Here is a 72,089-nt window from a genome sequence, read left to right on the forward strand (position 1 = left end):
ATTTCCATTTGCATCAGTTTAATCAACTTAGCTGCAAACAGCAATTAAAAGTAATTAAAAAAGGACCCAATCCTTGCTAACTAAAAGGATGTTTCCCGGATCTAACTTGCCTAGATCCAGGAAACCTCTCCTGGATTGTGCTGCTTAACAAATAATTAATTAGGAACTGAATCACTAGAGCCCACTACGTAAGTTATTGGAATGACAGGTCAGCTGTGCTCCTGTGGACCTCGATTTTTCTCTAATCATGCTTTTTGGAAAGTTATTTGAAGCCTTCAGGCTGTGCATGTATTATATATCAGTAATAAAAATAGGCCTGATGACTTTTTTTCCCTTAAAGGCTTCCCATGGGGGCAGGATCACCCATGGTGATGGTCCTGCAGCATTTTGCTGGTGTTTTTACCCTATGATGCAAGATGGGCTCAAGTTATGGGTTTATTGTTATAAGCCTGTGCTGGGACTTGTGCATCTAAATACTGGTGAAAATTCAATCACAGCTGTAAATTTTCTTATTACATTGCCAAACAAGCTTTTGCCTCCTGGTTGCTGCAATGACATTTTTTACAAAGTGCTGCTGCCTGTGAGACCAGATGACAGTGCCAATGACCCATGTCCTTGTTCTCTGCTTGCCTTGCTTACGCTTCTTGTTTCTCCACACTCAATTAAGGAAAAGGAATTGAGGTTAATATTCCTGTCCTTGAAATTAAATCTACCCTTGTCCCACAGTGCAATTAATGAAAACTTGGATACAGAGCCTTTCATCTGTAGTTCACTGGTTTATTTAGTAGGAGTTGACAATGACTCACTCCATTAATTTGTCTGCTGAGTGGCAAACACAGAGCAAATTAGCAATGTTAGCCAAGATTGTAGGCATAAACATTGCAAAATCACTGCCATGAGTTAATACCTCTGCTGCTCTTTCAGGTGAAGGGTTGTGATGACTATGAGACTTCTTGTGTCACAGGTCCTCCTGCAGCCTCCCTGCAGACACACCAAGGGTACACATGGCCTGTGCTGCTCTTGATACCACTATTTCAAGGGGTAATTAAATAGCACTGGCTATTATACATCAAACATTAGCCATTAGATGCCCAAATAACAGGGCAAGTTATGCTATGCACTCCTACTGTGAAAAGTGCAGGTTAATTACATATTTGGTTATTAAATGATTTTAAGGTTCAAAATAAGTTCAGCAGCAGATACACAACAGAAGGTCAGAGTGTAGATATTGTCTCTGATTTTCCTTACTGGCAGAAGCTGACAAATGGGGAGTTCTTGTGGTACTCACAAATGTTAAAGACATCCGAGAGTAATCTCTCCTCTATCCTTGTGTAGTCTAACTTGTGAGGCAGAGAGATTTATGTTCTACATCATTCACTTCATGACCATGAATTAGGCTCTTGGCTTGAATTACTGTGGAGGAACACATCTCTCCCTTGCCTGTGAACCAAATGGGAGAACCTGTCTTTGTGAATACTTCTATGACCCCTCCGGCTACTTGCCCCAAGGCTGAGCTCTGAGAAAACGGTTGGTACATGAGCAGAGACAGCACTGTCCCTCTACAACCCTACAACCCTGATCCTTGTTATGGAGAAGGCTGTGCATCTTCAAGCTCACAGCAACAAGAATGTCTCCCATTCACTGTAGCTGTGATACACTGGAGCAGGCTTTCCAACCCTGACAAGCACACTCAGCTCTTATAAGTAAAGTGCAGGGTTTTTTCCACATCTCTTCAGAGCAAAACAAAAAAGATCCCCAGAATCTCAGCTTAAAGTCAAGTTGAAAATTTTTGGTCTCTGCTGTGCCTAAAAGAAGGGGGAGCTGGCATCATTGCATCATCATCCCTCACAGAACAAAAATCTGATCTGAGCTGACACCATGGGGAACATCAGTACAAGTAAATACCAGCCACTGAATCATAAATGTTCAGGAGGGCTCAAAGTGCTTAGTGTTCATCATCTGATTCTTAAGGTATTTGAATTTATGCCAAGTTAATAAGTGAATGGCATTGCCTGCAATTCATTGCTGTACTGTATAGCAATATTTTATGCAACTGACTGCAATAACACTGATGTATTCATGTTGTATTCAATTTTTGACTGGCTTGAGGAGGCAGCCACTTTTCTTCTCTTGATGTGCTCAGGTTGGAACACAGAGCAGATGAGAGAGTCAATAGCATTGAGATTTGAGAAATCTGGTGTGATGATCTTGCAGAAACTTCACAATGTAATGTGCTGTTGTGGTGGCTTGAATACAGATGAATAAATGCCTTGCCTGAATGCTTCTGTGTTTAAGGCATATTTTAGAGCTACTGCACATTTGTCCATTACACAGCAGGAGGGACACTGAACCAGAACATAATCAGTCAGCACTTTTAAATTTCTTTTAAGCACTTTTAAAAACATTCAGCTCATTCATCCTGCAAGCAAACAGAGCTCTTGGGACCTGGCAGCACTGGCTACTACAGATAATACAGTGCCAGTATGGACAGCTCTTTTGTTTTAGCAAGTGTTCTGAGACTCATATTTCTTAAATATTAATTTATATATTACCTTTCAATTGATTCTAATATGTTTTCTTTGGGGCAGGGGGAATACGTAACTATGAGAAATGCTGTCTTGTGGTGAAAGAAGCCATACAAATGAAGAAACTTTAAGCAACTTATCATTAGAAAACATTTGTAGTAAAACTTGGTCATTGCAGCTGCTGCTGTGATCTTAGTGACACTTTCCTGGGAAACGGGCAAGAACGTACCCTCTTGCTACATCTGCAGGTGCTGTTACTGATCAAGCACTTTACTGTTTTGGAAGCCTGATATTTGTTAAAGAGCAGAGTACAACACTGTCTGTAGTTCTGGCAATGAAAGGGTCTCAGCCAGGCACAGTTTGCTGGGAGATTAACAATGTCTCAGACAAACTGACACAGTAAGAAAAAAGCCTTAAATGGTGCTAAACCCACTGAAATAAAGCAGCAGAGATTGAAAATGCAATTTGATCTATAGCACTTTTTTTGGGAGGCATAATATAATATGCAAAATTATCAATAATCCAGCCACATTCAGCTTCCCATTTGTATTGGTGAGCCTTTTTTCCTCTTTTTTCTTTCTGAGCTGAGAACCCAGAACACTCAGGGAAGCAACCATGAGAGCCTTCATCACACCACTTTTTTCAAAGGGTTTGTGACAAGGTGAGATGTCCCACACATACCCGATGTGGGGCACAGTGCACTCAATCACCCTCACCTACATTTTGTTTTGTTTGCTTTTTTTCTTCCTCAAAACAAAAAACCCAAATCCTTCCTCAGCCATCTCTTGGGACCTAGGGTTTCTGATGAGGATAAAATTACCACCCTAAATCTCACACTCACTGCAGCTTTAGTGTCTTGTCAGCACTTGAGGACACCTGGAGTGGTGGTTAAAGGTCCCTAATGAAAAGCAGCAGCCCGGCTTACACCGCCAGCCCTCCTCACACTCACCCACAGCACTATGCTGTGATGCAAAGCACACCTGCACTAGCCAAAATGGCTCCTTGCACTGTCTCTGAGGTCCTTTCTGAACACTTTACTGACAGAAGCAGTTTGGGCTCAGCAGCTCCAAAGACCCCAGGCAGATGACAGAGGACAAGTTAAATTAGCTTCACCTCCTGCCTCATGAACAATTCCCGGCTATGCCCTACCCACATTGCCACAGATGATGATGATGATGTAAGAAACTTTAATAAGAATCTGATTTACACGTACCAGGTTTAACTTTGAGGACTCCTCCTGTGCCAGGAACAGGCAGGCTCTTCTGGGACCTTGGAGACCAAAGATGCTCACAGAAATATCAGGTATCTCCATATGATAGGATGATTTATTCCCTCTTACAGCCTAATCGTAACTTTGCCTGGTTTTGGAAAGGAGTCTGAGAAGTCTTAAACATCTACTGTACAGATACTGGCAAAGCTGCATAAAAGCCTCTCCTCTTAAGCACATTTTTGGACACCCTTCTTTTCATACTGCAGAAGCTACCAGGACAGTCATGGTAGCTTTGTAAATCACTCAAAGGTGGTCCAACTTGTGAAGTCCACGTTGGTACTCCTCATGAAAAAGGAGAGAAACAGATCTGGATAGAGCTCTTGGGCATATCCACCTCAACAGAATGGTTCATGCTGGAAGGGACCTTAAAGATCATGCAGTTCTAACCACGCTGCCATAGGCAGGGACATCTTCCACTACAGCCCCATCCAACCTGGTCTTGAACACTGTCAGGGATGAGGCATCTCCAATTTCTCTGGGCAATCTGTTCCAGTGCCTCACCACACCCTGGGCAGAGATCATATAAAGATCATATGACCTTCAAACTGCCTACAACTAGGATTTTTTCCCTAATTTTCTGCTATAAACTAAGATTTTGTCCCATCCCATATGCTTAACCCATAGGTTATAGAAATGCAAGTCACTCCTTAGTCCTTTGCCTAAATATGAGAGGAGAGCAGCCTATGTGCAGTTGCTCCATAGCCTCTCCTGTGTGAGAGGGAAAAGCATAACCAGGAAAAAGAAATTCTTCCATTTCCACCAGACCACATGTCAGCGTTAGCTGATTCACACCATCACACAATGGGTAAGGTTGGGAAGGGACCACAGTGGGTCACTTGGTTCAACCTCCCAAGGTCTCCTAGAGCATGCTAGTCATGACTGTGTCCAGACAGCTTTTAAATATCTCCAGGAAATGAGACTCCATAGCTTCTCTGGGTAATCTGTTCCATTGCACCAGCATAGTAAAAGAAGTTCTTCCTCATATTCAGGTAGAACTTCCTGTGCACCAAGTTCTGCCCATTACCTCATGCCCTAATGCTCAGCACCATCAGGAAGAGCCTGGCTCCATCCTCCTGACACTCTCCCTTCAGACACTTATAGACATGGATGAGGTCCCCTCTCAGTTCAGTCTCTTGTTGAGGCTGAACAGTCTCAGCCTTTCCTCGCAAGAAAGATGCTCCAGTTACCTCATCATCTTCGTAGCCCTCCTCTGGACTCACTCCATGTCTCTCTTGTACTGGAGAGCCCAGAACTGGACAGTGCTCCATATGTGGCATCAGCAGGGCTAAGTACAGAGGAAGGATCACTTCCCTCAATTTTCTGGCAATGCTTTTCCTAATTCGGCCCAGGATCCCACTGACCTTCTTGGCCACAAGGGCACACAGTTGGGTCATGCACAGCTTGTTGTTTACCAGCACCCTCAGGCCCTTCTCTGCAGAGCTGTGTTCCAGCAGGTCAGCCCCCAGCCTGTCTTGCTGTCTGGAGTTATTCCTTCCCAGGTACAGGACCCTGCATTTTCTTTGATGAATTTCAGACTGTTCTCTGCCCATCTCTCCAGCCTGTTGAGGTCTGAAGGACACCACAGCACTCTGGGGCATCAGTTGCTCCTCTCAGATTTGTGCCACCAGCAAACTTACTGAGAAGGCATCTGCCCCTTCATTCAAGTCATTGATGAGTAAGTTAATACTAGACACAGTATCAGTCCTTGGGGGACAATGCTAACAACAGGCCTCCAACTAGATCATGTGTCACTGATCACAATCCTCTGACTCATATTGATGCAGGGACCACTCACTGCTTAAATACAGAAAGAGATCCAAGGGAAGCCAAAGCTCACACCTGCAGTCTGCACACTGCTAGGGAGTCACAGATGGGGCTGCATTATCCCCTCCTCCCCCAGCCTTGGCCAGGAACTGTGGTCTCATACAAAGGAGGCAAGTGTGCTTCCACCTGCTACCTCTCGCTTCACAAGGCTGAATACGCTTTAAAATTCTTATAATGCAATGATCTCAGAAGGAATTTCTTCACTCAGAGGGTGGTTAAACATTGGAATGGGCTGCCCAGGGGAGTGGTGGAATCACTATGTTTGGAAGTGTGCAAAAAATGGCTGGATGTGGCACTTTGTGCTATGGTTTAGTAGACAGGGTGGTGTTCAGACAGAGATGGATTGTAGAGATCTTTTCCAACCTTAATGATTCAATTATCTGCTCCTCTCCACCCATCCTTAAGATGTAACAGTTCCCAAGTGGGAGCAGCTGGGGTGCCTTTATCCAAATTAGAAGGCAGGTATGAACAAATAATCTGTAAATATGCAAACACAAGCCTATTGTATCCTTTGGAGTATCTCAAGATTTTTAGCTACTTAGTGTAAAGCACACAGCTTTGAATATAAACTATTTTTTCACGAATAGTTGCTTTTCATGAACAGCTTGTTTAAGTTAAAGCTCTAGGATTAGCAATGCTCTTAGTATTTTAAGAGAGTATTTTATTCGAAATTAAAAATGTAAACTATTTGGTCTAAATTCAGTTTTTCTCTTTTATTAAGTACCCCTCCATGACCAGAGTCAGGATGTAGATTCAAAGTTAAAACATTTGTAGGAAATCTCTCCAAGTTCAGTGAGAGATCTGAGTTGTCCCTGCAAGAAGCAGAAAACTGCTATATGAGCATAGAAAATAACTCACATACACACAACAGAACTTATCTGCCTGTAAGGAACTTGATCTTCACAGGCGTAGAGCATTACCCATCTAGTGATGCTATTAAAAAAAAAACTAACCAGAGAAAGGTCTGATTTTGGAAAGAAAAAGATAACCATCAGTTCTGATTTGATATATGTAGCTCTCTACACCTACACAGAATCAGAGTCAAGCAGGTTAGAAAGGCCTGTGAGATCACGGAGTGAAACCTGTGATTGAACACCACTGTAAACTAGACCATGGCACTGAGTGCCACCTCCAGGGACAGTGACTCCATCACCCCCTGGGCATCCCATTACAATGTCTAATCACCCTTTTTGTGAAGAAATTCTCTCCTCATGTCCAACCTAAACCTCCCCAGCACAGGTTAAGACTGTCCTCTTACCCTGCCACCAGCTGCCTGGAGAAAGATGACAACTCCCAGCTGGCTACAACCTCCTTTCAGGTAGGTATGAACGTGCAAATACATAACTGTTTATGTGTGCATACACGTGCACCCAGGTTTACTTTCATAAGATCCTCCTCTTCAAGCAGTTCACCAGGGATATCTGTATTCTGAGGGGCTGAGTGTGCGACACCCTTATTTTCCCCCTTACCCTTTCAAACTTCCCCTGCAGGTTACAAACAGGGCACCTGAAATGGTTGTTCAAAACACCTCAGAAGGAATCTGAAGCACAATTCTGTGTTCTTCCATGCAATGAGACAGCTAAGGGTCTGTGGCACAGCAATGGATCAGTTCTCAAGCAGTAAAATCCATTATGAACAAAACAGAGAAGTTCCAGGGAATGGAATTTGTCTGAACTGAACAACAGAAAACAAGCACTTATCTCTTTTCAGAACATCCTGTAGGACTTACGGAAGATGTGGCATTCTTAAAATATCTTGATACTCAGTTATGAGTAGGACTATTCATCCCACACCCTACTTCTGCACACAGGAAGGGACGAGCTCATAGCAGAAGAATTTTTTTCAGTGGTGGGAACAACTGCACAATGATCATCTTCCACTCAGTGTGGGATTCCATCAGAGATGCTCCGGCAAGTGTTGGGGCATCACTACATGTTTGTGGAAGTCTCTCAGCTTTTATTAATTGGATTCCTGACAAAGCAATAAAACCCTGTAGCAGAAAGCCACACTGCTCATTTCTGAATCATATGAAATCATTCACCATTTTATGTACAAGTTTTGAATTACAATCTTCAACTCCTCATCAGAAAAAATAACAAACCAAAAAGCCTAAAAAAGCATTTTGGAAGAACTGCATAGTGTACAGAAGCATACTTTCAATTACACAATATTTTACAGAACACATACTGCAACAGAAAGTAGAGCCTGTTACGTTTTCTGAGAAGGCAGTGCCCAGCCAAAACTAGATGTTTCACCTCTATTATCAGAGGAACAGCTTTAACTGGACAAAAGAGTACATGAAAAAGTTACTGAACAGTCCAGATACTTTAACAGAAAAATAAAAGTACATTTGTAAACAACTTTAAAACAGGAGTCTTAAGAAAACAATAAAGGTTAAGCTGTTAAACTCTTCTTAGCCCAAACCACTATGTTCTACCACTATAGGGTTTTTTCGATGATACAAAAATTTTGCCATGTGGAAAACTTCAGTGAGAAATTTGGGTAAATATCTTTTAAATTTTTGGTGGAATTAAGAAAAAGACAATTTCAAGGCAAAAGGTCAAACTTCAAATTGCCTTTGAAAATTACAAGAGCAATATAATCTAACTATTGAATGGAGCCAACAGTGCATGGTAGCACAGCACTTATTTTATAATCTGAGGCCCTTTTTTAATGTAAACCCTTGAAAACTCATAAGCAACTGCTAGAACAGACTTTTGTATTATCTACCAATAATTTATCACTGCATTCACCTTCATTATTCAAACCTTGCCATATACAACTGATTTATCCTATCTATTTTATCACATGGATATATGTAAAAACTGTCCTGGTAAATGATTTTGTCTATATAATTATCAACCATGCATCTGAAGCTGAGCATCAATATTTATGCTGCCCTTGTTAATGCTTCAGCATATATTAAGTAAGCTACTGATCACCGAGTGTCTCCATTTTGGTAGATGGACAGATGTACATGAACAGCAATGCTTTGGATAACTTGTGCTATTCCTAATACTACAGTTATTTTCTCTCCCAATTACATTTTGCTATAAATATGTGTGCCCTTAAGTTGATCCCAATATCAGTTTCAGCTACCTAATCAAATTATCTGCTAAGGTTTTGGGAATGATAACCCTTCTTTATTTAAATAAAATGAAGGAAGGGTTTCTAATTCCCAAAGGTTTGCCAACAACTGATTTATTTTCAAGACAGGATGACACTGTTTAGTACATTGTTTGTCATCTTTGCTGTTCACAGATAAGCACAATAGTATTAATGGTTTTTATCAAGTAGGCAGGAAGGGAAAGAGAAAATACTGTGAGGTTTTGACCTCTAAGGTTTTACCAACTTCTGCTCAAGGGCTCTTATAAATAACTATTCATTTGAAATAAATGTAAGTCAAATTTCAGATTACCTTTCTTTTATTTGGAGGGTTCCACAGTTAAACTTCAATTTTCTACTTTTCTTTTGCAAAGGAGTGTTATTAAAACTGCCCACAAGTGAGTACATCCAGAGTTTATGCAAAGAAATAATTTATCATTATATTTAGAAGTGCCTCATTTTTGTACCAGTTAATTCATAATCCAAATAATCAATCTGCTATGTAAACAAGTAGCTATTTTCTCCCATGTAATAATGGTGAATAACAACATTGAACACTACATATTCCCCTTGAGTTCATTAAATGCAATTCTTCAGTAACAAAGGCAGCAGGCATTCAGTGATGGACTTCCTTTGAACCAGGTTCAAATGGGTGGAATAACTGAGATTCCTGATGGAGATGTAAGCCATTTCCCTCATGTTCTTAATAGCTTCCACTATTTGCATACTCAACTCCATTTCATAATTTGCTATTTAAAATAAATTCATTTCTCTCCCTACCTAAACCAAACTTTTTTACATTTATGATAAATGCTTTTCAACAAATAAGTTGTAAGAAAAACAAATCAAAACTAATAAGGGAGCAAAACAAAAGGGAGCAAGTATTTCAAGTTTTGTAATAATTTTCTTCCCGAATTTCCTTTCAAAGATGCTACAGGGACAAAAACTTTACAGGTTTAAAACATGCGCTTTCACACATTTTTGATTCTTCCTCTTTTATACAACTTTGCCCAGTGATTCACCTTTGTAACTTTTGCCTAGTACTTAAATGAAAATGCATGTCATACACCCCAAAAAAGTAAACAAAATACAGCCTTTTACTTCAAATATTTTATGAAAGCAAGATTACAAGAAACATATTAGTCAAAATGCAGGGCTATCAAGCACTGAACCAAGGATGCTGGCATCAGTTTGCCTACCATTTTGCATGTGGAAAAAATACACTATGTCTACAGGTAAAAGGCATCACCAATGCATCATGAATTACTCTGGTGAGCCAAGATCATCTCTGCAGTTTGGTGCATGTTTAAGTCCTGAAAATAATCATCATAATAATAGTTTGAGATGAGACACTGGAACAAAACCATTCTGAAACAGGAAAGTTTTTTTTTGCTCTTATCAAGGTAACACCAAAAGCTAAAAACAAGGTCTTAAAATTTAGCAGCCTCCTTAACACTTGTTAGGCTAGCCCTCACACAAGGAAGCATGCAAGCAGCCACTCTTCTTGCTTTAAACTGAGGGCTGTTAATTCAAGTCACTGTTTTCTCACCTTATTCGATTAACCTGCTGAACTGGATGTCCACCATAGGAAAAAGAAAATTAAATGATGTTAAGTGTAGCAGACAAGTACAGATCACACCAAGAAGCTAACACTCATGAGCTGTCATAATAAGGGGTATTAATAACAATAAAAAAAAAAATCAGTCTTTTCTGTGCATATTTTTCATTTGAAAGGTCCCAGGAAATCATGATGTGCCTGGCCGTTTCTGTTGCTGATTTCTGATGACCTCTAATTGTTTTTTGCATTGCTGATAGTATGTTGAGAGACTTTTGTTTTCATCTAACAGCTTTTTATGTTCTTGTACCAGACGGGATGTGTTTTGCTGGTCTTTTTCATCCTGGTCCAGTTCTGCTATTAGTTCTTGTCTAGAAAAGTAATTAAAAAAAAGTAATTTTCATTTATAATCTCTTTCTATTTATGTGTTTCATATGTTTCAAATCAGTAACTGATTATCAATCTGAACTCACAGCTGGTGACATTTTGTGCAAAAGAAGTTGACAAAAAAAGTCTTATTTTTTAATGTAATCTGGGGGAAAATTCTCTCCCAAATCAAATCCACATTTAAACCTTAAAACAGCTGCAAGATATAGCCCTAATCTATAAAATTGTCCTTTAGATAATGTCTTTCAGACATAGTTCTACAGGTCACAGTAAAACATCTAAGGAGCCATATAAAATTTCATAAATATATTCAACTCTAATTTTGCTAACTATACATACATTTGAAATCTTCAAAGACAACTTAAAATACAAAATTGCAGTAATTTTTCATAACTTTTTAGTGAAGTGCTATTCCTATTTGGACTTGAACTTATTAAAGCAGTGGAAAAGCAGAATCAAGGAAATTATTTTTGTAACTGGCATTTCACATAATTTACGCCATAAGTGTACGCTGCTTTTTAGCAGCAATTTTAGAAGAGCAAACACACTGCTAAACTTGCTATAATCTATTCTGCAAAACTGATGTAGCAGTTTGTTTTACTGTTTGTTTACAAAGCATCAAGGAGGCAAGCTGCCAGCAATATTTTTGCAATAAAATACTAAAAGAGAAAGTTCATGTTAATTAATTGTTGCCATATGGTTTGCAATTAATGTTGAAGAAAACTTAATAATTCGTTGAGGCCTGAACTAATAACTACCTTAACCAGCAATAAATTCATCCATCACAACACTATTTTTTGCTGTAAAACCCACTTCTGACTAATAAAAAACAGTTTGGAAGAAATGTCAATACAAAATTACTAAGAAAAAATCCAGTAGGAACCTAAAAGTAGAGAATTAAGAGTTTTGAAACAGAAACATATTTTATACGACTTACTGGCCCTTAGTGATAACACAAAATCAAAATTAAGACATTCACCATAGCTACGTTACCTCCTTATGAACTCTAAAAATTCTAGTTGCATGTGAAAAAATCCAATTATTCTCAAGATACTAAGCCAAAAGTGAATATGTGATAAGAGTTCAGACTTACAGTAACAATTTTCCCGCATTCTCTATGCTATTTCTAATGTACAAAAGGTTTACACACGTATTTTTCTCATTAACTAATCCACAAACTCCAAGGCAAGCCCCTTATTACCAACTGGCTTGCCTGCAGTGGTTCAGACACTGGTGGGTAACAAGCTGATAACTTGGTGTAGTGTGGGAGTATATGTGACTTCCAGAATGGCTCCCCAGCATCAGGAAACAGAAGGGATAAGTAGAGCACAACAGAACTTACTATGAACTCAAGTTCTGAATTAGCAACAATTTTTGCCCTAATACAATACATGTGGTTGCTTCATTTATATGTGTATACAACGTAAAAGGAAAGAGTTTATTTCTGGTGCACGAGGAAAAGGTACATAAAAAGGTTAAAGTATTAGGTGCTAAACCCCTGCAGAAAAACGTAAGATGTGTGATGACAACACTTGTAAATGCAACACTTGAAAAAAGTCAGATATTGAATAAACACTAACTGCCAAAACTAACTGCAAAATTAATAACATTAATGTATCACTAAAAATTCTATAATCCACTCAATGATTATCTACAAAAAACAACTGAAATAAAATGGCAATAAAATTCCAAGGTTCTTGACAGTCCAGGTCTTTCATTTGAGATGATACAAACAAACATTACTAGTTGGTTACATATACAGATGTGTCACACACTTGTCTAAGATCCGTCCAGAAGAAAAGTCTTGATATTGATTAAAACTTTCAATTATCTGCTCAAAATATCTCATCCGTATTGAGCAGCTCAGTATTTCTGATATTAAGGCTGGAAAATAATTATGCTCTATGAAATGTTACTTTATAAAGCCAGGTATAGTAGTCACAGAGAACAGACTTTATGTAAAAAGAACAAAAAAGGTCAAACATGTTTCACTTACTTCCTCTGCAACAGCAATGCAATTTCTGTCTGAACTTTCATATATTCTTGTGCCATTTTGCAGTGCTGTTCAAACACAGCCATGGATTCTTTGGAGTTTGGGCATGGTGCTAGAGGCTGAAAATAAATCAAGACATGTTAAAGACTAATGAACTGATATCTTAGTAAATAGCGTGTTAGAATGTCTCTGCTGTGTATTTATAACATCTTTTAAAAACCAGTAAGCTTTTAAAAATAAGTGTTAAACCAGGCCCTGGAAAACATCACTGCACTGATGTCAAAGGTGACTCCAACCTCAAATCTGCAGTTTTTAATCTGACACTTGTCATAAAAATCAAAGTAGTGTTTAATTCCACACACAACAAATAAAGAGTAGACAACAATTTAATTCAGTAACTCTCAAGCAAATAATGTCTTATTTTGACAGTCAAACTCAGCATACATTTGGTTTTAGGGATCACGTTTCCCAAGGCTTGTTTTTAATAGCTTGATCAAATCTGAGTCAACCAATCTCAGATTACAGAATATATTTTTTTTAGCCTTGGTCAAAAATTAGATAGAATATAAAGCCAGGTAAATATGTGGCACTATATTTTGCAGTCCAAAAGTCACACGTTAGAATGAAATGCAAGCTTAAGAATCTCATAAAGCATCTATTTATTACCTGTAACTGATGATCTAATGTAAGATATGCCATTGGGATGGAGTTATCTGACCCATTGGTCTCTGTAACAATACCAAGAAAATTTTAATGTATTTTCAAGAGTTAATTCTATTCGTATAGGACAAAAACAAGAATTCTAAGTAATTTCACAAAACACAATCTGAATGTGGACAGGCAGATGGAAATAGCAGCGTTCCAATCCCAAGGCAGATGAATCAGTTTGTTTTTCTGATAGTTAAAAACTTCGAAGGCATGGTCTATCACACCAAGGAGAAATAAAGATTATGGTTATCAACCTACATTTCTAGAAGCCATGTAACAACATACAGATATTTTTAAAATACTATTTCTCTACAGTTTGCAATCATTTCTGTTTATAAAAAAATTGCCATTTCATTCTTGTTTATGAAAGATCAGCCAGCCAGCCCATGCATCTAATCACTTTAAAATTAGAAGCTGTGCAAATCAGCTCTGCCAAAATAAAATAAGCACAACCTCCTGCTCAGTTTTGAAACCTGCTCCCAAGTGAGGTCTCTATGTATCTTCCTCACAACATGCTCTAGGGCATCTTCTCTGCTCTGTAGAGATACTTTGTGGGTAGCATGGAACCCAATCTACCTTCTGGGCCTGGCTGCTCTCTTCTTACACTGCAGTTACTGTAGATTTCTCTAGTGCTTTCATTCCAGATTTCATATGTTTCTGAATTCTTACAGATCCTATCTTTTAGTAGTCCACAATCTGGGGATCACAAGGTTACTGTTAAGCTTTAAGAGACATAAAGACACATGGAGAAACTACTGATTTTACAGCCGCATTATTGCTACTAGAGGATTATATGGAGGAGGGTAGGTGGGAAAAAAAAGGGGCTGCTTACCCATACCCCAAAAGCACCTGCCACAGAGTAGTCGTGGTAGAGAAACTAAGGTGTTGCCCTCAAAGACTATGCTATCTCCAAGAGCAGCTTCAAAAGGAAACAGAAATAAGAGGGTGGGAATGGAGAAAAAGTGGTTAAGTGTATGCTTGTAAGGAAACTGGAAGGTGGTAAAAAGAAAAAGAAAGCAACCCTAAAACCAGAGACTTAATCACTACAGTATCTTAAATGCGATCAACATAAAAAGTCTTTCCCTACATTAAGACTGTTGCTGTATACGGATACTGCTAAAACAAAGGACTTATTGCAATGCTTCAATATATCAATACATGCAAAATACTTCAGATGACATTCCCGAGCATTTCAGCACTGTGTCACACAACTACAACTTTTCCTGTGACTGACCAGATTCAGCTGTATCCTTGTTTTATCATTTTGCCTCACTTAATTAAAAATGTACCCTCTTTTACAGAAAACCAAAATTACTTCTTTCTTTAGAAATTCAAACAATTCTTTGTTCATGCAGTGCATAAACCTAATAAGAAAAGATACACATGGCACATTCTGTATTTACCTGAGTATAAGGTGAGGAATTTCTGTAGGCCAGAAAACAGACTTGACTTTTAGCTTTAGTGCTGTGCTGCATTTAAGACCAAAGACTTGGCACAAACTGTCCTTGCACTGGCTTAGGATTAGCAGCTTTCAGTTCCCAATGAACTATTGACTGAGTAAGAGCTTGCTTTCCACATGAGGCAACAATTCCCATAAGTGCTCACTGCCCAAAGCAACTCAAGATCTATGCTGTACAAGAGGGCACAGGGTGAGCTGTAGCAATGGACAAGGGCTTTGGGAAATTATGGGTGACAGGGCACAGGGTGTGATCAGGAAAAGTAACAGTAGACAGAAAGAAGAAAACACAGAAGCTAAATGCAAGAATATGTTGCTCTCCTCCTACTAAGCAGGCGGAAAACTCCAAAGCACATCTTAAATAATCACCTTATATTTGGTAAAATACAAGTGTGCATGTATACATACAAATATATGTATATATACATATGCTTTTGCAAGAGTTAGTCCCCATGTGAGGTTCCATTTTGTATTCGGTTAGAGTAAAAGAATAAAAGAGACTGAACAGCCAGATGAAATGGATCACAGGAAAAAGATTCCAGAAATTGACACGCTGTGTAGTACCAGCTTGAGACTCAGTTTAAGATTCAATAAGTACACTTTGGTAACAAAACCACTACTTTTATTTATATTCTAAAAAGGAATTTTTGGGGACCCATTGTTTTCATGCAGTCCAGTACTGGTTCTTTTCATTATGGGATGCATTATGACTTTTAAAATCGAATTCAACTATTCAATTATATTCATTCTTAATCCTATTTAATAACAAAAGAACAGTGATGTTACAGTAGAAGTATTTATGTTTCTGCAGACAAGTGTTCATTTAAAAACGGGAATTTTGTGTGCACATGTACCTTCTGCATAGGCAAAATTACAACAGAGATGATAAACAGAATGAATCTATTCCTGATACTCACCTACATAGCATTTCACTTCAGATGTCAGAGCAATGAAAGCTTTAAATGTGCATTCGTAATAGGAATGCACAAGACTAAAATGTAACAAGATGTCCATTTCTCTCATTTTCCAAAACCACACTATGGTCAAAAACTGGTGCTGACAAGATCTTCATTAAATATCAGTATCACTGCATATGTACAGTACTTTCTTACAAGCAAAATGCTTATGAGTTTATGTAACTTAATATAATCTATAAAAAAGTGTTCTCAAAGCCTACGTGAAAAACAAGTCAGTAATGTAATGATTTAATTTAAGCAGATCTAAAATGGACCATGACTTTCAGTGCTCACTTTTATTAATGTCTAAGCACACATCCCACACCACAGCTAAATAAATATTTTATATTTTTACAGGCAAAAAGTTAAGTTACAAACAAAGGATTACCTGCATCATCAGGTGTCCATGGATTACGGGTTGGCTTTTCAGAGGTTGGTCCCGAGGTAGTGATCATTCTCACACTAGGACTAGATGATCTACTGCTGTTTCTACTCTCCTGAAATGAGAAAACAAAATAAAATGACAAGTTAACAGAAGATTTGTTGAAAAGCTCATTAAAAAGAGAAAAAAAAAAGAAAAAATCTGAACCTATAATCCTCCAAAATACCCTCCTCCCCAGGTTTTTACCCTGAAAGCTTTCCTGATAGTAGATCAACTTTACAAGCAGTGCAGGGATAATTCCCTTCCCATTCCTACTCCATCTGTACTGTGGAAAATAAATTGATACAATTTTGCTACTCAGCATAATAAAAAGCAATGCTGAACAATGTGCTCAAGATCTTTATAGAAAAGCATGACAACATGTCTAGTAATTTTCACACCATCATTCAGTGAAATCTTGCAGCTCCATAACATAAAGAAGAAATAATTTGCTTCCAATGCTTAATCAAGGAATGAAACTACTAAAGGAATACAGCTTAGTAACTGCACTAGACTGCAGCATATTAATCTACAGTTTTCTTATTGTTCTTTTGTTAATTGAAACATTACGTGATTTATCTTCAGAAACATGAAAAAAGCGATTAATCGAAAAGGATCAAAAGCAAAATAAAACCTAAACTGAAATTCTGTAGGATGCTCTTTTAAATATTGACTCCTCCAATCCTTTTCTTTACCAAAGCACAAAAATGTAATACAGACTTCATTATTCTATTGGTCTTCTTTTTCAGAATACTTATTTGCAATATGTATGTTGTGTTTCACATACCCCCTCACTGACATAAAATTAACACAGTAAAGGACTTAAGACTATAAGCTCCAGTAAGTTTTTCAGAAAACATGAAGTAAAAAGATGCAATTAAAATACAACTACTTTCAAGATGGTGTATTTATCACGAAATGATTAATTAAATTACTCCAATTTTTAAAAGAATTCAAATACACATTTCCTGGAAAATTTATGTCTTTATGACTTTTCATGATTTCTATATATCTACGGTAAGTTTTAAAAGCCAGGGTTCCAGTTAAGCAACCACCCAGAGTAACACACTGAAAAATCCATTATTTTGATTGCATAGTGTTTGTTTTATAATATTTATTAAGCATTTAGTGTTTTAAATTAATGGTCAAAGACAGGGCAAAAAACTAGTGTAGAAATAATCTGATGGATATTCTCAAGATGATGGTATCAGATGTTTTGAAAAAGCTTAGAGGTTGGTGTCTTTGTTGCCATTAAACAAGGTTTAAGTTGCTGAGTTTACTGTCAGTGTCTCAGATTTGAACGATAAACACACTCTGCAGATGTGAAACATCAGAGGACAGAGCAAGTACTTTCAACAGCATGTGAGTCCTTTAAGCAAAAGGAGATTTGTTGAGTATCTACAGTTGATAGCTAATGGCACCTGAGAACTACCCCAGTTTACAGTAACTTCTCAAGGCTGTACCAGATCATTTTGGTCCATCCACCAAAAAGAAAAAAAAAATTCCTTGATAACATTATTTAGATGAAATTACTAGAGGTAGAAATAAAGGATTCGTATCAGAGGCACATCTAAAAAGCACTAAAAAGTAAAGGTAAGTTCCCAAAACTAAACACCAGTTAGATTGCAGTGTTAGTGTGTGTTAAGTGAGATGCTTTAGGCCTCCTGGACACCAGCCCCTCTGACAGGTAAACCAGTGCCTGTACTTTAGCAATCAGTTTCTGCTAACCCTTTACCAGTATCCTTTCATCCTTGTTTCCACCAGGTATCTCAGTATGCTCAACAGACTTGCTAGCAGGTTAGTCTCAAATCTTCTCTGCCAGGCAGTCAAACCCACATTGCATTCTTAGCTTTTAGCTTCTATTTCTCAAAGACTTGCAGTCTGGAAAAGCTCACATGCTGTGAGGAATAACACCCCCTGCCCAGCTTAATTTAAATGGGGAACACAATTTAAAGACATCGTTGTTACTAGCCCTGTTTCCTCATCGCCTCATCTGTGAATTTTATCTCACCATGAAAGGAGAGAAAAAACCCAAATGTGCATCTGTGACAAATTTCACAATCTCACAGAGAGAATGAGTCATCTGTATAATATCAGATCCCCCAAATTAACCCACTTAGCTTGCATGCATGTGGGCATGTACATTCTGACCTTGCTTCTCAACTCTGCAAGATAGTACATGGTTTTCTTTAACATATTAAGATTTTACACTTCAAAATAAATTGTAAGAGTCATGAAGGCCCAGCAACAGTTACAACACCCATTATCTCCCAAAAACCAACAACCTCCAAACAAAACAATGTCTAAAAGAGGTACTAGGTAGTTTTGATATTACAATAGTACTGTGAACAATGATAGAGAAAAACAACCAAACCAATAAAAGATACACAGGGAAGGAGATGGATACCTTACTAGGCATCTGATCACAACCTGCAGTTCTTGCATGATTATTTCAGATATGTTTCTCAGTGTCTGTATAAAGCACACAATTCTGTAAAGACTCTATGCAGGGTAAATAGCAGTTCACTGTGCTCCTTTAAGTCCCCAAAAGTATTAAAGGCTGCAGTTTAGAGTCCGCACATGTGTTTCTGTGTTACAGAGGTGTTTAGGCAAGAGCAGTAGTGAGTGCTGGACAGATGACACAATACAGTGGTTTAAAATGCATGTATGGGAAAATAAAAAGGGAGAAAAACCAAATCAGTGCACAAAAAAAAGCAGTGTGGAAAAATGAATAAAGCATCACAATATATGGATGGAAAGAAACAAAAATGTAGCACTTGACTTTACAGAGGTTGTTCTGTCAGTGCTGCTCCTGTCACTTGGAGTAAGGTCTAAGGTCTAAGTCTAAGGTCACTAAGCACTAGAGAAATCTGTGGAAATTCAGACTTAAACACATGTTCTCAACACCAAAGCACTCCAACAGCTTATGCAATGATTGAAAACCTTTGACTTAGCATATTTTCCTATCTAAACTGTTGATGCTGAACAGTAAAACGATCTGCAAAGAACTATCACTGTCTGCTGTTGAGAACATCAGTACCAGCAATACCAGAAAGTACCTTAAGTATCTCAACAACATATACACAGTAATCAGCAGCCACACAAACCACACAAAAATTTCTAAGAGTACACAGAAATAAAGTAGTCATACGATCATAAAACTCACAAGATGGTTGAATTGAAACAGATAAGCAGTTAAAAAGGGAGACAAGAGTCTTGGTCTATTTGTTCAAGTAAGCACCCAGACTTTGATACATGTATTATTATCAAGCCTGGTGTTTTCCTCCATCTTAAGAAAAATTCAATTCTGAATTGGAAAAACCTTCCGGATTAAAAACCAGTAGTTAAAACCTAACCATTTTCTATTGATACAGCAGCAATTTTCAGGAAAAATACATTCAATAAAAAGATTTCTGATCAACTTTAGCGTACCGATCAGACAGGTTAAAACCAGAAAAGATGCATGTGTGCAATCCTTCAGTTTTGAGTGGGATAGGGGCTTACATTGGCTGGCTATGGGAGCAGAGGCACGCAGTGCTATGGCTGCTTGGTGAAGAAGGCTGTGCTGCAGGGTGGGTGTAAAGGAGAATGGAATGTGGGGAAGAAGGATGTTTGCAATGAGGGGAGGGAGGGGGAAGGGGATTTTCACATTAGAAAGGATACCCTATATACGGTATGGTGTATGTGGGGAGATAGGATGAACTGACCAGAGCTATGCTAGTCAGATGTTTTTTCTGCTTTGGCTGGTAGATTGGTTATACTAATTGTTAAGTTCAATACTCTTAATAAAAATTCAAGGCAGTGAGGTCCAGTGCTACACAAACCCAGAGAGAATTATTTTAAGTCTTTAGCCATAATTGCGCTACGCTTCCTTTCTTCATTGTTTTCCAATTGTTTTTTTTTTTAAATATACAAACATATGTACATCAAAGTTAGCATTAGCTTCAGCAGACTTTTCAATCGCTTCTCACACCAAAAAGGGGATAAAAATTCATTATTCATTTATATGCACAGTGCAAAAATGTTCTTGAAAGTGCATTTCTTCTGCCTGTTAAAATACTATGTTTTCCAGTTTTATCATAATATTTCCAAAAACTGAAAGACAGAAACTGGTAATTGCAGTTCTTCTTCTTATATTTCCAGCATGTACACTGTCAGAAGCAAGAAAGTAAAATGTGATCCTGGTACTTCTATAGACCCACTTGAAAAATTGGTGAGGTAAACATAAAAAAGAATTTTTCTATCCTCCTGGTCACAAGGACAATTTACCTAGAACATCCATACAAGCAGTAAAACAGCTTTCAAAAAAACACTGTTATAATAATTATTAAGATATGAAGCAAATGCTGAAATGGTATATTTTTAAATATTAACCATGCACAAAAATGAACAGAATGAAAACTTTTAAATAAAAAAGCTACAATTAAATATAGTCATCAACACAATTTGGTGAAACTGGTGTACTGTATTTTTACTCCAAGTCTTATCTAATTTTAGTTCTACAATTAACTGAAAAGGCTAATATATTACTTTCCTCAATTTTGCAGATTAATTTCTTTACTTTCTAACAAACCTGTCTTCTCTGAAGATATTAAAATATATTCAAGACTCATCTGTTATTTTCTGATAGATGCACATACTAAGTTCTAATAACTACAGGGTTGATGAGGTTTCTGTGGCTATCATACTCCACCGAATTAAGGATCAAATATTTACCTCCCTGATAACTACACACCCCAAGAATTACCACCTATTTTAAATTATTGCAGTTGGTTGTTTAGTATGCAAACCTGATTAACCTGAATCATATGTTAAGCTCCAGTATCACACATCCATTTAATAGTAGGAATCTCAAAATTGCCCATTCATATTAAGTACCAAATAGCTCCTGTGAATTATTGAAGCAATTAAAAAAACAAAATAAACACATCTGAATGAAGAATTAGCTTCTCAGTACTTCGGTGGTTTAAAGTTGAAATTAAACTAAGAGCATGTTATGTAGCATACCACTGTTTCTGTTACCATGGCAGTCAGAATAAAAGACACGAAGCTATGTCATTATAAATATCTTTTTTAAATGGTCTTTTTTTTTTTAAACAAAACTTTGTTACAACATCCTGCTGTAAATCTTTCACAAGAAATGGAGAAATATTAACTCTAAGTTACTCTAAGGATTCAGATTGGTAATAAATAACATGCTTTTTATTTTCATGCAAAAAGTCCAATGTATGTATAACTGCTTCAGACAATTGTTTCCTACACACAGAGAGATGAAAAGGGTTTCCTGAGTAACACCTGCCCTCAGCCAAATTAAGTGGTACACAAAAACCACGTGTATGTAAAAATGATAAATACTGCATAAGCTATACAGAAAATGCTTCTCATCTAGAGCTCATTCATAGATTACCCTCATGGAATCTCATTTAAATCCAATACAAGCAACACTACAGTCTGCGAAGCTTCCACATCATTTCTATGAAGGCATCAAAGGTGAAGATTTCTAGATTGGTTCCCCAATACAGATTTGGTGTTGACTTTACTGAAAGGCAAAGGAGAGATGAGAAGGACATTACCTGACTGGATTCTGTTCCAGCAACACTAAGGTCTTGAATGGATCTGCGCCTCTGCTGTCCGTTTCCTGCTGGGAAAAAACCAAAACAAAAACAAACCAGTGAAATATATTCAGAGCAAAATAAGAAGGGTGTGAGTGTAGCAGAGGAGCTTGGAATTTGTACAAATCCAGAGAGACAAAGTGAGAGAGGGAGAGAGAGAGACAGCTGCAGAATTTTAACTCAAAACATGCTGGCATGTCAACAAAAAGTATACCCTAATACAATAACCACTCCTACCACATGAATAGCTGCTGCACTCTACTCCACCATCTTCTGTCACATGTATTTGGTCAGGCTTAGTACTTGGGGCAGGAGCTGATGACGACATCTATTTCAAGTGCGTTACGTTATGGGGATTTCTAAAAGCTAAACCGCGAAGATAACAGGCTGCCAGCTTTAACCTGTTGCTCTTTGGCTTGCTCAAGGAACACAGCAAGGACTTCTGCCTGTGTGCTGCTTCCCTCAAGAAAATTAAGAAATGAAAGTACTTCTTTCTGGTCTTCTGTCTCCTTCAGAGGAACGAAACTATGTCCTATTCTCATGCTCTGAGAAGTGTGAAAAAGGGGACTGTTCAGCTAAATCACATCTCACCATCAACCTACGGAGCACAATTCTGTAATCTTTATCTCTTCTCCTTCCACCTGTTCACAATTATCCACAAGTGACAGCTACATAAAACAGTTTAAATTTTAACACTGACACGCAATCAAAGGCATTTCCAGGAAACAAAGTCTCCTTAAAAATAAAAGGAGATTATGCAACAGAATCTCCCTGGCTACTTTGATTTTTATTACAGTGATTGTTTATATTATCTCTTGAGAGCAGGTCAGCTGTTCAAAAGGAAACACCAAAATGTCCTGAGTAACAGCTGACAATGCTCAAAATTCTTGCTCTTAGCTCTGCATTACGTAACTTTGCTACTGCAGGGGAACATCTGAAACATGCACTGCAGCCGTGGCAGCCCCTCGCCCACCAGCCTTGCATTCAGCAACCAACCCAGCTCACTTAAAGCCCTGGAAAAAGGCATGGCATTTTTAATCTTTTAGATACTTCTCATTCAGCATCATTTCCATATGATTCCACACCCTATCCTGACAAATGTTTTGAATTGCAAAAGTTACTACAAAAATGTAAGACTATGTAATATTAATCAATACATTTAACAACAATTTAAATTTTTAACAGACTACCAAAAAACAGCAACACAAAATTTTCAGTGTCACTTTACCAATTTGTCATGATATTTTATCATCTAAAATGTAGAGAAACCACTACAAGACATAAGCATATAAAAAAACCAGGCAGGATTCTAAAACAGGAATATATTCTTTGCTCTGATACAAATGAATTTGCATTGCAACAGTTCTGTGGTGTTGATCTTTTGCTTCCGAAGTTCAGGGGAAGTATATACTTACCTAAGCAACAACAGCTAAGTTATTTTTAATACTCTGATACTTGGGATCGTGTGAATGACTAATCTATGGCAAAATGTCTGAACTTGTTCATTCACAGTGAACTTTTTGACTACATAATTGTTTAACAAACAAGATTATACATTTAATAGATTTCTGTGCTGTGGATACTTCATCTGGCTGCCACAGCTCATCTCAATATTCAAGGTATGTGCAATCCACCCACGACTGACAAAAAATTATGTGCACAGTTCATTCAACAACATTGTTATAAAATTAGCTCAACTGAAATAGCCTTGAAAAAATATCTGAAATTCTCATTTCAGATTAGCAACATTTGTGAATTTAAAGAACCCAGCACATCTGTTGCTGAAATATTAGAACGTGGCTGCCAAAATGTTAAAATAATCAGGGTGGGGTGCAAGAAAGAAAAGAAAATGCTTGGGGGGTGTGTGGGGAGAAGGGCAGGGGGTAAGAAAGAGGGGCCAAAACTACTGTGTTGTAAAAAATGAACACCTTTAAATGAAATATATTTAAGTTAGTAGCATGAGGGAAGAGCAAGCTCTACTAGGCAATGCCAACTTAATTAGTGTAACTACTGCAGACATCTGGCAAATAGCTTAGACAAGGCAAAACCAGACTACAAATCAACAAATACTTATTGCTCCAGATTCAAGACAAATTTCAATTAAAAATATACTATAAAATGCAACACAAAATACTTATTTGAAATGATCATTGCTACTTTATGCTTTGCTCTCACAGTTAGGATCCTCTTTTTACCTCTACGTCCATTTAAAACTAATTTTTCCTCATTATAAAAACTAAGAGATTTGTACATGCACAGAAGTTTATCTACAGTAGCTTGAAGCAAAGTGTCAGGCTTTTGGTGGTTTACAGGACTTTAAGATTAAAAAGCAAATGTCACAATCATACTTCCCGGCCTCAGAAAAAACCCATTTTGTGCAGTGTTGTTTATTTTCTAAAATTAAATTCTAAAGGAACAGGAAACTTTCATCATGTCCTGCCCCACATACTCCAGGCAAAAATAAGTTCCACAACTTATTAAGGCTTTTGATCACCACCCCCACCCCACTGCCAAACATCCAGACCAGCTATGACCTCTTCTCCCTGCCCTTTAACAGATACTAGCGTCTCCTTTTACACTTTCTTATTTACTCACAGTACTCTCTCTTCCTTACACACCTACAAGGCTCAAACCTCTCTCACAGTGTAGGATAAATCACTGTAACAGTGCTAGAAGACATTTTGAAGAAGTTAAAACACTGATATGAATTCCAGAGGAATGAAGTGACCTGGGAAAACAAGGGTGGGATTTCTGGTATACATTGATATTAAAAGCAGAGAGCAAAATTACAGATCTAAAGCATTCCTAATTCCTATCCACTTTCTAAAGACCCTCAACAAAACGTGCCCATTTTGAGTAATCATTTATGCAGTGTCAATGCTAAAAAAATCATAACGCAGTGACACAGTTTCAGATGACAAAATTACAAAGCCAAATGCATACATGCTAAATGCACAAGATGTCTAACATTGCCAGTGAAGAAAAGGCTGTACTTGAAGGTATATTTGCTAGATGCTGCTTGACTGGTTTGTATTGTAAAGGTATGCAAACTATAATTCAAATTTGGTTTTGTTCTTTTAAACATAAAGCTACTTAAATCTTTTTAAGTACGTTCTAGGGGGTTTAGTTTTCAAATATATACATAAATAAAATGTTGGTGCTTATAACCTACACTATCTATACATTGTACATAAAAAAAAATTGATACACTTGGTTATTTGGTTGCAAGATACAGACACCGCAAGCTCTTGCTAAGCTGTTACAAAAATAAGGAATTATTTGATTCATTTTTCAGTTTCTAAGTTTGTAAGCTAGTAACACAAAATAGCATCTTAAATGAACAAAATGTTCTATTCACCCTTATTGTACTTATTTAAAAAGAAGAGTAAAAATATATTAAAAACTTCCCCTTCTGCCATTATTTTACCTTTAATTGATAAAAACGTGTATTTTACGACCTTGGTAGCATAATCAGTTCATGGACGAAATGCAGTTGAGGCAGCACATTACGAAAACTGCCAATGATAGCAGACGTAGTACTCATACTTCTAAAATAGCCCTGCCCCAAAGCAGCTGACTCACGGTAAGATGCCTGCATGGTGCCTCCCCTCTCTGGGCAGCAGCTGCTCTGCCATGTGCTCAGCACAACTCCAGGCAGCAGCAAAGACCGGCACTTGTTCTGCTCCAAGGACTGAGACGAGCTGCTCGCCCCATTGAGGAATATGCCCAGGAAAGTTTGGAGGAGCTGGGTCCGGGGCAGAAGTGCTATGGAATGTTATGGGGTGGGATCAAGATGGAGGTGACAGTTTGGGGGAACTGAGAGCCTTGTGCTGAGAGAGAAAGGAAAGGAAAGAAGTGAGAAATACATTGTTTTTAAATGAATAACTGAGCAGGGTACTTTTGAGTAACTAACTGCTTTAAGCATGGAGATGAATATAATTAGTTTACTGGGCAGATAATCACATCCCTGTCATGTAACAATTAATCTCATTTTTTTTCTGGCTTTAGGATTATTATGGGAAGGCTGTTCTGACAACCAGGAAACTTTCAATATACAGCCTAGACTTATGTGCAGACAAGTTACATACTTTTTTCTGTAGTGCCACTAGTGTCTTTTTGGCTTAAGTAGTTCTCTCTTCCCGGTTTTTAGCTGCAGATTCATCTATAGACAATAACTACTCGTTTCTCAGCTTTGATTTTGTGGGCTAAAAAAGCATTGCTTTCATACTCTTTTATCCTCTTCAAACCATCCTATTAGCTCTTCTTGATATCATTTCAGAGCACAGGTATGTTTCTTTTACACAGCTGACCAGAACAGTATATTGAATTCCTGATTAAAACTCAACAAGGGCCTATAAATAGCATTGGGAGTTCTTTATTTTTCCTGGAAATGAACCTATGATTTCACAGTTTTTCACAATTTCATTAGATTAGTGGTTTATCTCTGATTAATCTACCTGCTATGGTCCCATGTCACCTTATTAAAAGAGATTGCTAGTGTGTGACGCACAGTGCATGACCTTGGATTTCATCCTATTTCTATTCAGTTACCGCAAAATTCACCCTATGTGATACTCTAATCCTCCTCCTTATGAATAGTTGCTTCTGATAAGGCCTTAACAGTGAATTTCATTAGTGCTTATTTGACTTAAATATCTTCGGAGTAAATTTTGAGAAAATTCATTATTATGCTTTCTTCCAACCCTATACTTTCTTTCATTTTTATAAATTGCTATATCTCTTATATGCATTTCCAATTCATCCTGGAATTCCCACCCTGTCAAGTTCAATTAAAATAGACCAGGTAAAGAATTTCTAATGACTCCCTCTGCCTAAATAAGAAACCCATAGACTGGTACAATCTAATTTGTGAAAACAACATAAAATTTTATTTAACTGACTTCATGATTCCTTAAAAATTTCAAGGTTTCTTGGAAGCCTCGATGTCGTTATGTGCAGACAATGTGCACAGAAAAGAGGCACTCATTAGCTTCTAGAGCTTAATTAACACTCTCAGAATGTGCTAACCTGACAGATCTCTTCACTTTTGCTTTCCTTCCTCTTGCTCTTTGGAATCTACCTTTTCATACTCCGTATTTTTATATGCAACCATCAATAAAGTTATTTGAAAGAAACTTTTGTACAACATTATATTGCATTCAACTTTAAAAACCAAACAATATCAAGATTTACAAGGAAACTTCCTCAGATGACACTAATTTAGACTAGGAGGTCCACAGTTTTTAATGTATTTGTAGATTAGCAGTAGATACTGTCATTTGCATATCCTGCCTCTGACAAATAATTTTGAAAGTGACTTGCATACTGCTAATGGTATGCCTATCACAGTTTGGGATTGATTATACTTATTTTTAGACTTTAAGAAGTATGAAATGAAAGAAAGAAATCCACTTTGATTGCAAAAAAATGGAAAGGGAAAGGAAAATGATATGCTACTAACTAAAAATAGACCTGGGACACATGAGAATTATTCATTAAAGTCCCAACTGAAATTACTATCTACGGTGCCTGATTATACTGATTTTCTTCCTGTCAGAAGCCTCTCCTAATAATTTTAGTTTGCATTAACTTAAACACAGCAGAAATATCTCATGCAGACACATTTTAGCTCTAGAACAGTATAGTCAAACATAAGAATTACACAGATTAGGCGTTAATGTTTTAATCACAAATATCACATGAATTTGAAATTCTGTATGTAATGTACCTAAGGTTCTTGTTCCACTAATATTTGATTAAAAATGGGAGCCCAAACACAACAAAGATCAGGGCAAAATAATTACCTAGACAGGAATTTTTCAATTTAAGTCCATTTTCACCGAATGAGGTGCTGTAATAAAAGACTGCACATACAGTCGTGCTCTGTAAGAAGATTCTGAATATCAGGATCATAAAGGAAAAAATGCTTTATAAACAGACGTTCGACCTAGAAGACCGAATCCTTTACTGATAGAAGTAAGTTCGTAATAAAATATCATGCTTCTCTTTACAGAAGCATTATGGAAAATGTAGTGGGGCAATTTCTGGTTCTGTCCTACAGCAACTGGAGCAAGAAGTATTTTAGCAGTCTGATCATTATTCCGGCATCTTAACCAATTGACCCGTTCACCTGGTCTGCGATACCTGGTATGATGATCTCAGGGACATCCAGAATGTTGCCAAATGAAGCAGTTTTACGATGGCCTCGTTTAGGCTTGGAATAGGCTGAAAAAATACACATATACAATACACATGCAAAACACTAAAACGGCAATAGCAAAATTATTAAATTCCTAATACTGCACTTCTCATATACTTGGTTAAATTAGAGTTCATGCAAAACTGTGTCATGCAGAATAAACTGCATTGCCTTCCACTCATGCTTACACATAGTAAAGCAACGGTTAAAAAGCAAAAAATGCAGAACTAGCCATCATTACAACACAGTGTAATTAGTTATAGTTAGCAACACAAAAGTCAAACACAGAAAGCAGCATGGCAACACAGAAGGGAAAACCAAATGTAATTATCCAAACAGAGAACAAATTAAATTATTTCAGTTCACCTGAACTTTATATAAACTTTCCTCTTTAATGTTTGGTACAAACTATTTTATTAACAAGTTTAATAATTAGGTACTTCTTTAAAATCACCTCCTTTTAAAGCAGATCTCACCTGTCTCTGAAAAAATGCTTACTCTTATTACATTTGACAATCATTCCCACTGTTCACTCTTTTGTCCTATTAGTGGCAATTTTTTGTTTTGGAAGCTGGATATCACTACCAACTTTTTTGTTTTGAATGATGTTCAAGAAATATCATACACTTTGAATTAAATCTAATAATACTTTTTTATTTTGATATTTTTGTAGTTTAAGATAAATGGTCCCTATTTAGAGAAAAATCTGAATACATCTTCCAAAGGTAGAACATTGTAGCATATTCATCTCAGTATGTAACAGTGATGGGTATTACATGATTTACTCTTACACTTCAACTAGTGAAAGTTGGAACAAGAAGATTAACTAATTCTTGACTTCATGGAACAACAGCACAGTTCTTACCCAGCCACACAATTTTTTTTTACATTCACAGCATATTACTTTTGTCACACAGTTAATAAGATTAAAAAACCAAACAAAAAACAATACAGTGCTGTTTCAGATCTTTCTGAAAAAGTTAGTCAGATAGGTTTGACCTCATTTTTAGTAGTCTACTACTGCCTGAAGAGATTTATTAAAAAAATACCCAAAGAACCCCAAACCAAAAACAGTATGTTCAACATATACTTTTGTTTCAAGAAAGAGAAACCCTACAGTCATAACAAAAAAAATCTTAGAATATTCTGAATAGTAATTATTATTTCAGAGTAGTGTATTTAAGAAAGACAAATTAAGAAAATAAAAACTTGCAAATAAAGGAGGGCCAGGTTATCTCCACTAATGCCAAAAACTTACATTAAGAGTGTCAGCAAATAAAGTGAGCCCTGACACATTTTAAAGTAAAACCAGCATGGTGTTATTACCAGTAAGTACACAGCTGCCTTCTGTGTTAAGAAACCTTTAGAGATACTCAGGGTGAGATGTGCTACACAGTCATCCAGTCAAAGACTGACAATACAAAAGACAATTTTTGGAATAAAGCTTTAAAATAAGAACATGAAAAAAAATGTGTTTAGGGCATGATAAAAATTATGTCATGAGTAACTTCAGTATTTAGTAAAACAAGATTTTGGAGTAATCATAATACAATGAAGAACAAAAATGAAATAGTCATGGTGCACAAGAAAGCCACAATTTTGATACATAATTCCTTACTAATTGCAGCTACTCAAACCCCCTGATTTTTAGACTGGTAGAAATATACTCAAACAGCTAAATAACCCTGAACTAACCAAACTGTTTATTATTTAAATGTGTCGTTATACACCATAACAAAACAAAACTTTCACATATGAAACTTAAAACCTGAAGTTTACATAGATTAACAAACAGTATCTTTGATGAAGAAAAGAGACAAGAAAGTGCTTGCCAAGTATACACATGTTTATTAATTCAGTCTTCATGGAAGAATAAAGATTGCTTTCACCATAAAATTATGTATTTATACTTACAGAAAAATTCCAATTTTCTTAAAGATTTAATGTTTAGAAATAACAGTTTATAGCTGAAGCAAACCTGGCAAAACACCTGTAGGGATTTTTTTTTAAACAAAAGACACCAATGTTTTGTTAGTCTGGTGAATAAAATCTAACTATGTTTCTCTTTCTGAAATCTGTCAAAGTGGACTTCAAACCCAGCTCTTAATTTTAAAAATATTAGAGAAATAACCTTGAAGAAAATGTTATTATATAAATATTACACTAGCAGAGAAGAAATACTACTATTTCAGATACAAAGGAAAAAGCTGTGCATCTGGAATAGGATTGACATTTTTAAGTGTTATAATACCTTTTAAAACTAAGTAAAAATCTAATTCAACTAAGTCTCTTCTACAACCTTTAAAATACTCAGTTACAATACTCAACTTTGGTGAATGTACAACTGTAAATAAAGCCATTTCTCCTCCATGATTATAAAAGACTATGTGAAAAGTGAAGTATTTTCATATAGCTACCAGTACTAATCTTCTCTAAGACTATCCACGTTTTACCGTTTCTTTCCTCTTTTCCTTCCTTCCAATTCCTTAGTCTACACCCCAAACATCCTTTAATTTTACCTGTGATGGAAGCTATTCTTGCTTCTATTTCAGTCATGTCAGCACTCATCCTCTTGGCTTCTCCAGAAACCAGGGCTGATGGTGGTCGTGCGCGAACATCTGACAAGCTCTCCACGCTGCTCCCACGAGACGGGGGCAAGCTCAAACGACCAGGATCACCCTGTTGCAATAGTCACATTTTCAAAAAGAAAATTCTGCAGAAGCCCCTCCATGATATGCACCAGTATGATGGTTAAAATATATTTCTATAATGTGCCGTTTTAGAGATTTAAGTGACAAGATATAAAATTTATAACTTAATAAATGGTAATATTACTGGCAATATCTGCAACTTTAAAAACAATCAGATAAAAAATTCAGTAGAATTATAACAACATTGTCAGATCAGAACGTTTGTATTTTTGCATTCTCCTTGAAATAAAACACAGCATTTTTAAAATTCACATAAGTGTTCAATCCTTTTATGTCATACCAATATTTTGGTTTTAAATAAAGGCAGCAATTTTCAAACTTCCTTTTAATCTAATAGATCCCTTTAAACAAAATGAACTATTTTTCACATTTCATTGGTCATCTTAATAGAGCCTTTCACTTTACCTTTTTGGAATCATTCAACATTTTTCCATCCCTTTTCATGTTCTTCTAACTTCCAATTTTGTACTGTTTTAGAAGAAGGACACTAATGTTTCAGAGTGGATACAACACTTTTGTCTACCTATGTCCCTTTTGTTATGGTTCAAAATTGCACACATGGACTTACCGGCTGCTTGGCTGTATTTTTCATTTGCTGTGCCAATTTTGACTCTAGACGTTTAATAGTGTCATTGGTAGAAGCTCCTTGGAAGTCACTTGGTTCCATGTTAGCATCACTCTTGTTACTTGTATTCGTAGAAGTGATGTCCATGAATGAACCTAAAAACCAGTAACAAGGCAAAACATTTGAGAATGTCCACTAAAAATACTGAAGTGCTTCTCTTCAGTAGAGCACTCTCAGAAGTCTAACTTGGCTTTAAAGCAACACTTTTGAAAACTTTTAATGAAAAGCAAGTTGCAAGACTGCAACACATCCATTAATATAAGAAATAAAAGGAGTGAAAAACAATACACAACTAAATAGAATGATAACATTCTGAAGTCAATCTTTAGCTTTCTTTGAAATTGATAGGTTAGCTGTTGTATCAACAACACAATCAGCAACTACATTCACATTTAATGACAAAGACCATAATTAACCATAAAATAGCACAAATACCTGAAAAATAACAGTCAATATATGATCACTGTTTAAAGTGATAAACTATGTCTTAAAATCACATGCTGAGAGGTGGACAACAACTAGTAAAGTCAGTGCAATGCTACAGCTGCAAAGATTTTGTTAATATACAGGTCATTAAGTTGCAAAGTAGCCAATGAAATTTTATCCAAAATAATAGCAAGTTCTTTGGAGATAGAAAATAAAACAACAAAGAAGTGGAAGTTGAAAAAAGCTAAGATTAAAAACTACTTAAGTGGAAAAACTGTACTGTAAAAAATGAGAAGACTAAATTAACTTAATTTTTTTATTATTAAAAAGATTTTTTCAAGAGCAAGACTACCTGAAAGTCTAGCTCACATTGTGTTACATCTACTTGTCTGGTTACTTGTTTTGCACTTAATTTAGATTACTGTATTTAATGGATCTTAATATAAAACAAATGCAAGTTTAAACTTGGGAAATTATAACTGCAGGTGCAGGTTTCGAAAATAGTTAAAAATTTTAAAGACAACTCTTAAACATTACATACGAGTGAAAAGGTGTCTGTTGTTAGCAACATTTATGGGGGAAAAAAAGAAGACCTTAATATTTTGAGACAGCTTTAATTAAAAGCTTGTTCTCCATTACAGGTACACATCACTAAAACTATTTGAATGAGAACTCTAAATATGATGCGATATAAAGTATTAACAAAAAAAATAGATCTTTTACAATGCTTGATATTTGGGAAAGGTTATATTTTCCATTTCGAGTTCAAAATCAATATAAGCATGTGCTTTATAATCCATCTACATCATCCTACGTTACTGTGTCTTTTCTCTAACTTAGGCAAATGTACCTGTACTAGTGGCAGAGTTGCTCTGGCCTTCATCTGAATATTGGCAAGGATACTGCAAAGGTTCATCAGCTCCTGGAAAGTACTGTGAAAAAACAGCAACGATTTGATTAAAAAAGTAATTAACAATTGTTTTTAAATTATTTTAATAGTACCTCATAATTTATAAATACAAATCATATACTGTGTTTACAATAATTTGTTTAGAAGATAAATAAGTGCAATTATTTTTAGTAATACATTAAAATACACCTATGAGTATTTTTAAAATTTTCTCAAATCTGTTATGAGTAAGTATACATTTCCCACAAGGAATGAATTATTTCCTTTCTCTACTGTAATTGACAAGTCAAAACTAATGAGGAAAAGAAAAACATGTAAGGCCACCTTTGGAGTGTGAGGAAATGCATATCTTTTGTAATTCAATGTCCTATCTTAATAGCTTGAGAAATTATCAAGATACTAAAATAAATTTTTATACCCGCATCAAGTGTGTCATTATTTTAACGATTTCCTCCATGGATGGTCGTTGTGAGGGATCCTTAGACCAACAACGGGTCATTAAACTCTCAATTGGTTTAGGTAAGTTTTTGATCAGTGGTGGCCGAGTACCTGTAATTGAGTAAGAAAAAAACCCTTAATTTTTTAAACAGACTATAAAACAACTGACAGTGACTGATCTCTCTCCAGTATTTTCCTAAATAAATACTGGGAAATGTAGAGTTAACCATAGGCTGAGAGACTGGCTTTATTAATTTTCTCTCTCAGAAACAAAAACTGACCAAGTTACTTTGCATTACACAGAAGTTACAATTACACACATGGAAGCAAAAAAAAAATTAAACTTCTCCTTCAGTATAGGCTTGAATACATTCATGGATTGACAAGGTGCAGTGTATTACAATCGCTAGTGAAATGCTATTTCTTTCTGAAGAATAAAGCTCTAGATCAAACTAGGAAGAAAGTAGTAATAGTCTTTGATTCCTAATCCTACATTACAAGGAAAAAAATTAAATTAAAGAAACCAAAACACCTGAAGTATTTTTGAAAGCTGTTTTTGCCCTTAAAAACTTCCTGAAAAATTATAGGCACTGGAAGTACCATTTTTGTGTGATTTTTTTCATTGCCTATAAACATTTATAATAACATATTTTACTTCAACTATTCAGCTGTTTTCTGGTTCAAGTTTCTCCTCTTTTTATGATTTCAATGAGTACAATTAATGGACAACCACTTGTGTTTGATGTATGAGGCATAGGGATAGTTTGCAAAGAAAGCAGCAAGTACTTAAAAATATATTGAAGCGAACGAGTAATACCTGAAGAAAGATCGTCACAATACTTTTAAGTGAGATGAAGTGCACGAAAGCTTCCTTGTTAAGAAGGAAAAGAAAAATGGAAAAAGATAAAAAAAATAAGTTTTTAAAGCAAAAGTAGCTACAGATAGGGAATTTGTCTTTCCCTAAAGTAAACTCCAGCACCTTATGGAGGCTTCCTGACTGTTAGACTTACACTTAGTTTTACAGTTAATGCTTTTATGCAAGACCCTTATTGCTCCTAACCTTAATGATCTGTGTCCTTGAAATATGGAGAATCTCTTTCTTCAATCAAAAACACCATTTGCAAACATTATCTTTGTGCATTATGACTGTGATATTCATTCAGTCTATTGCTGCCTGTCCCTTTCTCTTCTTCAAATGGGATGCCTGTGCTCACCCTAAGCTTTTATCATTTACTACCGAAGCAATGACACTCTAGCAGAGTACCAGCCTTCATTGCTTGTTTATTTTTTTCTTCCAAAGAAGTTTGCGCTTCCTTTGATATTGTCTCTCACAAATAGTAGAAACTCTTTAGAGACATTCACTGAACTGCTACACTATCATTATTTTACTGTTGGTAAAACTGTTTTGCCACGTTACCTAAAATCACATCAGTAAAAAATGTGCGTGTAGCATGAAGATACTATACTCTACTATACTACCCTGACTGATGTACCACCGCTTAAAAGGAAGAGGTCAATTTGAATATAACCATTGTGCCCTGTTTATAGTCTAAGCTCCTGAAAATCTGTTCAGTATAGTACCTAGCACAGCAGAGTGCTACTCCATGAGTGCAGGTACCTAGGTACCTAGATAAAAAGATAAAATGACTCAAAGAGCACAACAAAACAAACAAACAAAAAAGGTATCATTTGCAATGCTTAAGTGTCCTGCAAGAGTTGAACAATTTCTGGCATTTCTAAACACAGGCCGTTACTTAAAGTTACATACTTAGCATAGGTGTCTACTTAAAAAAATTAAAAAAAAAAAAAAAGACAACTTGGCTAATAAAATCATCATTCATCCAGATAGAGGGGTTGTGGGTTTTCTGTAGCACCTTTCAGATCACTTTTAAAATGGAGTGTTGCAACAAAGAGAACATGGCTCTTTACACCTCTTTTTTCATACACCAGTTACACGTAGTAGACAAATAACACAAAACCCACACTGACACAAAAGTGGCAGTGTTTCACTATTTAGTCTTTGTGACAAAAATGTATATTTAACAAAGCATAAAATAGAAACATTTGTAATTTAAAGCTGTACCATTAAGTGTTTAGCAAATTTATAGGTCAAATACACAACTTCAAATGCAATTAAGTATTTTTAACTCACCATTGTGAACTGCCCACATTATTCGGAAAGCTGGACCACCAATCTCATCAAAAGGTTTCCTACGGGTGATTACCTCCCAGAGAATAATACCCCAACTGAAAACGTCACATTTTTCACTGTAATTGCTACCTGGAAGAAAGCCATCAATATAATTTATTTCTTTTCTATGCAACATAATAAAAAGAAGTACAGTTTGAGCTGACCACAGAATCATAGAATCATTAAGGTTGGAAAAGACCTCCAAAATCATGGAGTCCAACCCTTCACTGAACACCATAGCCCTAAGCACCATGCTGAGTTGTTTCAGGAATGCTCCCAGGGATAGTGACTCCACCACTTCCCTGTGCAGTGTGTTCCAATAAATAAATAGCTATATATGCTTCCTTTCACTTCACAATTATTTTGCAGAGAAAAACAGTTTTCTAAAGCTGGCTGATTCATGCTAACTTAAGTTTGAAATCATTTGACAGTTTGATTGTTAAGAATGCCTCTCTCTGGGAATCGATCCTTTTCACTTGGAGTCACCTTGAAATGAGTAAAATGCACCAGCTTTCTTATATAATATAAACCACAATTTACTGAGTTTAAAAGCTCTCTTGCATTCATAGTTTAACTATGTTTGCTTCTTCTAAATATTCTTCAATTCACTTCTTCCAACTTTAGTCACAATATGCCAGCCAGTAACATCACTGTCACATCCACTCATCTTTATTAATTACAGGTCTTTAGCAGAACTACTAAGTTACCATATGAACAAATCAGCAGAGTTCTCATTTCCTCACCACCTTCTTTCCTCCCTGTTTATTATTATTATTGTTATTGTGATGTCATTACGTAATTAAAATTCTTTGACCATAACCTTAATATTTGTGAGACTCCTAAGGTGCAGAAGACAGGTAGGTGATACGGAATATGAAATAAAAGTGTTTGGAGGCTGCAATGGAAAAATGTATGCTGTGCAACCATAACTCATGCAAATACTAATAAGAAATGTGAATGTCTCATGACACGGGTTTGAGTATAAATGACAGGAGATTTACTCACCTGTGTTCAAACAAGGATTAAAATTGGCAGGTATTGGTCAAGAGACTTTTTTTTAACATGTAAGCAGAAAGCATCATTCAGACAAACCATTTAATAAACAGTGGAATTAAAGAAGTCTAGTTTCATGTGAATACTCATCACATAGCAACCAGTTACAACAGGCTCCACTGTACCTACGAGCCACCTTCCTCTGCCTTCATCCCTCTGATAAAACTGTGCAAGGCAAACAGCCTGTTTTCTAACCAGTTCTTGCAGCTCAGCCAGTATGCAAGACAAACACAAGAGACAGGCTGCAGAATGAACCACCAGTTCTTTCTCAGTGAAGGCACAAATTTGGACTTCTTGCAGCTACTCATTTTACAAAACTATCTAAGATCCTGGCATCTCCAAAACTATTTGCACCTATATCAAAGTAGCTGAATGTGCTAATGAGTTCAAAAGGTATTGAAGGAGAAAAACAAAATCAGCTTTATCAATCCGCTTATTTCCAAAAGTGCTGGAGAAAAAAAGTGTATGTAAACAATGGCAGATCACTAAGGGAAGCAAAACAGTCATCCATGCAGTTGCAGCACTTCTGTGACACTAAGCCTATGAAAGGAAAGTACTGCTATTCTCCTGTTTGAGCAAGGAAATTCTATTTTGTGGCTGAGAAGTCTTGAACTAATTCTGAAAATAGAGTCCAAAAGAAGTGAGAGAGTATTCTGCATTGTCTTATTATGTGACTGACCAAGATTGGAATTAGACACAATCATTCCTAGATTTACCCAATTATCCCAAAGCAATTTTAAAATGCTTTCTTCTAATGGGAGTTCTGATACTAGAATTGCTCTCTTTCACTTTATCATGATCTAAGTCATGTTATTTTCATTTAGATTATTTGATCTGTACAAGGCCTGAGGTGCCCTAATGCCTAAAATGGCAGGAAAATCTTAATATTAGGGCAACGACTTCAATAAGCACCCTGTCTTCCACAGATACTTCACATACCTTTATTGTTCTCATTTGAAAACATTAGTACTAGAACAGCACCAAAATAATATTAGCATTTATTCCATTGTTGAATTCTAATGCAGTAGCACAGGTAAACAAATTTTTAACAATTTTGACATTTGATGCGGTTATTTTAGTAGTTTAGTAACTGTTTCAAGAGTAATTTGATATGCTGCATCACAGAAGCTACTAGATTTTTTCCTTTCCTTGATACTTGTCCTTTTATAATGATTTGTGTCTTAATCAGTAAATGCTTTCAGTTAAAAGTCTGAAGGCTTTTGCTGCTGTTCAAAAAGACAACTGCAATACAAGATTTCTTTGTTCTGCCTTGCTGAATTTGCACACTGAAGGAACCAGGATATGCACCAGGAACTAGGATAAGCACCGTAAATACCCACTATAATACCCTTATTATATCCATTTTAGATTAAGACTTTTCACTAAAAAAAAAATCTATCTGTAACACTGATTACTTCTAACAGAAAAAAAAATCCCCTATTTATACAATTTAATTTAATTGTAAACAAATGTTAAGAAAAGAAGCCCTTCTAGCTAGAGTTAAAGAAATAAAATGGGTAGTTCAATATAAAGTGATATAATGGAAAATTTTCACGGACCAGAGTGAAACAAATAACTCTTGGGCTGGTACTCTAAGCAATATGTGGAAGAAAATTGTACCTTCAGAACAAAAGCTCCAAAGGTGATGTTCGTGAGGAAACACGTACTAAAACTGTATATAGACAGTTTCTGGAATAAGGACAGTAAAAGAAAAGAGGTCACTTGGATCCAGGATCTAGGAAAAGACTGCTGCACCAAGGCACTTGGGCAAATATATCAAAGCCAGGACACCTGTTTCCTGAAGCAGGAAGATGACTCTTCCAGACCACTGCTAAATCTCACTGATAATTGAAAGCTAAAAGGCATTTAATTTGGAATTTAATATCAACTGGATTATTTCTCTGATAATCATGAAGCAATTATACCTATTTAATTATCAAGTGTCATCAGTCTTCCTCAGTTACACTCCAAGAAATAGCTTGTTTTCCTACTTAACTAAATTAACTGGTAATAAGAAGTTCCTCAGTATGTAGGAAAGAGGAAGTACATCAAATTTCTAGATTATACAAAAAGCAAACGAAGTTGGGAGTTACAAGAAAGTGGGGGATTGAAAATGAAGGCAATTATGTTTAATTTAGAGACACTAACAGGGAAATTCTGAAGTTAAAAGCTGATCAGAATAGGGAGTGAAAGTAATGACAGTGTCTTTAAATGTCAGAAGAATATGAAATGATTTAAGAATCCTGGAAATAGCAAAATTGTGGGGAAAGAGCCCTCTGGCTGTATTTTACTTACAAAATAAGCAATAGTAGTTGCCTAAATGTAGTCCTCATGTAAATCTCAGCAATGACAAAAAAAAGTTCCACATCTTCACGTAATTAATGTCTAATACTAACATGAGAGAGTCAGTTCAGTGCTGCTCTTCAAAGCTCCACTTAATTATTTGACAATATATTATTGTACAGATTTTTTAAATAAACGTTGGAGTTCTGCCAAGACTCTTTCAGTTGTTACCTCTAACTTTAATACACATTGAAATAAAGATTACATGATGCTCTTATTTCTTACACCACATTAATTCAGTTGCATCCTTAAAAAGAACACATAACTGACACTGTGAATTTTTATTACCTTCAAAAACTTCAGGTGCCATCCAAGCAGCACTTCCTTTATTGTTGGTCATGTGTGTTTGAATATCACAGGCTGTACCAAAGTCACAGATTTTCAGAACTGTCCCCCCAGCTACCAAGAGCAAACTGCCAAAGAGAAAAAAAGATATTAAAGTGCAGGATGAAATAGTCTGGTAATAAACCACTGAATTTTTTTTAAAATCCCAGCAACTGCCATTCTAATATAACTAAATGTCTTGGGCTTTGCTTTTTAGTGCTTTAGCTTTATAGTCTGGGAAATTAGTAAGGTCACTTGTGTCTAATGTGAACATTTTGAATATTTTAAAATAATGCAATATATACTGTTATTAATATTCCTACATGCTAGATTTTAAATAAGTATCTTTGGCCATAGTAAACCACTAAGCATATATTGACAAAATTAGTCTTTCAGATGCCAGAGGCTGAAAAACAATTGCTGTAACAATTTTACCAAAAGAAGAATGATCAAGACACCCACTAATGTTCAACAACATAGCTATTGATTTAAATGAAAACACTTGAAGTTAAATGTTAACAGCTCTTTAAATTAAAATTGGGGACACAAGAAAGAATTAAAGTTTAAAGTGTGGCTTCATGTTCTAATTTTACCTGGTAATAACTGCAGACTACCATCAAATAGGGATGATTCTGCTGATCCTCAAATACCTGTGTCTACCTAATCTGTGCAGCCAGATCTGAAGCTGTAAAATGACTGGGTAGAAAACTACCAACTTTTGTTTCAGTGGAAAATGATGGGAGCTTCTGGCAGGGGTAGCAGAACTGGCAGGAGGAGGGGATTATAGAGGATGGCCATGAGGCAAAAAGTTCTAACATAAGATTTAATATGACATTAGAACCAATGAAACAACCCTGGCACAATGTTCTCTTATTGAACACCACAACCATTTCAAAATTGAGGGATTTTAAATGCCTCTGATTAGAAGCCTTATTCCTAACAAAATCCTCTTCCAAGATGCAGGGCAGGAGCAGGATGTTTTTCCAGTCTGACAGACAGTAACTGAGTACAATTCATTTTCTGTACCATACACTATCATTCTGTAACTGAACTTTCAAATGCACAGCTTTCATTTGGAATACAGTATATCCAAAAGTTAGTAACAATTAAAGGTATTTCTTTCAAATGCAATAAAATTATTGTAAATGATCTTACATCCCAATTTCAAGAACATATGAAATATGAACCATAAACCTACTTTGGTGGTTTCAGGTCTCTATGAATTAGAGCCTTTGGTTTCATACTGTGGAGATATGCCACTCCCTGGGAACACTGTAAACACCAACTCATGGCATGTGCAGCAGTATAATGAGGCAGAGGTTCAGCACCATGCAGCACTGCAAAACAAAGGCACAAACTAAAAAGAACTTTATTGCATATTACAACAGATACAAAGGAGTTAACAAAATACCAGTTAGAAAGCTCTGTGGAATCTAAGCAATTATCAGCATCTCATTACTGAAACTGAAAATATCCTTCTGCAGACTAAAATAACAGAAATGTCAAAATATTTTCCATTTTTTAGTATGCTATCCATAATTTTTTATGCTAAAATTCAAAATGAAAGGTGTTGCTTGTTCTCAGCTATCCCTAGTGAAGTCTGTGTTAAATAAATGCACAGGGAATTTACAAACGAAGCAAGAATCTTTTCAGATGTTCCACTGGAAAACCTTAAAGAAACTGGTATCAATAACAAACCAGTGGACTGAAAAGTGGTTTTGAAAAGCACACTCCTTTCTCCTTATTTGAAACATTTCAAAGAACCACAGAATGGCTGGAAGGGACCTCCAGAAGTCCACCAAGCAGAGTGAGCAGGCCACCTCCATCTGGTTGCCCAGGACTGCGTGTCAAAGTGGCCTCTGAGTATCTCCAAGGATGGAGACATATGTATGAAAGAACTTTTTAGTTTGGATCTTGTTTGCTCTAACACTAGCACTTCAGCTCCAGGAAGACACTACATTGAAATGATACTCACCATTGTACAGGGAACCTCCTTCAGCATACTCCATAACAAGACACACCTTTGAGGGGGTGGGGACAAAAAATAGAGATGTTTTAAATTTAGGGGTAGAAAACAGCTTCCATAAACTGAAAGGAAAACTCTCTGAGAGCAACTGCAAAGCCTCCATACCTAAACTAACATAAAATATATCTATGAAGTAAAAAGTCAGTTTGAAGCATACGTATTTATGTGAAAGAAACAGAAATTAGTTTTATACTTAGTTCCCACTGTAAGTTAGGAAAGAAGAGAATGACCTCTCCCCTCCTCAGTCTTGAAAAGCAAATGCTGTCTTGAAAGTGCAATTGACTTGTTTTTACTTTTATCCTTTGGTGGCTTACAAAAAAAATTAAATACTGTGTAAAAATAATTTCACTAATAGTACAAACAAAGGGATGCGCCATTATTTTAAACAATTAAATAGCTCATACAAGAATTGCCTAAGGATACATCAGTCCTCTCACAGTACTTGCTTTTCTGCTTTGAGAATTTGTGGGACTGTTTGCAGCCATGGCAGAAAGAAAGCAAATCTTGAAAATTACATGTATAAGAATAGGAACTGATTTACAAGCTATAATCATGTGTTGCTAATGCATTTACTTTTTGTATTTCTGATTTGCAATTACTAGGACAGTAAATATGAATGTAACTACATATGTAACACACCAGATGCCATTCTGACAAATTGAAGAATAATCTGTCCTTAGAAGTACCTTTGGGGTTTTCTTGAAAGAATTTATTTTCTTAGCAGGGGAAAGAAAAACAAAAAGCTGAAAACATCAACTAACCTCCATATCTGTATATCTCCTTATTAGGGCTAAACCATAAAATATATATATATAAAATATACACTTTTAATATAAAATACACATTTTGCGCGTTAGAGCTTGAATATGCTAAGCCAGTCATTTGCTCTCATACTGACAAAGGTGTAACTTACTGGGTTCAGACAGGCTCCATATAACTTGACAATGTTGGGATGGTTCACTCGTGACAGTTGTCGAAGCTGCAATACAAAGCATGCAATTACAAACCATGGGGAAAAAAGGCTAATGCTTTATTTTCACAGCTATAATTAATACACCAAAAAAACAAGCACAGTTTTATATGTCTACATAACCCTATACAGCGCTTTTAGGAATTACAAGATTGATGTCGTCCCTCTTTGTATTTTAATTTATATAATTAGGTTTGTGTCTAACTGGAACTGTATTTTAAAAGAAATTTTTAAGAAATTAAATTTAAAGAAAATATTTTGTCAATCAAAATTGCTCAAGTCACAAGCACTCTGCGACTATGACCACTATAGCTTCGGTGCTCTTCCTGGAGCCTGCAATTTTGGAATCCCAGTTGTCTGACTACATAAAAAAAATCAGAATTATATTGTCCTTATTCACAATATGGAAGATTACTGATCTAAAAAACCTAAAACCCACAAGTCTTGAAAATAAGCCAAGCAGTTTAATATTAAAGCAACATAGTTCCAAGAACTTACTACTGCTTGTACTGACAATCATACTATTTTGCACTGAGGTTTTTTTTAACCAGTACGTAGCAGAAGGGAAGGAAAATGGATTTTTTTTCCCTTTACATAAAATACTGTAGTTTCTGCTGTTCACTGTCTATGAAACAAATGCTACTTTTTCTGTACACTTCAGAAGACCTAAAAAATCAGAACAGAGTATTACAATTGATGCTTACACAGTGTAGGGTTTCCTGAATACCAGTAATTATGGAAGCATTTTTGGGATTATCTACTCAGATCTCTTTCGAACACAAAAATGCTACAAGACCAATCAGATCTACTGAGTATTAAAAGAAACTCAGAATAATAACCTTAAAAGTCCTTCCTGGTAATAAACATATAAATATTTACACAGAGAGGCCTGTAACAAACATGCTTCTTCCAACCCTTCAGTGTGTAACATTTTAGTACATTTAGTTCCAAATTTAAGCAATTTATTTTTCACATATTTTGGGTATCTTGAATATACTAAATGGTAACTGAATAAATACTAAGCAGCATGTCACCTTTTATTTTATTTAAATTACATGGCAAACTTTTGATGAAGTGGACATTGAATGAAAACAGTAATTGCCTTTAAATGAGTTACAGGTAGTAAAATACTTATATGTAAGAAAAAAATCATGAGATTATTAGAACTGCTGAAAAAACTCAGAAACAGTTTCAAGTAAGGACCTGACTATACCGAAGAACCTATGCTGTAGCCCCTGGAAGTGTTAATCAGCTCCAAGACTTTGGTGAGTAATTCAGCTGCACCCTGACTCCAGACAGGGACAGAATCTAGGACCTCACATTTCCCCAGTTGTGTGCCCTTCTCTCTCTCCTCCTTGCCTTCCAGTTTTTTTATGGGAAGCAAACTAAAGGAGCTGCAATGTTCTCTGACAGGTCTCTTGTTCTGCAAGAGAAGGGGTCCAGGCCTGAACTGGCTACCACAGGCTGCATTTATCTTTTAATAAAGACACAGCTTTTAGTACACCCAATCTATCCATGAATTTTAAAAAAACTCTACCAAACTCTGTATTTCCCATCAAACTTACTGTACCTCTACAATGAAGGCTTTTCTTTCAGATTCACTTTCTATTTGTTTAATGGCTACATCTTTAGCTCGCCATTTTGCCTTGCAGACCACACCAAAGGCTCCTCTTCCAACAACCTAGAAGAAAATACGAACACGTGAGTTAAAACTTGAAATGGTTTCATTTGCTGTGCAGGACTTCACAAACAGAAAAGAAATTTAACTTTGAAGACACACAGGCTCAAGTTTTCCAGTAGTCATTGAATACTATCCTGTCAAAGCATAACTGGTGCTTAGCGAAGCTTCCTCCAAAGGTCATTTACAGAAGAAATGAAAAACACACATATAAACATTTTATTATTAACATGAATTAACAGTATTTCAGAAAATATGATCTCAATTATTACAAACAAGATTTGCTAAGAACAAAATTAGATGAATAACAGCAAATTTATTAATTTAGATTTCACCAGTGAAATTATATCTATTTGCTGTATTCCTTTATTCTTGCTAGGAATAGGAATTCAAAATTCTGAATTACAAACACGTATACAAACTATTGCACAGGACCATGATGAAGTTGGGATGAGGTGTTTAATGTGCTCAGAGCTATCTTTTCATTTTCCCAGAGATGACTCAACAGTGACAGAGCAGTAAATTCTCTTGCAAGTGCCCCAAAGTGGCACAGTGTCTGTGCTTTATCTATTCTTATTTGGAATTAACATTGCCCAAAAATATAAAAAAACCCAGACAAGACTCACAACTCTTCACTGTAACTTCACAGAAGCAGTAGTAGCAGCTTCTGCATACTGTATTATTCAAGAAACCTCTAACCTTTGCTATGAAGAAGCTCTAACACACCACCACTGTTTAGAGCAGCTCTTTGAAACCAAGCATAGAAATGAAAGCAGGATAGAGAGAAGTGTCCTTTTTCTGTGAGATCACTTTTAGTAACTGGTGAGTAACAAATGATGGTAAAATGAAATTTTACTTCTTTTAATCATGTTCTTCAGGAGAAAAATGGCAACATGCAGAAAAAACGGCATGCAGATGAGATGAAAAATTGCAATGAGGGCATCACCAAAACAGGGACTCTAACTGCTATGGGAAAGCACAGACAAGCAAGTTATCACAAAAGAAAGGTGGTGAGAAGGAGGAAAGGTAAGGCACTCAAAGACACAGAAGCAGCAAAGGAAAAGAAACTTCTCCAATTCCAAAAAATGCAAGGCAAGGCAGATGAGAAGAAGGGAAGGGGAGGACAAACAAGGGCCTAAGTCAACTAGTCTTGGATTCTGTATTTGGCCCTTGTAACCTTCCTTCACTGTTGGTTTTAACAGCATTCTGTGCGTGTGTTCCTAGTACTTGATTTCAAATAATATCATATGTATCCTGAGAAAGAGAGTAGACACAATGCAAACACTTTTCTGAGAGGTGAATGGAAAGAGAGGAGAAAGAAAGGGAAACAGGAAGAGGGTGAAGTGCAAGTATTTACAAATATGATTATCATAGCAGTTTATTAAGGCACAATTTAACTTCACTGTCTTCCTTGAATGAGTAGTAATTTTGAATGGAAAAGCACATTTCCTAAAATTACAAAGGTCTTCACTAGAAAGTAATATTTATGACTTTACCCAATGAAAAATGGAAAAGATTCTTAGTGGGTGGATATTAAAATGTATACAATAGAGATGCAACATAATTAAAGGATCTACAAAATGTTCACATGTAATAGTGCATCCACATTATAAAAACGACACCAATTCTTATGGATTTACTGGTGAATTCACTTCTTAAAAGAATGGTTTCTTTAAAGAAAACCATGATTTGTAGATCACAGAATAACCACACATTCCCAATGCTGAAACAATGCAAACTACCTGGTGCCTGAATACGTATCTTTCCAGGATATAATATTTAATAATTTTACCTGTTGTGGTGAGGTTTTTTTTGAGGTGCCCTCCAATAAGGCAACAATTCAGACTGTAAATTAAGAGTGCTGATACAGAGAAGGTAATTTGGTATCCAGGAATATACAAGCACCAGACTTTACTTGTCAAGGCTCCATACCTGAGAGCAAACTGAGTAGCATTTATGTAAAACATGCTTGGGCTAGGTTCTTACCACATGCTTTTCAAATGGAAAAATAAATAATTAAATAAATAAATAGATAAACAAACAAACAAACTGATTTCCCCTGAGAACGGGGTGGAAAAGCCTGCAGGTGCATAACTCAAGACCTGCGAGGTTGTCATGATGAGTACAAGGAAGTCTGCAATCAAGACCCCAAATTGAAGAGAGGAAAAATATAAATTAAAAAAAAATTAAAATCAAGATTTTGCATTAAGAAAGATGAGAAAAGGGAAATTATGTTCAATCTTTTTGGAAGGTTACACATGGATATAAGACACAGCTGCCCAGCAATGGAGATCAGTGTCACTTTCCTCTTCTGGTTTCCTTATTACTCAAATAAGTATTTTTCTCTTATAAATTACAGCACACACTCAGCCTTCCAGGAGTTCCTGGCTATTCACCTTTATCCTCCACAACACTGGGTCATAGACTGAGCCTGTCACAAGATATCCACAGGAGATACTAGAGCCCCACACTGCGGGATGTGAAAAAAGGACCTGTCGATTGTAACCTCCTCCCCTGGCTACTGGGCCTTGCCTCTTCTCCTGATGTAACACACATCAACTATTTTCTTGCAGTCCCCATCTGAGGTTAGAAACACCAAACCATATGAATGATAGTTGAGCAGCCTACAAAAATAGTACATATAAATAAACTGGAAACAATGAGTCACTGGAAGACACACAAGTCCCAAACAGTCTCCTTGGTATTTCCTTTTCCCTCTCAGACCATTTTTGAATAACATTGCATGAATAAAATAAAAATTGAATGGAATTTCTTGGCAATGGCAGACCTTCCGCTTCTACTGGCACAAGAAAGTTGTCCATTGCAACCCCTTTACCCACCTTGCACAGTGCATGACCAGACCTATGGCAAAAGAAAAATCTCATCAGTTGGGGTGTGTGCCCTAAGTCTGCATTTCACAGAAGTGCTGATTTAGTGAACACATAAAAATCCACTGTGCAAGCACATGTAACTCAGCAGCTTGCTCACACCTGGGAAGTATTAAGGACAGTTAAGGAGAGAAGGATGCCACAGGGCAGCTTGGGCACGATGAAGTGCACTGGCAGCAGCAATACTGTACTATGAAGGAACCCAAACTGGGTTACCCAAGTGAATGGGAAGAACTCTCCCCTCCCTATAATGCATACAATGTAGACATAATGTATTCTCCTAGGTGAACATAACTGGTCATACGGTGCGAGGCTCTGTGAGACTCCTTTTAGAAGGTTCCTTTCCTTAACTTACCTTTTCTCACTCACAGAATCACAGAACCATAGGAACGATTGGGTTGGAAACCACCTCCGAGATCATCAAGTTCAACCCTTGCTCCAACTCCAGTCCATTTATCAGATCATGGCACTCAGTGCCACGTCCAATCTCAGTTTAAAAACCTCCAGGGATGGTGAATCCACCACCTCTCTGGGCAGCCCATACCAATGCCTGATTACTCTCTCCATAAAGAATTCTTTCCTGATCTCCAACTTAAATTTCCCCTGGCAGAGCTTAAGCCCGTGCCACCTTGTCCTACTGCTGATTGCCTATTCTTTCACAGTTTTCAACTACAACACTGTCACATTTAAACCAGTCAAAAGACAAAAAAAGAGGTATTTGAAAACAGTACATATATGTCACTTAAAAGATTGGTCTCAGATACATATGATAAAATTTAATGAAGCAATTTAATTTTTTTTCCCTTAGCCTGAATCACTTAAAACAGTTTGTGATTTATCAGGCTTACTTTTTTTTAGCTAGTCATGTATTTCCTTGTTGAAAATACTTGTATATGTCCATATGTACAAATACATATTAAGTTATAATTTTAAATATAAAAATAATCAAAATTATGATTACACAATATATACTACATATATTTTTATAAACAAAATATACTTATTTTTCACATGTATAACAAAAAAAAGCCCCAGTATCTCTTGCATTTGATTCCACATGGTCCAAATGCACTCCATAAGTCAATAAAAATGCATACTATTCCCCTGTAGATAAACCCATTATTTGCAAGTTTAATCCTGAGCATTGTTACAAGGATTTCCAGTTCATATACTAAAGAAATTATTATTTTTCAATGTTTATGTTTTTAATGACATTTCTACTAAATGAAGAAACTAACAAAACCAAATACGCTGACAAAAGTGATGCTTTACACTGTACCACAAATGTCACAATACTTGTGCTTTAATTGAAAAGTGGAATAAATTCTAAGAATCAGATGCATTTTAAGAAGTCCCACTGATAACTGGAAAAAATAATAATAAAACAAATCAATGTCAAGCACTAAGAGGAAGAGTTTACCAGACAATCTAGATCATAATTACATAATAGAAAGCTGTGAGAAACCACCAGGTATGTAAATTTTATGGTTGGTGAAAACAGTTTGATAAATGACTACGCAGGGAGGTTTCATAACAATCTATCAGTGACCTGGTGCCTGCTTAGGCAGAGAGTTGAACTTGAGAAGAGGATATGAACACAGTGAATATTTACCTAGGATACAGGGAAAACAGAGGAGCCAATCCTCCATTAAAGCAGCTCAGCCTCTTGGATAGTATAAAAAAGGGACAACAGTCAAGAGGCAATGATGGATCTGATACAAAGTGAAGTTTACTATATGTGAAAGCCCAGTATGTTTTTCCTACTTAATCTAGAAAAAGTACCTTATTCATAGTAAAAAACCCCTTTATAATCGACAGAGCGCGGCTTGTGGTGGATTCCATTTACATATCATTTTCTTCCCTTAAGTTTTTGCTGAACTTATTCTTTAAAGGAGTCAGTCTTAGATTTTTGTCAGAACAGTTTAAACACTGCATGGTTTCCTTCAACACCGTGTACTGGAACTAAGTAACTTAATAGCACAGGAGGGAGGCGCTGCCTGAACTTTAGTTTCTTCATGTTCATTCCTTCTTGTCCCCTGCTATTGGTGCCACACCATATGGTTGGGCAGTAGTGCATATTCCGAATTATATGAAGCACAGTTAATGGAATTATTGACACAACAAATCAATAAACAGCAGTTGATCTGTTGCACTGTGTATGTTTGGAAAATGATCTAAAAATAAACACATTCTTTTGGTAAAAGACTTTGTCCCTCTAAATATCTTCTAGGAGAAAAAAAGAAAATATAGGGCAGATGACACATTTAGAAATAGGACAAGAGTGCTTCTACTTCTCCCACAGGAGAGAATTAAGTTTGTTGAGAACCATTTAGCACATGACACAAACACATTTTAAACTGGAAGAAATGCTTAAAGAGCTTTAAAGACTGAAAAGCATATACAAATTTATTCTTCTCCCTATAAAATTTATACTAGTAAAAAGTTAGCTTCTCCTGTGTGGCAAAGTGACATGGCGAAGGACAGTGCCACTTGCATGTTTTCCAGATAATGTATTTAGAGTCTTATTTAAAGAATATGAACCATACAAGAGCCCTGGAACAAGCATTACCTCTGTCTCTGTGTACAAATAGTATCAAATGCTGTACATAAACAAAGACACATGATACTGACTTGTAAGTATGTAGACTATACTGACTGGTGAGTTATGTAGACTAGAAATCATGCAGGAAATGGAGACTGCAGATATGTTAAGACCATAAGGATGTATTTTGTCCTAAGGGATGTGACCAATAATTCCCCCCTTTCCAGTAAAAGAAGAAAAATGCATCTGTTTATTCAGATGTCCCATAAATCCCTATCAAATGCCAAAACTTTGGGAGAATTAAATTGCATTAATTGCACAGGTTTCTGAAAAACATAGAGAGGCAAAGTGTTTGTCTCTGTCCATGAAGTCTCCATGTAAGGCAGCTATGCATGCTGGATACCTAGTGCTTTTCTTTCTAAAAAATACTTGCTGGACACCTAAGACAGCAATAAAATATAATAGCTCTCTGGTTAGCAGACGTAGTATTCTTTAGACAATTTACTTCATAACTCACAGCATGACATATTTGTTTATGATTTTGAGAAGCAAGACAAGCAGTTATAAAAACCCAACAACAGGAACCCAATGTGCTTCCAAAGAGACAGCAGGCTCTAAATTATCTTCAGTATTTATGCCCCTTTGCTTACTGGTATATTTGCAAATGAAAGGTTTATGCAAACTGAGCTTTTGGATCCCTCAAGCTTCAGATACTATGCAAGACATTGGTAAAAAAAGAAATGTTTTACAATGCTTTGTAACAACTGAATCAAATTTTATAAATTCAGTTGCTTCCATTCCTTCTAAGAGAGCTCCAGCAGCATCAATACAGCATACTGATGTTTTCAGTTTTCCACATATCTGCCCATGCAACACAGGGAACATAGATTAAAAAAACAAAAGTGACAAAAGAAACCATGAACAACAGTTTACAGCTCCTAAAAATATATGCCTACACTTTCTATCATTCATTCAACCAGCCTCAAATTCCAACTTTGGTTCCTCTGAGTGCGCTCTGCTTTATTAAGTAGGTTGGAGTAAATCGGCCCCGTGCCACAAATGACTGTGGCCAATACCCTGGCAGCACTTTTAGGAAGGAGTTCAGATCTGCCAATTCTTGCAGCTATGTTCCTTGACTTATTAAGTGTCGACCCAGTTCTAAATGTTGCTTTTCCCTTTCTTGGATTCACACAGCAATGAAAAAAACTCAAATCCTGTCTGCTCCTCCACTCCTCAAACCCCTGTAAGCAATCTTACTAATTTTAAGCAAACTAAGTCATTTAGTGTAAACTTAGCTTCCAAGTTTCAATTTCAACTTCTAAGTTATGCAGAACACCATAGGAAAAATATATTCCTTAATGATGTTTTACCATTAACCAATTTGTTCTGTTAGATTCTAGTTTTAGACGAAAAATGAGGCACACAGGGTGAAGGACTCAACAGGAGTTGGGCTTGCTGAGCTGGCACCATCTAAAATTACTGGTCTTTGAAAAACAAATAATCATTCTACAGTCAGACAAATACTGCTAGAATCCACTGGGTGGGATAAACAAGGGACATGTGAAACCTGTTCTGTTTTAGTTTTTTCCTTTGGGAAAGGCATTAGACAGGAAACTTTATTATTAACTCGTAAATATGAATCTTTCTTTCATCACTGGACTAGAAAAGCCTGTGAAGTTTCTTTCCCAGTTGTTCTTTACAAGAGTTAAATATAAGATTATTGTACAGGACACAAACTGATTCATTGCATATATCTGCCACATATCTGCATGTGCAGAAATAAATGTAAAGTCTCACATTAACAGTTCCACTAGCTTTTCAGCCATCTTCTAACTCACTGCACACTGAATTTCATCCACATGGAGTTGGTGGTGTGTAACTTCCGCTATAAATTCACACCTCAGCAGACACTTCAGTTATTTTCTTATGTAGATAAATGAAGAGAATCTTCCACTGGTATAACAAAACTAAATTTAAATAGTGATTTGAATTAAATCAGGAATTTATTTAGAGTGAAATTAGAGAAAATACTGGCATATGTTCTCACCTTGTACTAATTTTTTGACTTTGCTTTTGGATACCCAACTTCCTACCTTGAAGTCTTACTTTACTGAAAAAGGCTGAAAAACACGACTGACTTCAAATGGATTCCTAACTACCACCCTTGGCTCTTGAGTATCAATTCTTTCATAGTCATGAAGATACCCAAGAATACTATTCAGATCTCAAATCCCATGCGCAGCTCTTGTCCAAACTTCTTCCAATTTTGCAGATGGGCATTTTACAACTGGACATGATCTCCCAGGACACAAAACCAATGGAGGTAGAAACAACTCCAAGTCCAGCAGCAGTTTTTGCATATTGGCTTCACCTTGTATATAATGGACATAATCGGTCGCTGCACCTCATGAACTTTTAGAAGTTCACTGCTATAAAAGGGAGTAAAACCCATTTGTCTCACTGTATTGCTCATTCCCTTGCCCCTGAACTGCTCTGCTCCATAACTGCAAGGAACACACGCAGCTCTCAGCACACTACTCAGTTAATGAAATTATTCAACTGTGCCAATGTGCCATAAATTGCATCTCCTTAGTTGCTTCGGCCTTAAGTAGGTTTTCTAAAATAAATACTTACAAAGCTTATACTTTCATCTTGAAGAAAACATTACCCTAAATTCCTTCAGAATTAACTACTGTTGCCCTAACAGACTGTTGAAAATATACATCAGTGTGAACTGCAATACACCAGCAGAGCATAAAACAACAGTTTTCAAGTAATTTACACCTTCAGACTGTTCAAAAGTAACTTGCAACTACAAAAATATGGCATTAGTTTTCAACCTGCCTGCACTGGGCAGTGACTGGGCAGGGCCACAGCATACATGAGCAGACATGTACCTTTGGCTGTGCGATCCAAGGCTTATGCACATCATGTGATGAAGAAGTCTAAGTTTTGATCATGTATGGGACTGTTACCCAGGTACATGATGGAGGAACGGCTATGGAATTTTGAACAAAGACTAGCAGGGAGCAAGTTGTCAGAATAATTCAAAACCAAAGTCTGTTCATTGCTTAGATGTGTGGAAGGTCCTCTGGGAAGAGACAGGAATATTTAGCCTAGATTAAATGTGAAATTTTAAAATAAGGCTATTAGGCTTTTTATTGTTACCTTGATTTCAGTTTTATTAAGCTTAATTTGTTCAGTTTCTAGTGGTTTGTCTATCTAATACCTAAAAACTTGACATTCCCACAGTCAAAAACTTGCATGGCAAAATAGGAAATGTGACTGTCGAACATAAGTTTTATGCTGTTTTTATCCTTCTAGTTTTGAAGATGCTTCTACTGTGTCACATCAATTTTGATCTGACTCCAACAAATTCATAATAATTGTCTATGTTTTACTGCATTTTAAGCACTTGAAATAACAAAAAGGCAGCCTGAATCTGGAAACATGTTTGACAGGTGGGAAGTACACAGAGTACATCTGCATGGTAGCTAAAGCAAAATATGGTATATTTTTGATATTATCCATTAGAGTTCAGATAAACCAAAATGAAAATGCACTTAAAGATCTCACATTTATTAGCAAGGACTCAGGGCCTGCAAGTATTCCAGAACTTCAATATCTATTAATAAACCAGTGGCAGAGTGGGAGTGCTATCTGCTGACAAGACAGCCTTGATAATACAACAGCAAAGCTATGATTATAAAAGCATTTGAGTTTCCAGTGTAGATCTCTTGACACTCCATTTTGAAACACTTGAAGTTTGCCAAGCAGGAATCTGACCATCTTGAGTCACTACAGCCATTTAAAATTCCTTGAAAACTTCTGAGCTTGAGGTGAGAGCACAGAAAACCCTCAGAAAGGATGCATGTTTTGTTACGACTGCAAAGTTGACTACCTGCACTGAAACTGCATCATGAGTTGTTCATCCACATTGATCTCATCAAGAGCGGAACATCCACAGCTGAGAAAAGCAAGGTCTAAGTATGGTCTCCAATTCACCTGTTTTATTGTAAAATAGGTCTTATTTCTTCCTCTGTGAAATTACATTTAGACTGTGTTCAGCACAAGGGTATCTCTATTGCCTGTAAGAACTTGTGGTAGGACTGGTACACTGAATGCAACTCAAAATGCTATGCGAGCTGTCATCAGATTTCTCATGGAGATAACATATTAGCAGAGTTCTCCTGCTTATACCACATGAGTTTTGTCATCTCCAACAGAGATACTGCTTTGAGAATAATGCCAACAATTGCATTAAACAAATTATTACTTAGGCATCATCTCTGCATACATTTTTGTGCACTTAGTCCCACCTCTGCAGGTGCCAGGCATGTGGGGGATGCAGACTAGCTCCCAACACTAAACCTTAGCATGACAAACTCAAGTTACACACTATGCAGGTCCACATTTCCTACATGTAAAATAGCAGTATAATCCATGTTAACAACCTTCCCAAGGGTGTTGTGAGGAATAACACAGCACTTCATTGTACAGCACTTCATTAATTCAAAGTGCTATGTCTAACACAGCAGATATGCTACTCACTTCTGTGAGCCATCACTGGGCACTGTTTTATGATTTAATTACCAACTACAATTTTCTTCTTTGGGTGAGAAATTTCTCCCTCAACATGTGATTTGACCCCTGTTTCTCAGTAAATGTTCCAAACACATCAGCAATCCTTTCAGTTCAGAACAGTTAAATGCCTAAAAAAGTGGAATAATTAGACTTACAGAGACAAAAATCTTTATGATTGCCATATTCATAGAAAGGGATAAAGGCAACCTTTAGGAAGATACTATCTTCCTGGAATTTCCAGGGCTTGCTATAGTGAAAGGCAAAGTTACCACAAAACACTACTTAGAATGGAGCTGAAAGTTCCCTGGTGTTCTATGGAAACATTGTAGATTTTATGTTCTGTGAACTCTCCTAGGCCACGATAGCACAGTATGGCAATTATGAACAAACCGGTATCTAGCAAACTACTTCAAAAATGTGAGACACAGGTTGTCATACTACTACACAAAATTAAATTCACTTCCACATAAACTTCTTTAAAAAAAGAGGGTAATTATTAATGAAAGAGAAAGATGTTAATCTACAAATAAAAGCACAGAGACTGTTTCAGCTGTCTTGGATGCCTGCTAGGTCCAGACTCTACAAGCTGTCCTTATGAAATTCATCATGGATCTACACGAAGCAACTTCATTCCTGTAGAGAAGTTGGCATGAGGGGAAGGAAAAAAAATCAACAGCAGCAGGATTTTTTTGTATGATTCTGAGAGTTAAACAACATTGTCGTATATATACATACTACTGAGCCCTTTAGCAAAGCATGCGAACTATCCCAGATCACACACATTCTAATTTCACAGGAAAGCCAGACAGATGAAAGGTACATCTGAAATTCAGTACTTTATTTATCCCATTTCAGCCTCAAAGAATTTAAGGCAATAATTTTGCGGTGAAACTTTCTACAGAAGAAAAACTTGCTTCAAACTGTGTTATACAATAACAGTCACTTCCCGGGTAACATGCACAGGTCACAAATGAAATGTTACTTATCCATGAGTGCAACATCATTAGCCTGTGTTAAGAAAAAACCCCCAATCTGTTCATCCTTACAGCTCATAGAGCTATAAATTTAGCAAATCAGTAATAGTGGCATGAGTATATATACAATGGCTCAGTTTGGTGGCAGAAGAAACATCAGAATTAACAGTTCCCTCTTGTGACAACGTTTGACAACAGCGTTTGCCACTTATACTAAAGTGGGTGGTAAAATAGGCGGTGAAACTTCAATTTTAAAGTCCTGAATAAATCTTTCCCGCTTAAATAAAGCCCCACAGTAAAACATCCAGCACCAGGGCCGGCAGGAGTAAGCTGGCACCTCTGCTCCCTGCCAGACCGCCTTTGTTCGCCGGTGCCAGCGGCTGCAGCATCCATGGGCGCACAGAAGCCCCGGCCAGGTACCCCGGGGGGTCCTGGAAGCCCCCGTCCCGTCCCGAGGCGATGGAAGGGCCGGCGCCGGGCAGGGGAGTCCCGGGGTGCGCGGCGGGGGCCGGGCTGGCCGCGCCCGGCGAGCGGGGGCTGTGCGAGGGGCGGCGGGGCCCTCACTCACCTCTTCCACCTCGATCTCTTTGTAGTCGATTTCTTCGAAGTTGAGGACCGGAGGGGTTTCAATCATTTCAGCGGAGGCGGCAGCGGACATGCCTCCTCTTTCACCGCGGGGAGGAGAGGCCCGGGCCGGGGCTACGCGAGGGGTCCGGCGCGGGGCAGCCGAGGGCCGGGGCTACGCGGGACGCGGCGGCAGCTCCTGCGCAGGTCGGGGCGGGCCTGGCCGAGGCGCCGCCGGGAGCGCATCCGCGGCGGCCGCGGCGCTCAGTGGCGGCGGGCAGAGGCCCCGGCGCCGCCGATGCGCATCCCGCGCCCTCCCGCACCCCGCGGGGCGCCGCGCCGGCTGCCCTAGGCCGCGGCCTCCGCGCAGCTCGGGAGCGTCCCCGGCGGAGAGAAGAAGGCGGCGCCCCCGGGGCCGCAGCCGGGCGCCTCCGCCAGCCCCAGCGGCGGCAGCGGGCGAGGGGGCCGCGGCGGGGGCGAGGGAGCCGCTCAGAGCCGCGCCGCGGCCGCCGCTGACATCAGAGCCGCTTCCTGCTGCCCCGGCCGGGGAGGGTGGGACGGAGGGTGGGACGGAGGGAGGGCGCTCCGGGCGGGGGCGGGCATGGAAGCGCCGCACCCGCGGCTCCTCAAGCGGCCGCGGCGGGGCCACGGCCTGGCGACGGCACCGCCCCCGCCCCTTCACCCGACGCCGCCAGGGGGAGCAGCCGCACACCCGCCCGGACCGGCTTCCTTTTCCGCCTGCCCCGGAGCCGCCGGGGAGGCGGGACGCGGCCGTGTGGGCGGCGGGTTCGAGCTGCGGGGCAGGGGCAGAGTCCGGTGGGGTCCCCGGGCTACGGGGCTACGGGGCTGCGGGGCTCGGCACAGCCCGGGGCCGTCAGGGACTGCCGTGCGAGTGCGGAGCCGCACGCTGCTTCCCCATATATATCTAAATATATATCTAAATATATATCTAAATATATATATATATATATATATATATATAAAAATATATATATATAAATATTTATATTTATATTTATATTTATATATATATATATATATATATACACCTTTTCTCTATTTATATACCTTTTCTCTATATACCTTTTCCCTATATGTATATACACACGTACTTCTGCAGGTGTAAAGGTATCCTATGGGGCACATGCGCCTTGGGCGGCCTGTGCTCTTCATCAGCGATTTCCCAGGGGCAGTCGGTGTGTAGGAGGGTGACTGTGGAAGCGGAGCGTAATTAAGAAATTGATGTAAACAGAAAGCAGTAAAGGGATAGGACTCGGGAATGAACGAGAACGTTGTCCTCTCCGTTTCCGTTCCCCAGTGAAAGGGAGTCCCAACCCACTCTTTCCCAGGGTTAGCTCCTGCTCCCGCTTTTGGCTGGAGTAGCCCATCAGTGTTTTGGTGGTAAATGTCCCAGGCTGGCGCTTGACGTGGTCCGCCGTGTGAAATCGATGCTGGGATGAGTGAATGGAGCTTCTGTGTTCCACTGAAACAGCTGTGTTTCATTTTGATATGTTTAGCCTTGGGGCTATTTATAAAAAGTTATGTTATTGTACAATACTATTATTAGTATGTAATTTTAGTAGATCTAGTAAGCTTTCCTAGACCTTCCTCTGCTAAGCACGCTAGTGCATGACTGTACCTCTCAAGGATGTCTCATAAATGTTGATAGGTCTGGTCTGCAGAGCTAGCCTGAGAAAGTCGCTTAAGCAACTAACCATAAAAGAAAAAAATCAAGGATGATTATGGGCAGTGACGTAATGTCATGGTGAGTCAGATGCTGTTGGAAAGGCTCAAAGTGAAAGTACCTCTATCAGACCTGCTGCACTTCGTGAGAGCTTCCATTACATGTTGTTTGCTCCCCTCTTGCATTTTTTCTGTCAGCTTTTGTAATTGGTCCAGGATTTTCAGATGTGCAGCAATCCAGAAATCCCAGACAAACAGTCATGGTACTGTTGCATGCATGCTGTTGACCGTTGCATGCAAGATGTAACTAGCATGCAGAGCTGATTGAGTCGGTGCAGTCACATTGCCTAAGCGATCTGTGTGTGTGTGGGGAAGCAGACTCATGTCCTAAATTTGTTGAGTTCCTGTTGCTTTTTGATTTTCTGATATGGTTTGGTCTAGGAAGATCTAAAGAGTCTTCTGTTCTACATGAGAAGTTTCCAAGTACCACAAAATCTGGCTAATATCTGTTTCATCCAGGAGTGGAGTTGTTCAGAGTCACCAGTTTCTCAGGTTGTTTATGGGTTTGGATGTTCTTATTGACCCTAGTGCTCTCCAGATATGTAGTCTACGGATGATTTGGATCTAGCACCTCCTTTTACCTGGAAGTGCATTTGAGTGTTTCTTTTCTTAAAAGCCACTGTTAGAGTACATCTTGGTCATGCTGTGACACAGTCATAAAATACCATGTTTGTACCTGGACCTGACAACTTCTTAAAGGAAAGCATATCACTTTCATGTAAGCAGCTGCTACTGTCTCAGCTGCTGAGTGTGCAATATATTGATTTTTGGAAGATAAGTATGGATTTCTGAAGTATTGAGAAACTGCAGGGCAGATGAAAACCAGACCCGTCTCAGATAAATTCATACTGCTGGATGAATTGCTTCAGTTCTCTAAACACTTTTAAGGCTGTGGTTCAAGACAACTGTCACATAAAGTCAACTGAAGCCAAGGAAAAGGCGCGAATGAGAAAAACAAAAGGGAAGTGTGAACATCTATCACTGCCGTTCTGGATACCTAGTTGCAATAATGAGGTGTCAGGCAGGAATCTTAAAACATTCTTTCTCTGGTTGGACACCGTTATTCTTTTGGGAGGTGAATTACAGCAGTGGTTTTTAGAAAGAAGGCCAAGTGGGTGGTTGTGCTTTTGTGGGTGGCCTTTGGTGCTCTCTAGTAAAAGTAACTGAATGTTTGGCTTTTTGTTATGTTTCACAGACCTCTCTTGAGGATATATATCAACCAAGTGGCAGTTGCAGTCTCTATATTTCAGTGGAGAGATTTTTCTGTCACCTTTGTTATTTTTTTGTTGAGGAGTATTAAGAGAGCAGAAGAAAGCATTCCAGTTACAGTTACTTGCAAGGTTCATTTCCTTTCAGAAATTGATGTAGAGATATATGTCTCAAAAATCATGAGCTCTTTCTTTGTGGAGGCAGAGTCGTCATCATTATTAAAATGTCATTGTTGTGAATATCAGGAGGGCTTTTAAGGATGTTTTAATTTTCATACTACTTTTTTTTTCTTTCTTTCTTTTTCCCCCTTTCCTGACTGACACAATCTTAATCAGCTGTGTTGAGGACTGGGTATAAGTTGTACAGCCCCAAAATATTTATTCAACAAACACAGGGGAAAAAAGGAAAAGTGGCATCTACTGTGTTTAGCTTGGAGAAAAGCTGCTCTTGTGTTTAGAAGGAAAACCTAGAATCTGGGAAGCCCACATTTTGGGTCTCAGTTGCCTGTCTCTAACATTGGAAAGAGGTTACAATGCCTGGAAGGTGACCCATTAAAGATTATTGGGAATTTCAGGATACCACGGTCAGAGCATGCACAAATGCTCAAACCTGAGACAACTGCTGTGGAGCTGTTTGTAGCACCTGTCATAGAGCAGGTTTAAGAGCTGTGTTTTTTCAGAAGATGCAGCAGTAGGTTTGTTGCAAAATATAAACAAAGTCTACCTGGCCAGCTAAACAGACCTGAGACTTAGCCCTAATATCTGCATATCTAACTGAAATTTATCCAACATATACAGAGTTGTACAGCTTAGAATCTGAGCACATTTTCACAAGTACAGACAAAGCTGCGATGTGTTATCCTGGCTACACTTTGTCCAGCTTCCTTAAAATTACTCCATGTGACAGTTGCAGGAGTTTTTTAAGAGGAGTGAACCAGCATTCTATTCCACTAACTTAATTTAGAAAAAAGCTAAGTGATTTCTTCTTTCAAAAGATTTCAACTTGTGTTGTATTTTCAGTATATGCCAATTTTTTCAGTTGGTTAAAATGTCTCAATTTAAACAATGGAAGATTGATACAAGAAAGCAGTGGTGAAAGGTGTTGGATGGTATCCACAACTGGAATAGCTACAAAAAGAAAATTACCTTCTAGATTTAAGCACATGTTTCTGCCAAGAATGACTCTATTTTTTCCTTGTTAAACATTACCCTGTAATGATGGAGTTAGGTAATTTTGGTTTGTGGGAACCGTTGTGATTAAAGATCTTGACGCCATCTTTAGACCTGATTGCAAGTCATCAACCTTATCTCACCTGTGTCTGGGGAAGTGTCTAGGTGTCGGAGGAGACCCAGGGTTGATACTCTGGCAAAAATACTACAAGAGATGGATAGACGAGGACGCCGAAGCCCAGGAACCCGGCTCCCCGAATATGGAAGCTCTGCGAGAGATTTATAAAGACTCTAATGTTCACACCCTATATTGATGTTTCCCCAGTTTGAATGTTATACACCCCAATGTGTCTACCCTGGTTGTTTTTCCCTTGGTAGTTCCTTGTCCGGGTTCCCTCTTCCCACAAAACCCTCCGGGTCGCAGCCCCCTGTCCTGGCCCGACCCGGCCATGGAGGCGGTTGCCGGCGGGGCCGCCCACGGGGCACCGCTGGAGCCCGGGTGGGGGCTGTCCCTGCCTCGAAGTACCGGAAGCCCTACGGTAGACTTTCCCCGCCCATCTCATTCTCCTATTGGTCCTTTTGCCGCTCCTCCCCTCCCTCCTTCCCTTCGTTTGCATGTACCCAATGAACTGTGTTACTCCTCCCCGTCTCCGCCCCTCTTCCCCGCCTACATCCGGGGAATTCCCATGCTCTCCTCAAAAGCTAGCGCGCGGCAATAAACTTGGCTTTTCCTCGTGGACTCCTGGCAAGTGCGGGCGTGTTCCGTTCGGGACGGTCGCCGGGCCGGGGGCGGGAGGAGCCATCCCTCGCTTCTAAGGGGCCTGATCCTAGGGAGCCCTGCTTGTCGCTTTCCTAGCCTGGCTCCTGGAAGCGGAAACCTCTCCACCGTATCGGTGGGCTATTTTTAATCCGCTGATATCTAGGTGCATGCTGCTCACAGGAAACCTGCAGGAATTAAAAGGAGAGGAATTAGCCTGGATGACTGAGTGAGAAGAACCAGTGGATGAACTGTTGTGCATTGCCTTACAAGTGTGCAGCCAGTGCAGATCCCTGGTGACCAGTAGTATGGAGCACACCATGAGACACGTGCCATACAAATTCAGGTCCCATCTGGGAGGCACCGCAGAGGAGCCCACTGCTTGTTCCAAGGCAGGTACAGCGAAAATACCTCACGAGGACAAATCACTGTGATGATATTGAAAGGTTTCTTTTGCTCAGCATGGCAGGGTTGTTGTCTAGTCAACTCTTCTCATGTAACTACTCTGATTCTTACATTAAGACTTCCCAAGAGCAGGTTGCAATATTTTATGTGTCAGATTTCACTATGAATCTCAATGATTTCTCCAATTCTGTCTTGAATCAGTGGTTTGCAAGCTCTTGCAAAGTAGCACAGGAGCGTCTTCTGCCAAATACAGTGAAATAGCAGCCCTAACATGCTTCATATTTTCTTACTGCTTCTTTTACTTTCTGGAAAGATTTCCCCACAATATGTTAATAATAACAATAATTTAAAAAATCCTCTCAATAGCTATGAATTCCTTCAGTTGTGGTGTGCCTTGTCATTTGTGATAAAATGCACATATTAAAAAACAAAACGAAGCAAAAGCATTGCAAAATAAATGCATGATCTGCTTTGCTGTATACCAAACACAACTGTATGCAAGGTACCATATTCACTTCGGTAAAAAGAAAAAGTTCTCTTGTATGAATAATATAGAAACTCATGTGGTCATAATTGTTTCTGAACCTTATTTTACCCTCCTAATCTGAGGCATGTTAGATCTCCCATAGTGTTCCAGCAGTATAAAGCACCAAGAGAGCCAGGAAAGATGTAATGCAGCCACTGTGCAGAAAGAGCAAAAGTAAAGGTGAATGAGTATCTAGGTGCAGTTCTGAAACTAAACAAACATGTATCCTCTGTTGCAGCCATCAGCAGCTGGGCTTGACTAAGTGGCCAGTGGAAAAAAGATACTATCAAATTTAGCACACAGAAGAAGGAGACAGGTGGCAGTAGACTGGCCACTCTTGAACTATGAGGTTTGAACAATATCGTATATGAGATTGCTGATAGAACATGTGTTAGAGAAAGGTCTAAATGTTACTAGGTAACTCTAAAGTAGCAAAGGTATTTGGAAAGGTATGAAAACTGATCCAGATATCTAAATGTCCATTGATCTGCTCTCAGTAGGCTTTAAAATAAAACATGAAGGAAAGAATAATAAAGAACATGGAGGTAAAATGGAATGAAATGTCACATCTTTTTAATCAAAGGTAGATGATCTCAGATTAACAAAAGATCATTTTGATAAATTCAGTGATATTTTTAGGCAAGGGGAATGGATAGAACTATTCTATCTTGAATGTATTTGATATATTGCCTTTTGGGGAATTGTTAATTAAGCTGGACATGATAAGAATCATTAAAAGAACTGAAAGTGGGAAAGAAGAGAAGGGGAGTAGTCAGTAGAGAGTGAGGACTATCATAAAGGAAGTATTGGAATGAAGTTGCTAATAGATTTTTTTTTTTAGATTGAATTTTGAAAGGAGTCTTCTTAATAATTTCATTAATGATGTTGATAAGAAAATTAGGAAAGTGAAAGTGATTCTGAAGACATGAGTTTAGACAGCATAGTTAATGGAGAGAAGGATAAGAATATCAAATGGGAAAAATTAGAGGACTCCAAAGACGAGACATAAAAAGGCTAATATTTAAAATAGTGAGTGCAAGTTAATTAGTTAATTTTAGAACTCAGCATGTTGTTATCCTGTAAGAGACTTATGAGGAAGAGGTGAAGAAGATTACAACTTGCCTGTTTTAACTGGTATTGGTAGGGCTGAGTCTTGTAGATAATGCACCTAGAACATGTGCAAGCTTACATATCCTGTGTGGTATATCCAAGAAAGCTATGCATGTTTATGCAGACCTCATTCAAAGACTCTACAATGTTGTTTATCTGCTATCCAAGAAAAATGAATTGAGACCTAACTAGTTGCAGAGAAAAGCTGCAAAGGTGATCAAGATAAGAGAGGGCTTACTGCAGAAGGGACTATAAAACAACTTGGCATGTTTAATCTTGTGAAACAAAGACAGAGAGGATATGTGTTGTTTATATTTAAAGCAATTGGAAAGAGCAAGATGTATGTATGGCCAAACTTCGCGAACAAAGATTTGAGACGGTCCTAAGGTCCATCTGCCATGGCCAAGCGAGCTTGGACAGTGACAGTGAAGTCCTCGTGACTGGCTACAGCACCCAATACTAAACGGGGCTGACCCTGCTTAGCATCCGAGATCTGACAGGATCGGATGGCAGGGAGGCATTTAACCGCCAGGGGACGGTCTCCACCGAGACTCAAACTCACGACCCTGGGACTCAGAGTCCGGAGTGCTCTCCACTACACCATGGGACCGCCCCAAAGAGCAAGATATTGTGGAGGTAAATAGTTCTGATGGAAAGTGATGTTCAAGTAAAAGGGAACCTCTTTTTGCATGAGAATCCTGTTAATGCATGTGAATTTGGGACTCCTTGCAATCAGGGCAAGTTGTTTCAGTGGATAGTGCCTGATTAATGAAATCATTTATGTGTCATAACTATTTGTGAGAGTGGAGTACTGTATTGATTGGCTAAGGAGGTCTCTTCCAATCATATATTGACCAAATGTGCTATTAAAAGTGTAAATAATGTAATGAATTCTTGTAATGGTATTTTTTCAGCTGAGTATAAATTGAAACGAACTGGTATGTTCTTAAGATTAAGTAACAATTACACTGAAGTGTGTGAGTAAGGCCTTGTTCTGAAGTAGGGAGTGAAATCTGAAGGTAGGAGATTTTAATTTTTTTTTATTTCTTGAAGAAGGAATATCATTCTCTTTCATATTTTAAAGCTTCTAAATCTTGAGTCAAAGCAAGTGAAGAATTCTAGCAGATATGATTTTAAAATAATATTAGGAAAAGGGGATAACAGCCTTGTATGTTTTATGCAAGACACACAAGTGGGTGGAGTATCACAAACATGGAAGCAGTGCCCTGGAAGTAGGAGGGGAAACTGTTCATGACCTTCATCACATGAGGGTAAAGACTAATGTATCTTGAGTGCACATACACTGAGGCTTCTGTGTATGAGGAACTTGTCTGCAAAATTTTTCTTCTGGAAGATCTATTCTGCTGTTTAAATGAGAAACAAGAAGGGTTACTCTGTGTGCTTATTTTCTGGTTTCATACCAGCTAGAAATGGCAGAAACAAGGAACATATAGAACTCTAAGTCAAATAGAGAACTTGCCCTATGAGGAAAGGCTGAAGCAGTTTTTCCTTTTCTCCCTCGAGAAGAGAAGGCTCAAGAGAATCTCATCGCAAGTATTCTAGTACTTAAAGGGTGTCTACAGAGAGGATGGAATCTCTTTTTCATGGGGAAGACAAGTTGCAATGGGAACAATTGCACTGGGAGAAGTTTCATCTCAATACAAGAAAGAGATTTTTTACAGTGGGAATAATCATTGACAAGAACAGCCTACCTGGCATCATGCCAAAGTCCCTGTCACTGGAGGTTTTCAAGGCATGGCTGGACAGGGTGCTAGATAATCTCATCTAGCCTCCATTCCCCACACAAGGTTGCATCAGATAACCTTTCAAGGTCCCTTACAGCCTGGGCTAGAAAGTGTGTTCCTAGAAAGTGTGCTAGCAGGCTAGAAACACCTCCACAGAAAGCACTCGGATTCTTGTGTGGCTTGCAATAACCAACAACATGAGTGTGAACCATGCACCTGCAGCTCCAGCTTGGCTGGGTGCACAGGATTGCCCTGTGTGTGGCTCTGCCTTCTAGCTGCTTGTGGATATGTGTTTGACAAACAGCCTGTAAATACACATGGAGGACCCAAAGATTCCACGTGATAGTCATATTTCTAATTGATCCATGATTCACATGTTGTATATACTGAAAGTCAGTGTTCTGTAATGTAAAATAAAAATCACAAAGATCTGGTTCTTTTAAAGAAGTACTTGTTAACATACTTTTCCATAAGTCACTAGAATAGTATTCCTTTCTAGAAGATATCTTAAAAAATGATCAGTCAAAATCGTCTTTAATCAAGATAACATGTTCCTATCAGTGAAAGAATAAGGCAAATGCAATCACAGGAGAGGAAAGTAAGTGGTTTATCTCATTGTGTCACTTGTTTGGTAATGAAATAGTGACACAGTCTTCTGTTTTACTGGGAGCCTGAGACATATGATGCTCCCAATTAAACAAGATCACATAGGAGCAAAAGTTACAGTAAAACTGGAAGTGATAAATCACCAGAAATTTTCTTGTTTCCTCCAGAAACTTCCAGTTCGGTGATACTTGACTACTGTCAGTAACCTAGTCTTTCATAAAGGCTGTTTTCTTCAGGCCATTACTGTACCTGTTGCTTAAACAGATCAATGTAAAAGAATTGCTGAGCCAGTTAACTTGCTAAGGTGTAAGTTAACTTTTGGCATAACCCCACCAAGTTCTAGTATTTAAGTGTATAATTTGTCAGTGAGCACAAAGATCACTGTCTTTTAGTATCAGACCAGTAGGGTAGATGTTAATGAGGCTTGTAAGAATTTCTTCTCAGTCAAGGTCAAGCTACTGAATACAAAATCATTATTCTCTTTTATACTAGTAATTAATAAATTTACTCCCTGCAACAAGGCTCAATTTCTTTGAAATTTGAAAGAATTTGACCCAGAAGTGTTACCTTCTAGTGGAAAATCCGGCTCTGGACACTGAGTGTTTTACATGAGACACACTCTCAGTCATTCCCCTCGGCACTGTTCTGCCCCATATGATCCACCATTTATTGAAATGAGGGAAGGAGTCCAATGAATGCATTGTTTCTCCCTGACTTGATTGAATTTTCAGGGTTTCATTGCAAAGTGGAACAACTGAGGATAGAGAACACTCAATTTATATTGTCCTAAAAGTGGTATTTAATGACGTCTTTGGATGATGAATATATGATGAATATTTGAATCCTCTCAGGCAGAAGCTTTTGAAAGGTAGTCTGTTGCAGAGTGACTGAACTATTAGATAAGAAGGGCTTGTAACAGTGATACTTACTTCATTTCCATCTCCTATTTGTCAGTCCAGGACAGAATTTGGTTTGATTTTCTTGCAAAAAACCCTAAACCAGAACATTAAAGCTGTGCAATTAAAAAGCTGAGAATAACACACAATGCAAATATTTCAGGTCAGGAGCAAGTTTGTCAAGCTGAGAAGCTTGTTCTGCCCCTTGTCATGTAATGGAGGAGTCCAAGGGCAACTGTAATGCCCCTACATGACTGCTATGGTTACATGGTGTGGTGCACCTTATATCTCTTGGAGAAGTCTACACTGGAATGCAAAGAGAGGCCACTGCCCATATAGCTTATCTCTGTGGTCAGGTAGATAAAGTTTTCAAAGACATTTCATTGTCTTACTCATTTACCTTGATAAGATTTGAAGGCCTCTGCTCTCTTGGAAATCTAAATCTGTGTCCACTGACTCATTCTCATGAAGAGAAAGGAATATGAACTTCTGTAAAAAACTCCCAAACCTCACATAGATCTCATGACTATGGGGGAGAACTCCAATCGTAGGTTCAAAGCCAGCCTGAAATGGTAACTTCAAAACTTGCACATTTTTCATCTGAGAAAGTCTCAGACTGAGGGGCATATATGGCCAGTGGCACAGCAGGCACTCTAAGGTCAGTGTGCTGGGTGGTGGCAGCAGCCATAGCTCTGCATCTTCTAGAAAGATATCTGCTCTTGGGATGTGTGACATCTCCACCCTGATGGAGACTGCAGATGTGGAGATTGAATTTGGGGAATTTGAGGATCACCATGACTTCAGGGTGTTAGTTTGTGGAGGTGGAGAACATGCTGAGAGGGAGACATCAGTTTTGATGTCTTTCTGGCAAATGAAATACATGTTTTGAGAAGAGAGGTACTGCCTGGATTGGGAAGAGAGCAGGGGATCCTAAAAAAAAAACATCTGGGTGCCGAGGCACTGTTCACACCTCAGTTGTTGCTACTGCTGCCGATTAAGGTAGGACTCACTGACACCACCAATGATGGCTTCTGAGCTGGCTGTTTGGTATCCTGGAGTAATGTATACATTATAGTTCACGTTATACAAATCATATGTACAATGTGCAATCCACAGTGTATTGTCGGGATTCAAAAGTGGGGAGAAAGTGTATAATTTGTTATACATTAGCTTTCAGTTTAATGTCAGCAGAATGTGATCACCTGAAAGTTAGCTGGTTTCAAAGTGCCTTCTTTGATCAGTAAAGAGAAACAGGTGTCTTCAGAGGGTATTTCTTCCCAGCTGGCATAGACATATATGTTAGTACATGATAAATTACTCTTTGGAGATGTCTCTTTATTGAATGCAGATGGAGCCTGTATGACAAACTTCCATTAGACACCTAGAGCTTGTTTCAGCTTCACACTCATTGCCATCTAGTGACTTTGGAGACCCCCAAGGTCTCTTTAAAGTGAGCTGAGTGGAATCCCACAATTGGGGTGTGAACCCAGCCCAGCTAAAGCCAGCGTCAGTCTCAGTAGAATAGCTGCAGGTGGATGAGTCCCTAAACCCTAGGTGTTTAAATTCACAGCCTAGCTTTGTGTGAAGTGTAAACCTGTATACAATTTTTTTGATTTCTTGTGAGTTCGATCCTGCACTCTTTCCATTAATGAGATGTTTACAACATCAAGACTGCAAGCAGGTTTAAACTTTTTGTATTGGAAAAAAATTATAAAATAACCCAATAAAAACCCCAAAAGAAGACTCCCCCTGCCACCTGTTGGTCAACACTCAAACAACTTGGGAAAGAAAGAACTAGTTGCTCTGCTTTATTAGGGACATTAAAGTCAGAGATACCTGTAAGAAGATATATTTGAAGGTGTGAAAATTGCACTTAATAGAGGACTTAAAATATGATGGCTGGGCAACTATTTCTGCTGGCAACCAGCAATTACTTAATTGTAGAAATTTCTTTCACTATGTGAACGAAATGGAGAAAAGCAGGTGATAATTCCTTTTGGGCATCTGAGGATTTGATAACCTTATTTCTTGAGATGTACTCAGGAATATTACTGTCTCTAATGTCTACAACAGTAACAGAAAAACAATAAAAAAGTAATCTCAAAGATCCTGGCATTAATTTGTTTATGTCATAGCCTTTAGCTTTATGAAACATTTTGTGGAGGTGGAATTTGACATGCCTTATGCAATTGTTCTCCTGATTTAATGTAACTAAAGAAATAAATTTGCAGTAAATGGAAGTCAAGTAAGGAATGCAAGCAAATGTAAAATGAGACATTTTTATTCCAGGAAGGTTTTACAGTAGACTTTTGAAAGATTTTATCTGGAACATGTATTCTTCAAAGGAAGTAATTTGACACTGAGAGTAATCATGCATCACATACATTGCTGATGTCTGAATATGTTTCATTTGTCTTAGCTACAATTTTATGTTTATATGGTGCATATTTCCTGAAGCTGTGCAGTGGAAGAAGTCAATAGTGAGGCTATTTTATTTCCCCACAAGGTGGTACTGTGGTACTGACTATAGAACTCTTTATTTTGGCTATTGTTGATTTATATCTGCACCCCCTTCTGCAAATGTTTTGAAGACATATTTTTGTCTGCAGAGTTTCAGTGTTAGAATCAAATTTTTAAGGAGAATGTTCTTAAGACTCTTTTTCTGTGTGCATTTTTTTCTTTTTGTCTCATTAAAAATAGATTTTACTGCAAGTTGTAACTGTCAGAAAATCTCCATTATTGTTGTTTGGACTTTTTCACCTTTCGTTGCATTTTTTTAAATCTTATCAGTCTATTTAAGACTCCCTTGTTTTCTAAACTCAAACAATAGCTCTTGTATGTTTATTTGGAAATTCATCTCTTTCCCCCCCCCTCCCCTTTAGTTACATGTAAGTAAAGAGGCACCTACAATTCATTGCAGAAGAGAAAATTAATTAAAAACATTAAATATTTAGGAGCATGCAGGTTCTTTTGCCTCTGAAAACAGACCTGACCACTATGAAGTACAGAAGCAAAACATAATTAATCGCTTTAATCAATCTCTGTAACGGTACATAGGGTGCTTTCAGTTGCTTGCAGAGGTCTGTAAGTTCTACTATGAGCAGGTCTATGTATTTGCACACCCACAATCACATCTGACAACTCACATAATTTCTGTGGTCATGTCTATACTACTACACTACAGTAGTTTATAACTTATATTAGAAAATGAAGCAAGGCTTGGGGAGAAGCCTGAGCCCAAGTCTGGGGATCTGCATACTGTTAAATGGTCAGCCTAGTCTTTGGCTAAGGACTCCCTCAGACAGACTTCATCAGGGTCTGGCCATTGCTTGTGCTTAAAATGGAAGAGAGTTTAACTATATTGATGTGTGCTGTGCAAGGATTATTGGTCTCAAGACCAGAGCACAGGCCCTGCTCCATTTAATTCATCAGTATCAATGTAGCCACTGGGACCCACTGAGTCATCCTTAATGCTCAGAGTTAAGGATGGACTCTGTTTTGCTCAATTTTTGAAACATGAACTGCTGTGTTTATGACCTAGCCTTTTCATCCATTATGTTTCTCTGTGTTGCTGTTGCTATTCACTCCATGTACATGGATATACCACAGACAGCTTGATAAAGCAGTTACCCCACAGGTTCTGGTTGTACAAACTATTGAGTATCATGCACAATCTGTATTTAAAAGCAGTAGGAAACGTCAAAATGGGCTCCGGTATATAAAATCAAAAGTTTTTAATACATATGGAGGCTCACATTTAACTGTTGTTAAAAAAACCCAAAACAATTCAAAACCAGTGGTCTTTGCCTTATTTAGTGATATTTAATATTTTCAAAAAATATTAAATTATTTACTTTTCTATAGGTTTTCTATATGTCCTCCATGAATGGAAGAAATACATTGAAGAGCTGAGTGTGACTATTACCTTTCAAACAGCTTCCCACTTGAGGTTCTTGTGCTTTATGGTGGGCAAGGACTACCATGTGCATCAGAAAAGTGATAGAGACACCAAGACTCTCAGACTAAGGGGGCGAAACCATATAGCACCATACAATCTTATATGGAGGCAGAGTGAGTGCCTTGAGTACATAGGCAGGCCTGCCAATGTCCACAGCTTGCCCTTCGTGGCCTCTAGGTCAGAGGATAGGTCCTGCTGAGGTGAAAATGGGACAGAAGATACTCCTCTTTTTAGGAATATGTGACTTTCCAACACTGAGGTGAGGATGTGGGAGGTATGAGAACTGCGGACAGGGACTAGAAGAACTGAAGGGACATTAGTCTCCCGGCAAGTAGCACTTGCAAAGCAGATCTGTGGCATCTGTTGTCAGTATTATGGTCATATTATTGTGCCAGAGGTAACATGAAAGCAGGGTAGGAAGAGCTACGTAAGAGCTACATAAGACACTTCTGCTCAGACATTCTGTACACTCTACAAATTGGAACCCTTTCTTTAGGCATCAGATCCCAAGTAAAGAACTTATCTATGATTGTATCTTCTCAAAGCATAAACTTATGGTCTATTAAATGTCTGTACACCCTACCTGGAAAATTATCTATCAGCATCTTCAGCTTTTGCTCTGCTTTTAAACAACATCCATCTTTTATTGTTGATAAAGGCTTCTTTCTTCCTGCTATTTTCTGTCATCACAAAGAAGTACCCTGAATCCTGTGACTTTCCTGCAGATGTGCATGCTTAAAATAACATTTTCTGTGGTCATTTTTTAGATTTTCTTTTTTTTTTCTTGGTAGAAATAAGAATATTAATTCTACATGAGAGGAAAATATATCCAATGCCCTGGGAAAAGCATTCTGGACCTGGGAGCAGTGTCTCAAATGTGTTTGAATGAAACCTAACAAGAGTAAGCCTGTGTCTTAGGCAAGCTCTTGAGACTGCGGAATGGGAGAAATATGCTCAAAGGAATCATTCTGAAGTGTCTTGCCAGTAGTACATAGATGGGATTGCTGGTGGGGATATTTAATAACATGGATATGGTTCTTGTTTGCAGGACTTAGAGTTCATAAAGAACTGGTGAAAAGAGATTAAATGCTTCTCCAACATAATTTTTCTATGTCAGAATTTGCTGTTCGTGCCACAAGTCATCTTTGCAGGGGGAAAAAGTAGCTATGTAGCTACAAGCAGGAAAGGGAGGTATGCCTGTGCTCTATAAACTGAGAGTCTTGTTTTCCATGACACTAGATCCCAGTAACAGTATTTCTTTGTTATAAAATGCACTTCAGAGATTGAATAAAAGCCATACAAGAGAATTTTAAGAATCTTACTTCTGAAAGCAGAGGAATATCACACAAAGAGTAGCAGACATTGAAAATATTTGCCCTGTGGCTTCCAGCTTTGGTTTATGTTCCTAAATGCTCCTTTTCTGAAGCCTAATAAAACTATTAAACTGGAATCACACCTGCACAGGCCAGACTTAGCTCACATGCACTCTGAGACATCTGCAGACTCTGATGTAAAGCAACCAGAAACCCCAGTGTTTTATGAGTCATTTTGTGCTTTAGGGAAACTCTACTAAAGCACAGCTTTAGTATTACAGAAAGAAAATGAAGGGTCACCAATTTGAGATGGGCAGCAACAGGGACAGCAGGGTCGAGATTAAAAGAAATTTTTTAAGAATGCATTTAAGAGGGAATAGATCCAATAAAATGACCTTCAGAAAATCTCTTATTCTCCTATAATTTCTTTGTCAGTTGCTTTTGCCAGGTCTACCTGATGCTCTAGGGTGAAGTAGTTGACCTTCAGAGCTTGGGAGTCCTTGTACTTTCCTCTTCTACTGCTTTTATCATTTTTTTGGAAGAATTCAAACATATATTCTAGTCACCCACTGAAGAATGGATTCTGGTTTATCTAACAAATGATAGAAATTGCTGATCTGTTCTATCTGGAAATGGAAAAGACCTTAGATAAAAGCCTCTCTTTATTAAGGAGCCAAAGACATTTTAGATCTCATTTGGCCTTCATGCCCTACTCATTCCTGGTTGTTCTATCTACTGGTGCTTTGTTGATATAGCTATTATCATTCTAAGTTACTCTAAACATATAATATTAATTCTTCAATTGTCTTTCTACCTCCAGCCCTTTTAATAATAAGTTGTAAGGCTGATTACCCTATGATCATCCTGCATGTTTCTTATCTGAATGGGCATACTGTGATTCCCTCCAACTGGCCCATTTGGGCCATCCACTTCTTGCTCTGTTTATTTCCTTTCCTTCTTCTTTCTTCTTGCTTCTCTTTATAGTTTCCATCCCTTCTTCTACTGTATCAGGAAAACCTCTTTGTCTTCATTTTCTGATTTTTTTCTCTATTCACCATAAAGCAAAACAATCAGAGAAAGAGGTGAAGAGACTTGGAATTGAATTCCACCTGCGAGGTGGGTTCAAGACGTAGGTTAAAATATTTCAGTGAATGTCCATCTTGACATTACAGCCTGCTTTTGGCATCATATAAAATCGTTGGCCTAGATTATTGTAATGGTCATAATCACTAGTTTTGAAATGCATGAATTCTTTAAAAACTCAACTAACCACTTCAAACAATTACTTCTCTCTTTCTCTCTTCATTAGTAATCCCCTCACACTCTCTTTGCTACAGTGTTGTTTCATCTTGTGTTTGTTTGTCCTAACTAATTTAGATATTAAGTCCTTGGTG

General features: G+C 37.8%; 1 protein-coding gene across 7 annotated transcripts; it reads right to left on the reverse strand.

The window, feature by feature from the left end:
- Nucleotides 1-7,642: 7,642 nt before the first annotated feature.
- On the reverse strand, nt 7,643-55,909 carry MAP3K7 (mitogen-activated protein kinase kinase kinase 7). Of its 7 annotated transcripts, XM_071548774.1 has the most exons (18): nt 55,263-55,909; nt 43,599-43,709; nt 41,972-42,037; nt 41,008-41,053; nt 40,231-40,369; nt 38,997-39,121; nt 35,274-35,402; nt 33,102-33,232; nt 32,624-32,705; nt 31,291-31,442; nt 30,531-30,690; nt 27,957-28,037; nt 21,774-21,841; nt 16,168-16,276; nt 14,200-14,286; nt 13,326-13,387; nt 12,663-12,778; nt 7,643-10,650 (listed from the first exon to the last, which is right to left on the reverse strand). In XM_071548774.1, the coding sequence occupies exons 1-18, from the start codon at nt 55,350-55,352 to the stop codon at nt 10,470-10,472; spliced, it is 1,935 nt and encodes a 644-aa protein (XP_071404875.1). In that variant the 5' UTR covers nt 55,353-55,909; the 3' UTR covers nt 7,643-10,469. The 7 variants fall into 7 exon arrangements, with proteins under 7 accessions (XP_071404875.1, XP_071404870.1, XP_071404869.1 ...); XM_071548769.1 differs by lacking the exon at nt 14,200-14,286 and having other exon boundaries at nt 21,774-21,838; nt 55,263-55,901; XM_071548768.1 differs by lacking the exon at nt 14,200-14,286 and having other exon boundaries at nt 55,263-55,900.
- Nucleotides 55,910-72,089: the final 16,180 nt, after the last annotated feature.

The sequence above is a fragment of the Pithys albifrons genome, chromosome 2 (genome assembly GCF_047495875.1).
Source record: "Pithys albifrons albifrons isolate INPA30051 chromosome 2, PitAlb_v1, whole genome shotgun sequence".
NCBI classification, from domain to species: domain Eukaryota; kingdom Metazoa; phylum Chordata; class Aves; order Passeriformes; family Thamnophilidae; genus Pithys; species Pithys albifrons.

What these genes read in the sequence shown, in the direction of transcription:
- MAP3K7 (XM_071548774.1), bottom strand. Translation starts at nt 55,352, where the DNA reads ATGTCCGCTGCCGCCTCCGCTGAAATGATTGAAACCCCTCCGGTCCTC. An exon ending in AAAATACAGCCAAGCAGCCG is followed by an intron (nt 30,691 to 31,290) that starts GTAAGTCCATGT and finishes CTATTGCAACAG; the next exon opens with GGTGATCCTGGTCGTTTGAG. An exon ending in CATTAGATCATCAGTTACAG is followed by an intron (nt 12,779 to 13,325) that starts GTAATAAATAGA and finishes ATTTATTTTCAG; the next exon opens with CCTCTAGCACCATGCCCAAA.